Source organism: Ursus maritimus, unplaced genomic scaffold (genome assembly GCF_017311325.1).
Source record: "Ursus maritimus isolate PB19 unplaced genomic scaffold, ASM1731132v1 scaffold_15, whole genome shotgun sequence".
NCBI lineage: Eukaryota > Metazoa > Chordata > Mammalia > Carnivora > Ursidae > Ursus > Ursus maritimus.
In genome coordinates, this window is record NW_024423897.1 from 43,819,920 (window position 1) to 43,892,008 (window position 72,089).

The following is a 72,089-nucleotide window of genomic DNA, read 5'->3' on the forward strand; positions in this document are numbered from 1 at the left end:
TGGTAGAGAAAAAACAGGTACAGATTCTGAATAATTTCTGAGTAGATATTTAATCTTGCCTTACTGTGTATAGCAGCACCTCTTCTCACAGTGTTACTGCAGGTTTTATAAGTGCGTCAACTGAGATTACATATGGCTTAGTTTTCCACTGCAGTATAACAAATATCACAAACTTAATGACATAAAATATCATCAATTTATTAGTTCACAGTTCTGTAACTCAAAAGTCTGGCACAATGTATCTGAGTTCTGGGCTCAGGGTATCACAAACTGAAATTAAGGCCAAGTTCTCATACAGAGTTGCGGAAAATAAGCCTCTAAGCTCATTAGTTGTTGGAAGAATTCAATTCCGGTGGCAGATGGATTGAAGTCCCTGTTTTCTTGTTGGCTGTCACTCTTGGAGACTGACCACATCCTTTTACATGTGATCCCTCCATCTTCAAACCAACAATAGCATGCCAAATCTTTCATGTGCTTTCAATCTGATTTTAAAGGGCTCATATGAATAGGTTAGGTCCAATAAAGTGAACTTCTTTTCTTAAGGTCAACTGTGTCACATAACATAGTCTAATCTCCTAAAAAAAAAATCCACCAAAAATCACAATCTCTAGGATTTTGTAGAATACGTACGTCAGTGTGAAGCCAGCCAGGCTACCTTGGAGGGGGTCATTTTATAATTCTGATTACTACAATGTATATGACACAATTTTGTAAATAATAAAGACTTAATTAAACATATGATATAATTACTTCACCTACATTCAGATTTGGTGACTTAAAAATATGCGGCTTTACATTGACCTGTGTTTTATTCTTAATACTTGTTCTACATTTTTGAAATACTCTTAACATGTCATGATGCAATAAATATAGATAAATCCTTAAGGGGAAAAATGCTACATGGGTTATTTTATATTTTCAGTCTATGTAGTAAAACTTTATTAGAAATTCAGTTGCATGGGGATCATTGGACCAAATCAAATAAGTTGTGCAATTTAATAAAGTTTCTTTAAGTTGTTCCCTGTATTTATTTTGACCATCAAAAGCTTATTGGAGGATCTTTACTTGTAGTAATGGTAGACTAGTTCATTTTCCATGTTCTAGAACAAGTTTCCCAATTAGGCAACCTACAAAGAACAAACAAATAAACACATAGTGAGGGCATCATAGATTTACTAAGGCAGTAAGAATTTGTGGAGCCAACATCAAGGATTAAGGAAGGCTCAAGGATATGAACACAGCGTTTGACACTACTTTTTTCCATGAGGCATTTGATAATTCGAAAATTCATGGCTAAGAAACTGACAAGCTAGAGACAGCATTTGGCAGACTTAAGATGTACTGCACAAAAACTGTGGTTTTGGGGATCACAAAAGAAGAGAAATTCTAAATAAGAAGGTAAGATTTCACTTGAAACACCAAAAACTAGACATCTTTGGAGTAGGAAGAAGCAGAAACAAAGCTGGGGGACAAAAATGCAGCTTTAAATTATTTTACTGTTGTCAGTTTAGCTACTCTCATGAAGCAAAAAATAAACTCCCTCCAGAGGAAGAGAACATCATAAATCCTTATATAATCTCTATAATTTTTCATATGCCATACCTGATACCCAATCAAAATAATAAAATAATAAAAATTTAAAAATGTATTCAAGCACATAAAAAAGCAAATGTTGACTATGAATTAAGAGAAAAAGCAGACAATAGAAATCATCCACAAGTCCAAATATTAGGGTTACCAAGCAAAAACTTAAAAATAACTATAACTGATGTGTTAAATAAATTAAAAGTCCAAGGAGAATTTTTTGAGCTCAAGAGAAAAAAAAACTTAAAAGCCCAGAAAGGTTATTTAATGGACCCAACCAAAGAAGTAGGTCGGAAAAAAAAAAAAAAATACACATTGAACACAAAGGAAAAGATGTAAAATGCACAAAGTATAATAAAAAGCATGTGAGATTCAGATAGAAATCTAACATGTATGTAACTGGAGTCACAAAGAGCAGAGGTAAGATTTGATGTGAAATACATAATATTTTAAAAGACATTTGTTTACTATTAAAATGCTGAAAAGCGTCATGATACAGATTTGTACAATGAGCTCTAAGCCAGATAGATAATAATAACAGGCATAACTGTGTCTGTGCATTTTGTGGTAGTATTTATTAGAACATTACAAATACGAGATCATAACTGCAGTCTTCAGAGAAAAAGGCATATTAGCATCACAAGAACAAAGTTCTCACTGACTGATAAAGCCAAGGGAGGAGCCATCTAAGAAATGTCAAATATCCCTAGGCTTTCTCATAGTAAGATTATTTCCATTTTCTTTTCATTGAAGTATAATTAACATACAGTGTTATATTAATTTCAGGTGTACAACATAATGACTCAACAACTCTGTACATTTTTTAGTGCTCATCAGCATAAGTGTACTTTTAATCCCCTTCACCTATTTCACCCATCCTCCCACCGACCTCTCCTATGGTAACCATCAGTTTGTTCTCTGTATTTAAGAGTGTTTTGTTGTTGTTGTTGTTGTTGTTTATCTGTTTGTTTCTTTTTTCTTTGTTCATTTATTTTGGTTCTTAAATTTCACATATAAATGAGATGATATGGTATTTGTCTTTCTCTGACTGACTTATTTCCCTTAGCATAATGCTCTCTAGGTCCATCCATGTTGTTGCAAAAGGCAACATTCTTTTAATGGCTCAGTAATATTCCATGGTACATATATACCACATCTTCTTTATCTATTTATCTATGGATGGACAGTTGGGCTGCTTTTAAATCTTAGCTACTGTAAATAATGAAGGAATTAAAGTAGGGATATATATACCTTTTCATTTTCTTTGGGTAAACACCCAGCAGTAAGATCATTGGATCATATGGTAATTCTATCTTTAATTTTTGGAGGAATCTCCATACTATTTTCCACAGTGGGTGCACCATTTGCATTCCCACCAACAGTATACAGTGGTTCCTTTTTCTCCACATCCTCACCAACAGTTGTAAAAATATTTTCATTCTTAATAATTTATTGAGATTCTTAATGTTTTAATAAATTCCCATTGCTTTGAAGTTAAATCTAAGTTAGTAAATGTATATCATTTTCTTGTGTAAACAAAAAATAAAAATCATCTATTTGTTATAACCACAATTAGACATTCTATTATGTAAAGATGAAATTACCCTTTACTTTTCAAATTTACCCATAAATATAAAATAGAAAATGCCATTATGGTTTCAAAAAAGACTGTATAATATCTACACAAAAACAAAAACATAAGAACAGCTGAAAGAGTTTGAAAAGTAGAAGAACGAAGGGACTAATGAGTTGCTGTATTTCTCTTATTGTGTGTTTTACTTCTATAACTTCCAGTTTGTTCTTTTATATAATCTACTTCTTTGCTAAGATTTTCTATTTTTTTCTATTTCAAGATAATTTTTATTAATTTTTAAATATTTTTCAATAGCTCCTTGAAAATCCTTATCAGATAATTTCAACATCTAATTCATCTAAAAGCTGCCATTGGTTGATTGTCTTTTCATTTCAGTTGTGATTTTCTTGGATCATTTTTATAATGTGTGATCTTAGATTGTATCCTGGATATTTTGTCTATTACATATGGAAGTCAGTGTCCTATTTAAAGCTATGATTTTATAGGAGGTCGCCCTGTTTAGGTTATCATTACAAGCCTTGCATACTTTTGTGGACTGTATGGTTCAAAGGGCAGTTCGTTGGAACCTTCACCTTGCTGGCCTCCCTCTGATTTCTGCTGATGTAGTCTGAGGGAGCTGAAGGGAATTCCCCCGCCCTGGGTGCTGGGTTTCTGTTGATGAAGGCAGAGTATATTGAAATTCCCTATATATGCTCCCCAGAGGTCCTTGCATCTCAGGACAGAGAAGGGGGATATTAGGACCATGGGATCAAAGAACCTTACTTGCCAGCCTCTTCATTGTGTCTGCTTTCCTCTTCTCATTTCAGTCCACCTATCCCAGTGCCTCTGGTTAGAGGATGGGTTTCCCACACCTGCCATCCTGTTTAGCGCAGTTTCTTCTGTGGATTCCTTTGCCTACCTGTTTCATTTTCTCCCAGCAGGGTGGGTGGGTTTGGGGAATCTCAAGTTTCTCAGATACTGGATAAAAAAGTTTAGGGATTAGAGATCTCATATCAATTCTGTTTTTTTCAGTCTTATAGCACATTTTTAACCTCAAGTATGCCCAGGTTAGTTATAGCACATTTTTAACCTCAGATTAAAAGCTCCAATCTACATTTTTTTCCCAGATGTGGACATACGACAACATTGTGACATATGGTTTGCAACTGTAGATAAGTATTGTATCAGAGTTTCTAGGAAGCTTCTTAAGAGAAAGTAAAACTATGTCTTTTTAAAAATTTTTCTGTTGGTTCCTAGAAGAGAGAAGCTGCCATATTAAACTGTAAGGCTAAGGCAATGGAAGATGGGAGGGAGATGGGAGGATCTGGTACCTTGGCACTAGACACCAATAGCTCCTCATTAGACTTAGACTCTCTATGTAGAAATTTACCTGTGAGAGGAAAACCTTATATATATAATAGCACCACTATTACAGTTTTCTATCATTTATAGGTAAACTTAATCCTTACTAATACAAAATTTCCTGCCTAAAAGTAAGACCCTGCAAAGCTAAAACTTAAATTTGGCATTGATTCAGCAAGTGATTCAAAGATAAATTTTGCAGATGGAAAGCTATCATACGTTTATTCCTTCAATGAAATATTAAAATACTCAGTGAGACTTTCATTTATAATACCATGCAAATCAGTCTATATCACAACTGAGGGTCTAGCATTATAACCTATAGAAAAAAAAATGGAAGTAGTTGTGTGTTGGCAATTTCTTGCTGTTCTCAGCAAAATCACGTGAGAAAGAAGAGCTGAAAGTAGAGCTGGCTCATCCATGTTCAGAAACATAATATTCACTCACTGGATTCAAAGTAGAACAGGCAAATTGTTTTTGACCCTCAAATTGAAATAGTTAGAAGACTTTGTCCTTCTTCAAGTTGTAAATCTACTTTCTGATATGGAGTTAAAGGTGTTGCTTTTCAAATGAACCATGTTTTTATTCTCAGATGGTATAGTAGACCAGATAAGGGCAACCCCTGGCTAACAGGGAGCAAGGAATCAAGAATCTTATTCCTATATCCTGTAGGGACTAGACTCCTCCAATGACCTCAATGAACTTACAAGCAGATACATCCTGGGGTCTCCTGATAAGAGCCCAGCAGGCCAAAACCTTGATTTCCACCTTGTGAAATTCGAAATAGAACATTCATTTGAGCCAGCCTGTACTTCTGACCTACAGAAATGTGAGGTAATAAATGTGTATTGTTTTAAGCCAGAGTTTGTGGTGAATTGTTACAACAAAGATAAAAAACTAGTACAAATGGCTCCAAGGCATCAAAATGAGGGAGCACAGAAACTAGGCAGAAAAAGACCAGAAATTCAAACTAAAACTCTGTATCTATACGAACTCTAACCAGACTTGTCTAGAATGTTTAACCAAGGAACTAGGTTAAGTTCTAGGGCAGTGGTTTGGTAATTGCTGTAGACAGTAATGGCTATGTTTCTCCATTCCCCACCTCAAACTGGTTGCTAAATGTGAGTTTGAGAGTAATCATCTCATTTCTGCTCCACTATACACATTGGACATCGAAATTGAGTATAAATTATATAAAATTTTTAGGAAGTATATATGATTTTGTTTTAAAGTGATTTTCATTTTAGATATTTGATATTTCTATATACTTTAAATTTAAAAATCATTCCTTTATTGTATTTTTTTTCAAGTTTTTATTTAAATTCCAGTTAGTTAACATACAGTGTAATATTAGCTTAAGGTTTAGAGTTTAGTGACTCATCACTTCATACAACACCCAGTGACCATCACAACAAGTGCCATCCTTAATACCTATCACCCATTTAACGTGTCCCCACACCCACCTCACCTTCAGCAACCCTCAGTTTGTTCCCTCACAGTTACGAGTCTGTTTTATGGTTTGCCTCTCTCTTCCCCCCCCCGCTATGTTCATCTGTTCTGTTTCTCAAAATCCACATATAAGTGAAATCATAAGGTATTTGTCTTTCTCTGACTGACTTATTTTGCTTAGCGTAATACACTTTAGCTCCATCCGCATTGCTGGAAATAACAAGATTTTATTCTGTCTGATGGCTGAGTAATATTCCATTGTGGGGTGTGTGTGTGTGTGTGTGTGTGTGTACCACAACTTCTTTATCCATTCTTCAGTCTGTGGACACTTGGGCTCTTTCCATAATTTGGCAATTGTTGATAATGCTGCTATAAACATTGAGGTGCATGTATCCCTTTGAATAAGTATTTTTGTATCCTTTGGGTAAGTACAATGAAAAAATCAATTCCTTTATTAAGCATCAATTAAGCATCTGCTATATTTTAAGCATTTTGTTAGGTAAGAGAGATATTCAGATTAATAAAACTTGCTTCTCCAAGTGATGTACAGTTTACTAGTATAACACCTAGATATTGTGTGCCAAAGATGAATTCAGATTTTGTCATCAATGGGGCAATGACAACTCACATAGAAGGAAGTGTGATGCAGAGAAAAGAAAGAGCAGGGTCATACAACCTGGTTGTAAATAGTGATTCTAGACTAGTTAGATGTAAAGTCCTAAGAAAATTATTCCATTTCTGTGTGCCACAGTTTCTCATCTTTAAAGTGGAAATACGACATCTTTTTTTTTTTTTTTAAGATTTTATTTATTTATTTGACAGAGAGAGAGAGACAGGCAGCGAGAGAGGGAACACAGGCAGGGGGAATGGGAGAGGAAAAGCAGGCTCCCAGCAGAGGAGCCTGACGTGGGGCTCAACGTGGGGCTCAATCCCAGGACTCTGGGATCATGCCCTGAGCCGAAGGCAGACGCCTAACGACTGAGCCACCCAGGTGCCCCAAAATACAACATCTCCTGATTGAGTTAGTGAAAGTATTAGCTATAATAAAGGTAAAGGACTTAGCACACTGTTGGTTGCATTGTGACGAGTTCATAAAGAATATCATAATCAGAATGATTCAGTAGCAGTAATAATAGATATTTTGGGGTTTTTTAGCTTTTGGATCACTTGATCATGGGAAGTCACATTCGGATCTTTGAATCATATTGAAAGTCACTCAAAGGTGGTGGATTTGAGGTGGATCATTAACTGAAAGGACTTTCTGGTTGTCTTCTCTATTTCTGATTAATTAATTAATTAGTTTTAGCTGTCTTTAGAGTATGGTGGCAAGAGTACTATACATTAAAAAATATAAGGACACACATATTTAGATGGCTAAAAGGAAGAGTTTTGCAAAATTCACTAGTTAGAATCATAGTAATTTATTTGTGCATATAGCTGCCTGGAATAAAGACTTTATTTACTCATCCTAATACCTGTGGGTAGGTGGTGCCATCTTGATTGAAGTTATACTTATTGGAGACACCAGATGAAAGATTTTACTCCTAATGCATGGAGCACTTACCAGCCATTGAAATGGCTAGTCAGACTTTAATATTAGAGAAAAACAAAACTTTATTTTTTTAAGCCACTGACATTCTAGGATGTCCACCATTCTCAGCTAAAACTTACCTTAATACATATATTACTTAAGTATTTTGTCAAATTGTCTATATTAGCACCAAAAAGAGAATATTTAAGTGATCCCCTACATGAAACAAAACCAGTTAAGAGGAAAGTTGGGACAGGAAACTTGTTTTTCATTTTAAGATCCCCAGTAAAAATTTGATATTCATTTTTTTAAATTTTATTTTACTTGAATTAATTAATATAGTGTATTACTAGTTTCAGGGGTAGAGTTCAGTGATTCACTAGTTACATATAACACCCAGTGCTCATCATGTGCCTACTTAATGACCATCACCCAGTTACCCCATTCCTCCATGCACCTGCCCTCCAGCAACCCTCAGTTTGTTTCCTATGATTAAGTCTCTTATGGTTTGTCTCCCTCTCTGATTTCATCTTATTTTATTTTTCCCTCCCTTCCCCTATAATCCTGTTTTGTTTCTTAAATTCCACGTATGAGTGAAATCATATGATAATTGTCTTTCTTTGATTGACTTATTTCACTTAGCATAATACCCTCTAGTTCCATCCATGTCATTGCAAATGGTAAAATTTCATTTTTTTGATGACTGAGCAATATTCCATTATATGTGTATATATATATACATATATATATATATATGCCACATCTTCTTTATCCATTCATCTGTCAGTGGACATCTGGGCTCTTTCCATAGTCTGGCTATTGTGGACTACCCTATGACCTAGCAATTGCATTACTAGATATTTATGCAAAGGATGCAAATATAGTGATCCGAAGGGGCACCTACACTGTAATGTTCATAGTAGCAAAATTTGATATTTAAAATTTTAAATGCAAGTTATGCTTCATTATATGTTTGTGTATATCTAAAATTGAGTCTTAAAATTAAAAATAAAAAGCAGGATACAAAAAAAGAAGTAGGAATAGTTAGGGCTTATGCGTTCCAGAGATCACTGAAACCTGGAAAACAGCAGAAGTGGAAAGATGGTTCCATGAGTTGAGTAGAAACATTCTTCCTTCAGTTCTGTAAAGTAAGCAACATTATAGGGAAGTTGAGAATGGTCCTTTATATTTTATATTTTGATTTTTATATTTTTATATTTTTATATTTGAATTTTATATTTTGATTAAGCCAGTATCATGAATTCCTTCCTACTTGGGATGATAGCCCCGTGTGTATTTATTATTGTGAAGGAGCTCCCCACCCCTCTCTACGGAAAGCTATAGGGGAAAGCCTGTATTCCCTTTCCTTTTCTCCTATGTGGCAGTATCGGGTTGAACTTTCATGCCTGTTTCTTTGACCTTTGAAAGAATGATAGGAGGAGGAGGATATATCATGTAGAGGTGATGTGGGTCTGGAGACAGTGAAACAAATTGTGACTATTTCCTTAGACTGCCCAGGTAGCACAATCATGATTGTGTTGGTAGTTGTATCCTGAATTTTTCTTGTTCATTTTCTGAAATTCCTATACCTTTCCATTATATTTTTAAAAATATTTTATTTACTTATTTTGAGAGAGAAAGAAAGAGTGCTAGCAGGGGGAGGGGTAGAGTCAGAGGGAGCAAGAGAATCTAAAGCAGACTCCCCGCTGAGCATGGAGCCCAAGGCAGGGATCACACAAGATCAACACCTGAACCAAAATCAAGAATCAGACGCTTAACCAACTGAGCACCCAGGCAACCCCATTACATTCCCTTTCTGCCTAATTTAGTTATAGACAATTTCTGATTTTCTATCATGAAACCCTGTTTGGTAATATACTTCTCTAATTAAATTTCATACTACTCCCTTCTCCTTCATTATCTTTCAGCAGATCTATTTTCTGATTCTTGAACACAGAACAGTTCTTTCAGCCACAGAGAACTGGAAAATATTTCTCCTCTGCCTAATACATCTTCCCACAGAGTTTTGCATGATTGCTTACATTCGGATCTGAATTTCCTGGCATTTTTTTGCACAGTACTTAGAGTGAAATAAAAAATTATTTTGTTATATATTTATGTAAGTGTTTGTATTTGCAATTATTTTTTAGTTGGCTTTTTAATTTTGACTTGTCCTTCCCATTAATATAAGCTCTCAGACCTGGGACCTAGTATGGCTTGATGATGGCTCTGACAGACAAATAACCCAGAATGACTCCTAATGTTTTCTAAATAAAAAATAAAAATGCAAATCAAAGAAAAAACTGAAGGTCAATAAAATTTATACCAGAAGAATCTATATGATAGCTGAAAATAAATAGCGTATTTAACTCTGAATTTTCTAAATATTTGCTTTTATTTTAATATTGATCTTTGTTGTTACATGCTTTCTCTTTCTATTTATATAGCAATTATTTGTCATATTATAACCTGATTTAATGGATAGTTTGGTTCTGTAAGTATTTGTCTGAGACAGTATGGGATGAGTTACTGGGATGAGAATAGACTAGATGAAGGGAGATTGAGAATGATAGCCAGGGGTGAATCAAATAGATAAGTCCAAAAGACACTGTTAGTAAAAACCCAAAACCATGAATCTGTTCAGAGGGAAAGTAAAACAAAAATAAACAAAAATTAGAATGCCCTGTGTTTGGAAAAAAAGGCTTATTAAAACTTACACAGAAGCTATCGATGGGAAAATGTGTTCCTCTCTAACATTACATTGTGTTTCTTCTCTTAAGTTCATAGGATAAACTTGACCAACTTTGGTCAACCAGGGGAGTTGTTGAGCCAGTTGTCAGGGCAGTACTGCCCCCAACTTCATGTGCCATTCCTTCTATCCAAACTGCTTCTCCTTGGACATTGTGTTCAATGTCAGTTCAGAAGGTTTACCTGGAAAGATGATTATGTGGGTCAGAACAATACATTTGGGGATCAAGTTCAAGCACACTCTGTACCCCAGACTGCAAATTCACACCTTTTTCTATCCCTATCCTAAATTACGTTTAATCAAAGCGATGGAAATAATACACAAGAGGTTTTTCAATGAGACAAAAGACAGCATTAAAATAAAATTCATAGGCACTCCAAAATACCAAAAATATGTCCTTTTGAAATTTAAAGTTCAAAGATATTGAAGTACAAATGTATTAAAGATTGAAGCTTTCTTTTTTACCTTTTAAGTTCAATATGTAAAATCCTAAAGTTGGAATAAAGCACAAACAACACAGATCAAAATGATATCCTTGGGCAGGGAAATCATCTTCATTTGTGGACAGAAATGGATCATAAGGCAGCCCTACACAGTTCCTTCTTTAGTCTTGAATACAGAATAGTATACAGAACAGTTGATGAGCACTGGCCATTTAAACAGAGTACTAATGATGTAAGACTAGGAACTCTCCCGGATTTTGTAGTACGTGGGAATTCAGATGCCTTGCAGTTTAAAAGCATCAAATGTTCTTTTGCCAAACCACCCAATGCTGGAAAGTCCTGTAAAAAAATTTTTTCCCCTTAAATGAGTTTTTGCCTCAACCAGCTGTTCTTGTAGGCTGGGGCCCTGAGCCTTTCTTCAACCCCTGCTACTTTCTCTTTAATTCTTGCTTCAGCAGGGAATGCTTATGCAGACCTCTGAGGCTATGAATTATCAAACATTTGAACTGTTCCTCTAGTATTTTTCCACCTTATGCTGCCTCTGTAGACTTACTTAAAGGTCCCACCATATGTTTAGCTTTCAAAAGAGCCCAATAAAAAGTTTTTTCTTCTTCACTAGAATTTTGAATGAGTTGGGAAGTAAAATAAGAGGGAATCTGTTAATGAACTAAAAACACTGTTATTGCTGAAGACAAGTTGAGAGTTTTAGCCCAGAATTAAGAAGACTGCCCTTGCACACTTCAGTCCCACATGGAGCTGATGCAGGTAGACCTTAGCGACAGCCTGTGGCTGGAAGCAGTTAAAGCCTTTAAGAAAACCAAAGTCAAGACAGAATTGAGCATGCCAGATAGCTCAATCTCAGATTTGCAAACCAATTATCACTTCATCTCTGCCTGTGTGTAAACAGTAAGGGAGTGGAGAGAACTCGAATTGTGCCTGGGGGAACAGTTTCTGCATAGTAACTGGAAAATGGGGAAAATATATATTTTTTAGGAACACATGCTCTTCCAATTAAGTTTTAAACATTTAGAAATTCTCTCTAATTTCACCAGTTAGCTTTGCTACACTCTGAACTGTTAGAAGCTAGACATGAGCCGTGGAAGGAACGTCCCAAGGCAGAGTCCCAAAGCAGAGTCCCAAGTCCTTGAATGGGATGATAGAGATGTGAGCTGGTGGCAAGGACAGTTATAAATAAGCTACACATTAAAAGCCTGGGGACACAACATCCTACCTTGTGGCTTCCAAGACCTTGGGGCTGACAGATCGAGAGCCATGGATGTGGAGCATGGACTCTCCTCTTCCACTTCTGCCCCAGAATAACCCCTAAACTCATTATAATGCATTTGCCCTGTGGTTATAAACCCCACAACCACCATGGAGAAAGGTGGCCAGATGGTTCCGGTACAAACCTTATAGGGTCAAAAACTCCCTCTCCCAAACTGTGGGAGGAATCCCCCAAATGATTGGAAACAGCCTCCATTAGAGACCACTTCATTGTACATGACAGCTTCTCCCAGTCCAGAGAGACCCATAATACCCTACCCCAAAACAACCGAGAGCCTGGTCCATCTCAGGGAACCTGCAGACTCTCTGAGAGAGTACCTTGAGAGAGTACTTTTGCTTTAATAAACTGCTTTGTGCTGGGTACTTTCCTTCTGGCTGTGTTTATTCCAGCATGGATCCCCACGTAAATATTCTCATAGAGACTCCAAGGATATAGCCCTCCATTCACATAGTGCAGACTCTGCCACCAGTAACAGAACCACAACAATATACAATAAAATATAAAAAAGTCTAAGGGGGCATTCATCTGGGTTCAATGAAAATTTACATATAAACATACAAATATATGGCTTATTTATCACATTAACTTTAGCTATGCCACGTGTTTCAATAAACATACATAAATCTCACAAAAAGGACAGATATGTAAAATGATATAATCATGTTAAATAGTATAGCCCATAAATACAGACGTAGTGAAGAGAAGGGCCATATACACCCCAATGTTCATAGCAACATTGTCCACAATAGCTAAGTTGTGGAAAGAGCCAAGATGCCCTTGAACAGACGAATGGATTAAGAAGATGTGGTCCATATATACGATGGAATATTGCTCAGCCATCAGAAAGAACGATTACCCAACATTTGCAGCAACATGGATGGGACTGGAGGAGATTATGCTAAGTGAAATAAGTCAACAGAGAAAGACAATTATCATATGGTTTCACTCATTTATGGAACATAAGAAATAGCAGGAAGATCAGTAGGAGAAGGAAGGGAAGAATGAAGGGAGGTAAACAGAAGGGTGAATGAACCATGAGAGACTATGGACTCTGGCAAACACGGTGAGGGCTTCAGAGGGGAGGGAAGTGGGGGATTGGGCTAGGCCGGTGATAGCTATTAAGGAGGGCACGTATTGCATGGAGCACTGGGTGTTATACGCAAACAATGAATCATGGAACACTACATCAAAAACTGAGGATGTACTGTATGGTGACTAAAATAACAGAATAAAAAATTATTATTAAAAAAATAAAAAAATAAAAATAAAAAAACAAAATAAACAAAACCAAAAAAACCCCAAAACAAAACAATACAAAATTTCATACACACACATGCATATACCTACACCTATATACATAATACCTCACTGTGTACTAAGGAGTAGGACAAATCTTTATTGTGTTTTACGCTCTTCCTATGTAATAATCTATTCCATATACCTTAGAAAGCAGTTGCACACACAAAAAAGCCCTTACCTTAATTTGAATAGTATAACCTGATCATTTCTATTTTGCTGTGTTCCACTTATTGTTTTTAATTACAAAGTTGATTTCATGATCCTATAATAGCTTACATGCATCAGGAAATATCTCTTATCAGTACCAACATAGATATACAAATATTTCTATCCTAAAATTAATATGTAAATTTCAAATGGGCATTCTGTTTTTGATACTTCTTCAGCATTTCTTTCACTTTAAAAATATCTAAATATGTATATTATTCAAATAGCAACAGCTCTATATTAAGACTTGACTTCACTCACCAATTAGAGATATTTTTCTTAGTATTGATAACAAAGATCTATCTCTTCAATTATAATTTAAATTTAAATTTGTCATTTACCACAATATAAACACATATATAGCAAGAATTGCATGTAAAACCACTTATCCTTGTTGAATTTCATGTGGAGAAAAATGCAAACTTTATTGTCTGGGAAAAAAAATCTTTTGTTGATGGTTGTAACCAAATACAATATTATAATGTAAAAACATAAATTGCCATGTGATTTACATACATGAGTTTTCAAATTAGGAGAAATTCTATTTTGCCTTTAAAATAATTTCTTAATTTTGCTGATGCTGAATCTTTTATAAGTAGCTAGAAATGTAGGATTAAAAACAAAGTAAGGAATAAAATGGCATAGGTTCTAATTCTCAACAGATACACCTTAATAATTGGAAGTTATTTATAGACAACAATTATATAACCATAAAACAAACTCTATTGAAATTATTTAAATAGAGAGCATAAAATTCTGCAGTTGAGAGATTAAAAGTGATAACAAAGTTTAGATGAAAAATAAATAACCAAAAAATGTGATTTAGTTATTATCATGAATATAATTTGTAATAGTCTGACAAGTGCGATCCTGATAAATATAGAGAGAAGGGTTGAAAATATTGGGTATAGATTTTTCTATTGCAATTGCAATAGTGCACACATATTTTTTTGTTTAGATATCTTAATTCAAGAAGACAGGCATGTTTCTTTGAATTTAAAAGCTAACCTTTTACGAATGGACTGGTGGTTCAAGTTAATTTATATATAGATTTTAAATGATGTTATCACATTGATACATAAGTTGCAAAGTAAGTTCTCTGAAATTGAATCTGTACTGAAAGGGATGATAGAACTGATTTAAGTTTTCATTTTCTGCTTGTAAGTTAATGTGTTTGCACAGGAAATTACATATATTCAGACTTTCATTCTCTCTCTGAGCCTCAGTTTCCTATTTTTCAAAAGGGGATGATGCTCCAAATAAGTAATTTTTTTAATGTAATAATTACCAAATGTTTCCAGAATGGAACACAATAATTGTTATTTAAAAAAAGCTGAGTAAAGTAATAATTTTCACCCTGCAGGTTATCAACCATTTATACTTTATTCAATGTATTAGTCCGAAGGCCTACTCATGGTCTCCCTCGAATACAGCTAGATATGCCTTTTCCATGATGTACAACAGTGTTCAGGGAATGAAGGAACAGAACATCAAGGGAAGTGAGGCGAGCCTCACATAATCTCCTTCACAATTCTGAAAAGAGCAGAAATCTATCAAGGGAAATATGATCGAAGAGATGGACATAAGAGCACTTGCCTTTTGAGAGAAGCTGCAGAGTGTGTAATTCTGGAAAAGATTTAAGTAACTATTTCTGTCTGTAAGAATAGCAAGTCCTGAGAGGTAACGTTTGAATGGCAGGTCTCCATTCCTCAGTTACCTAAGAACAGCTAAAGCAGAACCATGAGGAAATGTTTGTTTTTCTTGACTCACTTCAGATATACCTCTTTCAGAAAACGTGATGATGGTTTTTATTGGGTTGCATTGCATATACTATCAAATAAGTCTTAGATTGTGTGTCAATTATAGAGCCATCCATTATTTTTATAGAATTTAAAAGAAAGGATTAATGTAACAAGTATATTTTATTTGGTCAGTGTTCTGCTTATTTTATGTTTATTTTAAGACAATTTAATTAAACAAATTTTATTTTTTTTTTCTTTTTATTATAAAATAGTTCAAATATACAGGAAATTAAACATTAAAATAATTTTAAAATTCCACTTGCTCACAACACACCTCCTGCTTAAGGAATGCTAGGGAGGAATGGAAGATTTAGTAAGGGAGAGGATAAATTATGCTATAAATTTTGCCCAAACCTCCAGTGACTCTAAGAGGCCAAATTTAAACTAAAAGAATCAAATTTATACTTTAATACTATACAATGCACAGATCTTTTAATTCCATAAATATTAACTATCTATACAAAATTATTACTCTTCAGATGAACATAGAATCTAGAGTGCCTACAACATATCACTCACAATATCACAGTATAATAAAAATTACTCAACATAAGAAAAAGAACATAACCCATTGTCGAAAGAAAGATATAATCAAGATGATCCAGAGTTTAGAACATAACCCATTGTCGAAAGAAAGATATAATCAAGATGATCCAGAGTTTATATTCAGTTGACAAGAATACTAAAATTGTAAGAAAGCAAATTATACTGTTAAATAAATATATGGGAAATCTTTGCAAAACACTACAATTATAATAAATAGCCAAATGCAGATTTTAGAACTGGAAAAAGATAATACCTGAAATTGAAAAAGATATACTGTTTGAACAAAATGCTGTTTGAACAGAATGGAAGTTAAAGAAGAGTCAGTCAACTACAGATAAATCAAGAGAAATTATCTATTTTGAGGAAGAGGAGTAAAAACAACAAAAAAAGGTTGTCAAAAACAAAGTTGAACAGGACCCTCATGGAAATAACAAATGGTCTAAAATGGCTTGAAATCAGAGTAGCTGGGGAGGGGGGGGGATGAAATTAAAAAAAGAAAGAAAAAAAATAATGCTTGATATTTTCTTCAATTTGGTAAAAGTCTTAAATTTATGGTTTCATAACTCAGAGAGCCCTTAATAAACACGCACACGCACACACACACACACTTTCATAGTCCAATTGCTTAAAAAATGATAAAGATAAAATCTTAAAAGTATATGAAAGGAGGGAGAACACATTACCTACACTGATAATTTAAAAAAACACTACAGACTTTTCATCAGAAATCATGAGCTCCAGAATACAATATCTTAAAGTGCTAGAGAAAGGTAAAATATCAACAAAGAGTTCTGCATGAACTTCATGAATGAAAGATATATAAAAACATCTGTAGTTTAAAAGTATGATTTTTTTGTTGTTGTTGTTAGAATGTTTTCACTACAACAGCATTCTGCAACTACAATTATAGTAGTAGCTTATGCTGTAGTCTACAACAACATAGGATGTCCTTCAGTCTGGAGGGAGATAAAGCCACATTGAAACTCGGCTATACAGGATGGTTTTATTTTTTTTAAATTATTTTTAAAGATTTTATTTATTATTTGTCAGAGAGAGAACACAAGCAGGGGGAGTGGCAGGCAGAGGGAGAAGCAGGCTCCCTGCTGAGCAAGGAGCCTGATGCAGAATTTGATCCTAGGACCCTGAGATCATGACCTCAGCCAAAAGCAGACACTTAACCCACTGAGCCACTGACACCAGGCTAGATCCCAGGACCCTGAGATCATGACCTGAGCCCAAATTAAGAGTCTGACTCTTAACCAACTGAGTCACCCAAGGGTCCCTATCTTTCTTTTAGAAATACTTTATCTGTCATTATGTCTCTTTCAATTTTTCATATCATTTATGTTTCATTTATTTGTGTCCATCAATATTATGAGGCATCCCAAAAGGATGGTTTTAATGACACACACTTTTTTCTTCTTAGTTTCTTTAAACCATATATAGTTATGTAAATTAAAAAGTATGATATATATACACACACTTGAGTAACATTAACTCTAATACAACTATAAGAAAGCAAGAATTATATTTTAATGTTTGAAGTTACTTGGTTACGACTTAAACACCAACATATATATCACATTGAAATCTTTTAAAAGATAAATTAATACAAAGGAAGAAAGACAAAGAAGATCAGAGAGAAGAGAAATAGAAAACAAATAATAAAATAACAAACCCAACCATATTGTTATATTATATGTTAATTAACTAAAAATTGCAAATACAAGATAAAGATTTTAGATGGGTACAAACAAATTAAAATATAATGCAGTCTACTTGAAACTAACTTTACATATATAAAGACACAGATAGTTTGACAGTGAATGGATGGAAAAAAAGATAGGTAAAGCAAACTATAAACTAAGAAGGAGGGAGTGGATATATTAAGATCAATGAGAACTGACTTCCCAAAAACTGTGTTACCATAGATAAAGAAAGTTTATAATAAGAAAAGATTAATACATCAGGGTGAAATAACAAACAAATATGCATATATCTAAAAACAGAGCATTAAAAATAAGCAAATACAGAATTCAATGGAGAAACAGACAATTCTAATAATCATAGCTGGGAATATAATACTCCTCTAATAGCAATTGATGGAACATTTAGGCTGAAAAAAAATTAGTTAACACATGGACAATCAGATCTGACACTAACCAGGATTCTGACCTAACAAACTGCAGACTACATGTTCTACTATCTGCCTATTTGTCTATTGATTTATTGATTTATTTACAAGATACCTAGGATCTTGTAAAATACACACACTTGGTGCGCTTAGGCATCTTGAATTGTTTTAAATTTATAGTTATATGAATAGGTTGACAAATTTATTGAAATAAAATTATAAAATTATCTTTTTTTATTTTTTAAAGAGATTTTTTAAAAAAGATTTACTTATTTACTGGAAGGGGGGGAAGGGCAAAGGGAGAGAGAATCCTCAAGTAGACTCTCTGCTGAGTGCACGGCCTGACACCAGGCTAGATCCCAGGACCCTGAGATCATGACCTGAGCCCAAATTAAGAGTCTGACTCTTAACCAACTGAGTCACCCAAGAGTCCCTATTTTTCTTTTAGAAATACTTTATCTGTCATCGTGTCTCTTTCAATTTTTCATATCATTTATGTTTCATTTGTGTCCATCAGTATTATCATAAATTGCTTTGTTTCATTAGTCTTGTACAGGAAGTATTTTTCTTAATTTTTATTTTGTCTTCATATTCTATTTATTTAATATTACATTTTTGTGTCTTTACTCTGACTTCTTGGAGTAGATTTGACTTTATTATATATTTACCTTATAATTTATCTGTCATCATTTCTTTCTATTATATGTATTTAACACTATCAATTTTCTTCCATAAAAATAATTTCCTACCAATTTTAATATTTAGTGTTCTAATATTTTTCAAGTAAAATATACTCTAGATTGTATTGTGAATTTAACCAAAATTTTATGTTGAAGGCAAAAATTGTCTGTATTTTCTCTATATTATTTATTTGTAATTATTTATTTATATAGTTTGTGTCTTGAATCTTGAATGAATGGAATCAAGTTTTTTAAAAAGAAATTTGTTCATGGCCTAGTACATGGAAAAACCTTAAATTCTTCAATTTTTTAAAAATTATTATGTTTTAGATAATTATAGATTTATCTGAAGAAATAACATAGAAAAATTTTATGTGCCTTTTGCCCAGTTGCCCCAATAACAATGTATTTCAAAACTATAATACAATATCAAAATCATGATCCTGACATTGTTAAAGATAACAAGTGTTTTCATTACCACAAGGATACTTCATGTTGCCTTATAGTTACATTGACTTTACTCTCCCATACTCTTCCAGTCGTTTACCATGGTAACCACTAATCTGTTCTCCATTTCTATGTTTGCCATTTCATAAATGTTGTGTAGGGGCGCCAGGGTGGCTCAGTTGGTTAAGGGTCTGACTTTTGATTTTGGCTCAGGTCATGATCTCAGTGTCATGAACTCAAGCCCCACATCAGGCTCTGCACTGGGGGAGGACCCTGCTGAAGATTCTCTCTCTCCCTCTCCCTCTACCCCCACTCCCTGCCTGCTTTCTCTCTCTCAAAAAAAACAAAAATATTGTACAGATAGGATTACACAGTATAAAGTCTTTTGGGCTTGACTTTTTTCTTTTACTCTCCATGATTCTCTAGCAAACAATTCAAGTGGTTGTGTTTCAATAGTATCTTAGAATATCAATTTTTATTGATGAATGGTATCCCATGATACAAATGAACTATGGTTTGGTTAACCACTCACCTCTTGAAAAGCATCTGGATTTTTTCCACTTAATGCCATTAAAAATAAAACTGCTATCTGAACATTTATGTACGATTCTGTTTTATTTTGCTTTTTTGTGTGAACATTCATTTTCATTTTTCTGAGATAAATTCTCAAGACTGGAATTGCTGGGGTGCATAGTTGCACAGTTAGTTTTGTTTAAGAAACTACTGCACTCATGTTGCCTGGATGGCTCCATAGGTTAGGCAGCTGCTTTTGGCTCAGGCCATGATCCCAGGGTTCTGGGATGGAGTCCCGCATAGGGCTCCTTGCTCAGCAGGAAGCCCGCTTCTCCTCCTGCCTGCCACTCCCCCTGTTTGTGTGATCTCTCTCTCTGACAAATAAATACATAGAATCTTAAAAAAGAAAGAAAGAAAGAAAGAAAGAAAAGAAAGAAAGAAAGAAAGAAAGAAAGAAAGAAAGAAAGAAAGAAAGAAAGAGAAACTGTTACCATTTCCCCAAGTGGCTGTACATTTCTTTCCTACTAGTGATGCCTGAGGGATTCACCTTCTCTACATCTTTACCATGATTTATGTGGTTACTTTTATTTATTTTTTTTAATTTTAGCCATTCTGATAGGTGTGTAGTGATATCTCTATGAATTTAATTTGTATATCTGTGATGGCCAATGCTATGAACATATTTCCACGTCCTCTTTTTGCCATATGTATGTATTCTTCAGTGAAATACCTATCCGTTTGAGGGTTCTTTACATATTCTAGTTAAGGGTCCTTTGTAGAATAGGTGACCTACAGATACTTTCTCCCAGCCTGCAGCTTGCCTTTTCATCCTTTTTAGCAGGGTGTTTTTCAGAGCGAAAAGTTTTCTTTTTGTAGTTCATGCTTCTATTGTCAAATCTAGTAATTCTCTGCTTAGCCCTACATCCTGAGTGTTTTCCTCCTTTGTTTATTTCTTCCAAAATTTTATAGTTTTCCTTTGTATATTTAAGCTTGTGATCCAATTTGATTTAATTTTTTTACAAGGTATGAGGTTTATTTCCTACTCTTTTTCCTCTCTATGGATATCCAATGATTCTAATTTGCTGAAAAATCTTTTCTACCCTTGTTGAATTGGTTTTACATCTATGATAAAAATCAGTTTATCATGTTCATGTGGGTGTATATCTGGGTACTCTGTTCTTTTCAATGATCTATGTCTGCTCCTCTACCAATACTATTATTGTTCACTGTAGTATATATGAAGTTTAAATCAGGTAGACTGAGTTCTCCCACTTTATTCTTCTATTTCAAAATTATTCTGTATATTCTAATTTCTTTGCCTTTCTACATAAATTTTAGAATAATCTTGCCTGTATCTACAAAAATCATCCAAGCATTTTGACAAGAATTGCAGTAAACCTATATATAATTTGAGGAATAACTGACATTTTTAATATATTGAATTTTCCAATCTATAAACATGGTGTATTTCTCCATTTATTTAGATCTTTTATTTTTTTTACATTAACACCTGTTCTGTATTTTGTTTACAAGGAAATATTTCATTTTTTAGCTGTTGGAAATGGTATTTTATTTTTAATTTTTATGCCAATATGTTTATCACTAGTATATAGAAATACAGTTGATTTTTGTATGCAAATCCTGTGATGTTAATGAATTCATTTATTAATTCTAGGAGATTAGATGCCTTGGATTATTTTGTATGTAAACATAATCTTCATATAGTGACTCGTATTTATTTCTTACCAATGTGTGTACATGTTATGTGTTTTTGTCACTATGCTGTACTGGCTAGACTTTCCAACACTATGATGATGCAAAGAGAATAGAGCTGACATCCTGGCCTTGTTCCTAATTTTAGAGGAGAAAATTCAAAGTTTTCCTAATAATTATAATGTTAGCTTTAGATTTTTTATAGATGCTCTTTGCCAAGTTTGTATAATTTGGATAAATACCTAGTAGTGTAACTGCTGGGTCATAGAGTAGCTCTATTTTTAACTTTTTGAGGAACCTCCACACTGTCTTCCAGAGTGGCTGCACCAGTTCACACTCCAACCAACAGTGTGATTGGGTTCCCTTTTCTCCACATCCTCGCCAACATCTGTTATTTCCTTGAGTTGTTAATTTTTGCCATTCTGATGGGTATGAGGTGTGGAGAACCATTTATCATGCCAGTGGACATCAAAAGAAAGCTGAACTAGCAATCCTTATATCAGACAAACTAGATTTTATCTTTTTTTTTTAAGGTTTTATTTATTTATTTGAGAGAGAGAGAGAGAACACAGGAGCAGGGTGAAAGACAGAGGAAGAAGCAGACTCCCTGGTGAGCAGGGAGCCCCACTGTGGGCTAGATCCTGGGACACCAGGATCATGACCTGAGCTGAAGACAAACGCTTAACCACTGAGCCACCCAGGTTCCCAAACTAGATTTTAAACCAAAGACTATAATAAGAGATGAAGAAGAACACTATATCATAATAAAGGGGTCTGTACAACAAGAAGATCTAACAGTTATAAATATTTATGCCCGTAACTTGGGAGCAGCCAAATATATAAACCAATTAATCACAAAATTAAAGAAATTAATTGATAATAATACAATAATAGTAGGGGACTTTAACAACCCACTCACAGCAATGGACAGATCATCTAAGCAGAAGATCAGCAAGAAAATAAGGACTTTGAATGACACACTAAACCAGATGGATTTAACATAGTCCTAAATCTCTTATCAAGGTTATGAGGCCTACTCTTGCTAGATCCCTGTTCTCTATTAAATGGTCTAATGAGGAATAGGGAAACCACATGATTTCTTTTCATTCTTTCTCTACAAATTTTATCCGAAGATTCTATTCCAGGGATCTTCTGATTACTGTTGAGTCTTTTGCCTTTATTTGCTCAACAATGCAAAATTAAAACATGTTGTTGATAGGCATAGAAACAATTAAGATTTTAGCCTGCCAGATATCAAGCTCTATTGAAAATCATAAGAATCAAAACTTTTTGGACTTAACACTGAAACAAAAGCATCAAAGATGTTTTATTGAGATTAGTTGAAGAATATCTGGATAAATTAATAATTGTATAGATTGGAAGAAGATAATTTAAAGATTTTAACCTTACCCAAAGCATCACTGAAGAACTTTTTAAAAATAAGAATTAATAAGATAAATCTAATTTTTTTAAAGATTTTATTTATTTGAGAGAGAGAGAGGAGGAGGAGCAGGGGCAGAGGGAGTGGAAGAGGGAGAAGCAGGCTCCCCACTGAGCAAAGAGCAGGCCTGAGGCCTGACATAGGGCTTGATCCCTGAACCCTGGGATCATGACCTGAGCCGAAGGCAGATTCTTACCGCCCAAGCTACCCAGGCGCCCCAAGTTGAATTTCTATATAAAATTTAGATTTATCCTGGGGTGCCTGAGTGGCTCAGTTAGTTAGGCATCTGCCTTTGGCTCGGGTCATGATCCCAGGGTCCGGGGATCGAGCCCCAAATTGAGCTCTTTGCTCAGCGGGGTGCCTGTTTCTCCCTCTCCCTCTGTCTGCCACCGTGCTTTCTCTCTCTTTGTCAAATAAAAAGAACAATCTTTGAAAAAAAAAAACGAAATTCAACTTGAGAATTAAAATATTATCTATGTCAAGTGAAAGACTGGATATAGTCAAAATGATTTATCAATATTAAAGTTTGGCAAAGGCAGAGTTTTGGCATTATTTGATTAATTAACATGATACTATGGTCTGACTGTTTGTGCTCACTCTACCCCCTCCCAGCCAATTAACATATTGAAATCTTAATGCTCTGATGCAGTGGTATTTGTAGGTGGGGCCTTTGGGAGGTTCTTAAACCATGAAGGTGGAACCCTTATAAATGGGGGCTCCAGAGAGATCCTTAATTCATTCAACTATGTGAAGACACAAAATGCTGCAAACCAGAAGATGACTCTCAACCCACTGTGCTGGCATCCCAGTTTCAGATTACCAGCCTCCAGAATGATGAGCAATAAATTTCTGCTGTTTATGAGCTGTCCAGTCTGTGGTATTTGTGATTGCAGCCTGAATGAACTAATCTTCAAGACTGCTTTAAGACTAGTTTAATTTTGACTCTTAGTTGAGAGAAGTCTTTGAATTTAAAATGAACATGGTGGTGTATTTACTCCAAAGTGCAAATTCTGTGATTGTGAAAATTTATTTCTACCACTCTACTGCTTGATTATTACATATGGTTTAAGTGATTTCTATTCTTTACATTTTTACTATACCCTTATCATAAAAGAAAAACATTTATATTTCTAGTGTGATACTATATGAGAGATGGGTAGTTAGGTTTATATTCAGGTATATAAGAAATATATTACAAAAAATTTAGAACTCAACTAAAAACAAGACAATGATTTTTTTAATAGAATTTCTATCTCAATAACAATTTCTTCATTGCATTCTGTTTTTACAGAGCAAATAATTTCCCTGTGAAGAAATTACTTCAAAATACACAAGTAGTTTGTGGTCAATAACTATAAATGCCCATATGTTTTCCCCTTCTTTGTGTGCAAGTTTTATTTTTATTATTTGAACATACCCAAAATTTGAAAGTTTAAGGAGATAGAAATTCCCTAATTATTTATATTATTTTAAGAAACATGTATCAAAGGATGATGGCTCATGGTTGACAGCTTGACCTCTATTAAATATGATGTCTTTGAAATTCTAAAAAATAAGTAGCAATGAAATTACGTCAGCTTCCCTGTTGTGTGTATGTGTGTGTGTGCTTTTGCTCTATAATTTATAATGTTATTCTCTTTTGGATTCAAGGTAACTAATATTCCTGTTTTGAATGAGTCTCCTGACTTCAGTCGATATAGCTTCTTAGTAATAACAGGCAGCTAGTGTACTTCCTAAGGTTGAAGAGTTCACTGGCATTGTGATGAACAGACAGAGCTCTAGCTTTATCTACTTTACTCACAAAACCAGAGAGCACTGCCTAATAACCATGAGATATTTTCTCTTATTTCTTCAGACATAAGGCTGATGCCTCTAAAAATGGTAAAGCACAGCAACAAATTCTCTTTTATATGTATCTGCTAGAAATTCAATATCTATGATTTTAGTATTCTAGGAAGTATTTAGACTTTTCAAGCATCTAAGGGCTAAATTCCTGTGATACTACATTTTTCCACTTATTAAATAGAATATGTAAACTTTAAAAAATTTCAACTGATAGCAGGTATTTGATTGTAAAGCCAGGAGAAACAATGTCAAATTTTCTCAGAATTAACAGCTCTATTTTTGTGAAATATTAATCATAAAAGGATTTGGGAAATCCAACCCATTATTCTTTATTTTATTTAACTTCTTGGTTGTATAACTAAGTCTGGAGATTCAGAGCATAGGAAGAATATACATTTTAGCACAGATTTTTTAACTGGCAGGAAAGTTATAGACTTCAATCCAAATACTCTTTTTAAATAATGGTTCTTGAAAATAATTAGGAAAAAATAACATTCATAAGTAAATGTTTATGAAATATTTTAACTAATTTGTAATTATTAGGTATCCGTATTTCAATTTTTTCTATTATTTAATAAAAATGTGTTTCTTTTATGGTGCATCATCTTCATGAAAAAAGTGAGACAGACACAAAATGGGTAATTTTATCAGGTCTGTCTTCTGTGAAAAGATTAATATATGTAGGTTTTTGGTGAAGGAACTCAATTGCCTAAAGATTTATGAGCCACAGAGCAATGCAAGTGGGTCTCTGAAGACCCGCAAATAATAATACATACATAAATCCAGATTCTGACATCCTAGTGGGTCTTTTTTTTTTTTTAAATCAAGTAAGAAGTCAGAAAATTTAATAGCACTAACTCTATCTTTAAACTATTTGAAATCCACAATAATACGTTATTCTTATGGATTATTTTATCACAACAATAGTGTGAAAATAAATCTGGACAATATTCACTGTGGGAAATATAGAAAGCATTTTTAAACCTCAATTCTATTTTTCTCATAAATCTCCCTTTAAATCACCATACTGACTATTCTGAATTTATTTGTTTCAAAAAGAAGTTCTAAGTGGTTTTAATTTTTAATAAACCAACTTTTTAAAATAAAAGATCTCAAGTGCAGCTAATGAATTTAATGAATTTCCTGAGCAATTTAAATGATAAAACCATTTATGAACATCCGGGTCAAATGAACATTCTACCTCTTTAATTAAATGCTTAGAAATTGGTGACATTTTGAAATAAAATAAAATTGTTTAGGGTATCCCTATTTTGCATATTCATGAAATTTTACATTAATTGTAGATATAGCCCATTACAAAACTCCAAAACTTGTTTTTGAAATAAATAATGACAATACAACTATTCCTACACTGTGTTCATTCTTCTGACTGACAACTGGTCTACTTCTTCCATTGCTATTGCTGCTAATATATCAGCAACTGTTACAACAGTAGTTCAGCCACATTTAGCTTCCTATGACACTCAGAGTACTTAACACAAAAAAAAAGTTTTCACAGAATTCCATTTAATATGCACAGCTTTTATGTTAAATGGTTGTAATTTTCAACCCCTTTTAATGTATAAGAAACAAAGTAAAATATTAATGACATTATCAAAATGATTTATGTAATGTACTGTTTAGGTGGAACTTCCTCTTGGAACGTACATCAAATCTGGTCCGTGTGCCTATAATAACAAAATACTTGCCTAGAGTCCCAGGAGCTAAACCATTGTTTTAGCTCATAGAAGAAAGCAGCATATTGGAAATGTGACCAGCCCTATGGTATAGAAATATAAAACAGGCTGCATGGTTCCATTGTCAGAGATCATCTCCATTTTCTCATCTATCATGATATTCAATAAGAGATGAGATTAAAGTCACTCGTGAAGTGTAGACACTGAACATTTTAGAGTCACATGCAGTCAATGAAAGCTTTTAGAACATGTCAGTAATATAATTCTACACTACTCTGTTTTTATAGTAATAAGAGTTCATATATTTTACATAAATCATATGAAAAGTGCCTGTGACATCTGATAGAATCCCATTAGAAATTTTACTTTAAAGTCTGATAATGTGGTTCCATATACTATATTATATGCCCTCAATTTTTTAATGAAATATTAAAATAACCTGAAGATCACTGAAGTAAAATCGTTTTATCTTTTTGGAAGAAAGAATAATGATTTCTGGGTGTAGAGTTTGGTAATAGACATTTTTCCAAAGGAGACATACAGGTGGCTAACAGACACATGAAAAGATGCTGAATGTAACTCATCATCAGGGAAATACAAATCAAAACTATGATGAGATATCACTTCACACCTATCAGCATGGCTAAAATTAACAACATGGAAAACAACAGATGTTGGCAAGGGTGCAGAGAAAGGCAAACCTTTTTATGATTTGGTGGAAATGCAAACTGGCTGTGCAGTATGGAGTTCCTCAAAAAGTTAAAAGTAGAACTACCCTATGACCCAGCAATTGCACTACTAAGTATGTATGGAGGTTCCTCAAAAAGTTAAAAGTAGAACTACCCTATGACCCAGCAATTGCACTACTAAGTATTTACCCAAATGATTCAAAAATACTGATTCAAAGGGTTACATTCACCCCAATGTTTATAGCAGCAGCGTCAACAACAGCCAAATGATGGAAAGAGCCCAAATGTCCATTGATTGATGAATGGATAAAGAAGTAGTAGTATATATATATACAATGGAATTACACACACACACACACACACACACACACACACATACACACACACACACACACACACACACACACACACACACACTGGGATATTACTCAGCTATCAAAAAGAATGAAATCTGATCATTTGCAATGATGTGGTTGGAGCCAGAGTGTATTGTGCTAAGCAAAATAAGTCAACCAGAGAAAAACAAACATCCTATGATTTCACTCATATGTGGAATTTGAGAAACAGAACAGATGAACGTAGGGAGAAAAAAAGAGATAGGCATACCATAAAACAGACTCTTAACTATAGAGAACAAACTGAGGGTTGCTGGATGGGAAGTTTGTGGAGGACTAGACTAAATGAGTGATGGGTGTTAAGGAGGGCATTTGTGATGAGCACGGGGTGTTACATGTAAGTGATGAATCACTGAATTCTACTCCTGAAACTAATATTACACTGTATGTTAACTAACTGGAATTTCAATAAAAACTTGAAACTATAAAAAAACAATTTGTAAATGGAAAATCATGCTGTATTTTCTTTGTTAATCCAAGAAATATATTTTTCATTCATACTAAAAAAAATACTTCTAGAATAGTGCATATTTTTCTCAATATATATATTTTTCTCTTAAATTTCTTGACTGTGTAAGCAAGGCTGAAATTCCTTGCTTTAATCCATCTTTGGCACGTTTTACACTTTGTTGCTTAAATTAAAAGCTATTTCTTTTTTTTTTTAATTTTTTATTATGTTATTTTAGTCACCATACAGTACATCATTAGTTTTTGATGTAGTGTTCCATGATTCATTGTTTGAGTATAACACCCTCTGCTCCACGCAATACATGCCCTCCTTAAAACCTATCACTGGCCTAGCCCAATCCCTCACCACTTCCCCTCTGAAACCACCAGTTTGTTTCCCAGAGTCCATAGTCTCTTGTGGTTGATTCTCCCTTCTGTTTACCCCCCTTCATTCTTCCCTTCCTTCTCCTACTGATCTCCCTGCTATTCCTTATGTTCCATAAATGAGTGAAACCATATGATAATTGTCTTTCTCTGTTGACTTATTTCACTTAGCATAATCTCCTCCAGTCCCATCCATGTTGCTGAAAATGTTGGGTAATCGTTCTTTCTGATGGCTGAGTAATATTCCATTGTATATATGGACCACATCTTCTTTATTCATTCATCTATTCAAGGGCATCTCGGCTCCTTCCACAGTTTAGCTATTGTGGACAATGTTGCTATGAACATTGGGGTGCATAAGGCCCTTCTCTTCCCTATGTCTGTATCTTTGGGGTAAATACCCAGTAGTGCAATTGGTGGGTCATGGGGTAGCTCTATTTTAAATTTTTGAGGGACCTCGACACTGTTTTCCAAAGTGGCTGTACCAACTTGCATTCCCACCAACAGTGTAAGAGGGATCCCCTTTCTCTACATCCTCTCCAACATTTGTTGTTTCTTGCCTTGTCAATTTTTGCCATTCTAGCTGGTGTAAGGTGGTATCTTAGTGTGGTTTTGATTTGAATTACCCTGATGGCTAATGATTTTTTCATGTGTCTGTTAGTCATTTGTATGGCTTCACTGGAAAAATGTCTGTTCACATCTTTTGCCCATTTTTTGATTTGATTATTTGTTTCTCATGTATTGAGTTTGAGAAGTTCTTTATAGATCTTGGATACTAGCCTTTTATCTGTAGTTTAATTTGCAAATATCTTCTCCCATTGTGTGGGTTGCCTCTTTGTTTTGATGACTGTTTCCTTTGCTGTGCAGAAAGTTTTTATCTTGATGAAGTCCCAAAAGTTCATTTTTTCTTTTGTTTCTCTTGCCTTTGGAGACGTGTCATGAAAGAAGTTACTGTGGCCGATGTCAAAGAAATTACAGCCTATATTCTCTGTGATTTTGATGGATTCCTGTCTCACATCAAGTTCTTTCATCCATTTAGAGTTTATCTTTGTGTATGGTGTAAGAGTGGTCAAGTTTCATTCTTTTGTATATAGCTGTCCAATTTTCCCAGCACCATTTATTGAAGAGACTGTCTTTTTTCCACTGGATGTTTTTTCCTGCTTTGTCAAAGATTAGTTGACCATAGAACCGAGGGTCCATTTCTGGGTTCTCTATTCTGTTCCATTGGTCTATGTGTCTGTTTTTGTGCCAGTACCATGCTGTCTTGATGATCACAGCTTTGCAGTACAGCTTGAAATCAGGCAATGTGATGCCCCTGGCTTAGGTTTTTCTTTTTCAACATTTCCTTGGTGATTCAGGGCCTTTTCTAGATCCACACAAATTTTAGGATTGTTTGTTCCAGCTCTTTGAAAAATATCATTGGTATTTTGATCAGGATGGTGTTGAAAGTGTAGATTGCTCTGGGTAGCATAGACATTTTAACTATGTTTATTCTTCCAATCCATGAGCATGGAATGTTTTTCCATCTTTTGGTGTCTTCTTCAATGTTTTTCATCAGTGTTCTGTAGTTTCTAGGGTATAGATCCTTTACGTCTCTGGCTAAGTTAATTCCAAGATAATGTATGATTTTTGGTGCTATTGTAAATGGAATGGATTCCCTAATTTCTCTTTCTTCAGTCTCGTTGTACATGTTTAGAAATGCAACTGATTTCTGAGCACTGATTTTATATCCTGCCACATTACTGAATTGTTCTATGAGTTCTAGTAATTTGGGGATGGAGTCTTTGGGTTTTCCATATAAAGTATCATGTCATCTGTGAAGAGAGAGAGTTTGACTTCTTCTTTGGCAATTTGAGTACATTTTATTCTTTTCTGTTGTCTGATTGCTGTTGCAAGGACTTCTAGTACTCTGTTGAATAATAATGGCGAGAGTGGGCATCCTTGTCGTGTTCCTGATCTTAACGGAAAGGCTTTCAGCTTTGCCCCATTGAGAATGATATTCGCTGTAGGATTATATGGTTCTTGTCTCTTCTCTTATTAATGTGATCTATCACACTGATTGATTTGTGAATGTTAAACCACTCTTGCAACCCAGGGATGAATCCCACTTGGTTGTGATGGATAATCCTTTTAATGTACTGTTGGATCCTATTAGTTAGGATCTTGTTGAGAATTTTGGCATCCATATTCATTAGGGAAATGGTTCTGTCATTCTCCTTTTTGATGGGGTCTTTGCCTGGTTATGGGATCAAGATAATACTGGCCTCATAGAATGAGTTTGGTAGTTTTCCTTCTGTTTCTATTTTTTTGAAACAGCTTCTGGAGAATAGGTATTATTTCTTCTTTGAATGTTTGGTAGAATTCCCCTGGGAATCCGTCAGGCCCTGGACTCTTGTTTTTGGGGAGGTTTTTGATCACTGTTTCAATCTCTTCATGATTAATCGGTCTGTTTAGATAATCAGTTTCTTCCTGTTTCAGTCTTGGTAGTTTGTAGGTTTCCAGGAAGGCATCCATTTCTTCCAGGTTGTTTAATTTATTGGCATATAGTTGTTGATAATAGTTTCTAATGATTGTTTCTAGTTCCTTGGTGTTGGTCATGATCTCTCCCCTTTCATTCATAATTTTATTAATTTGGGTCCTTTCTCTATTCTTTTGAATAAGTCGGCCAGTGGCTTATCAATCTTTTTTATTTTTTCAGAGAACCAGCTTCTAGTTTTATTGATCTACTCTACCATGCTCCTGGTTTCTAAGTCATTGATCTCTGCTCTAATCTTGATCAACTGCCTTCTCGTGCATGGGTTAGGCCTGTTCTTCTGTTCCAACTCCAGCTTCTTTAGGTGAGAATATAAGAACTGCATTTTAGATTGTTCTATTCCTTTGAATGAGGCTTGGATGGCTATGTATTTTTCCCTTAGGACCGCCTTTGCAGTTTCCCATAGGTTTTGGACTGATGTGTTTTCCTTCTCATTGGTTTCCATAAATTGCTTAAGTTCTTTAATTCCCTGGTTTACCCAGTCATTCTTAAGCAGGATGGTTCTTAGTTTCCAAGTATTTGAGTTTGCTCCAAATTTTTCCTTTGATTGAGTTCCAGTTTCAAAGCATTGTGGTCTGAGAATATGCAGAGAATAATCTCAGTCTTTTGATGTCAGTTGAGGCCTGTTTTGTGATCTAGTATATGGTCTATTCTGGAGAAAGTTCCATGTGCATTCAAAAAGAATGAGTATTCTGTTGTTCTAGGATCTAGTGTTCTGTATATATCTATGAGGTCCATCTGGTCAAGTATATCAGTCAATGCTCTTGTTTCTTTGTTATTTTCTGCTTAGATGATCTGTCTATTGCTGAGAGTGGAGTGTTGAGGTCCCCTACTATTAACGTATTATTATCTATATGTCTCTTTATTCTGGTTAAGAGTTGGCTTGTGTATCTAGCTGCTCCCCTGTTGGGGGCATAGTTATTTATAATTGTTAGATCCTCTTGCTGGATACACCCTTTAAGAATAATATAGTGTCCTTCTGTATCTCTAACTACAGTCTTTAGCTTAAAATCTAATCTGTCTGATATGAGAATTGCTACCCCAGCTTTCTTTTGAGGTCTGTTGGCATGAAAAATAGTTCTCCATCCCTTCACTTTCAGTCTGGATGTATCTTTAGGCTCAAAATGAGCCTCTTGTAGACAGCATATGGATGGGTCATGTCTTTTTATCCAATCTACAACCCTGTGGTATTTTATGGGAGCATTTAGGCCATTCACATTGAGAGTGATTATTGAGAGATATGATTTTAATGATGTCATGTTGCCTGTGAAGTCTTTGTTTCTATAGATTGTAAATTTCTGTTCTGTATCACTCTTGGGGTCTTTTTACTTTTATAGAACCCCCCTTAATATTTCTTGTAGGGCTGGCTTGGTGGTCACATAGTCTTTCAGTTTCTGCTGGTCTTGGAAGCTCCTTGTCTCTCCATCCATTCTGAATGACAGCCTTGCTGGATAAAGAATCCTTGGCTTCATGTTCTTTTCACTTAGTGCTCTGAATATATCTTGCCAGCTTTTTCTGGCTTGCCAGGTCTCTGTAGACAGGTCTGATGTTATTCTGATGTTCCTCCCTCTGTAGGTAAGGATTCTCTTCCCCCTGGTCGCTTTCAAGACTTTTTCCTTGGATCTAAGATTTGTGAATTGTACTATTATGTGACGTGGTGTTGGCCTGTTATCACTGATCTTGGGAGGGGTTCTCTCTGCCTCTTGGACACAAATACTTGTTTCCTTCACCAGATTAGGAAAGTACTCAGCTACAATTTGTTCAAATATCTCCTTTAGACCTCTCTCTTTCTCCACCTCCACGGGGATGCTGATGATTCTGACATTGGAATGTTTCATCGAGTCAGTAATCTCCCATATTCTTATTTCTTGAAATTGGAGTTTTTTAAGCCATGTTCCCTTTTTTTCCTTCTTTTCTATCATCTCATCTTCCAATTTACTAATTTGGTCTTCTGCCTCGTTTATCCTGGCTTTCAGAGCATCCAGTTTAGACTTCCTTTGATTCATAGCATTCTTAATTTCTGCCAGATTAGCTCTCATTTCCACCCTTAGAGATGCTATATTCTCGTTAATATTTTTGTTAATATTTTTTTCAAGCCTACACATCATCTTGACCATTGTTACTCTAAACTCCATTTCTGACAATTTGGTTGTATCCATATACCTTTGTTCTGTGATCAGAGGCCACAGTCTCTGTTTTCTTCCTTTGTTGGGACTTTCATTGTCATTCTGATGAGGTGTGGTTGCGGGGATGTAGAGAGCCCAAATTATTGACCAGGACCCAATCAAGGTGCACTTGTTTTATAGGGACCTTAGGGATGTGGGCTTCTTGTTTTTTCAGCCTGCATTCTGGGAGAGGGGCCCGCCACGCTGATACTCAGGCAACCTTGTTTGGGTAGAGTTGCCTTGTCCCGGGGGGTTGGAGGGGGAGGATGGGCACAGTGCAAACTTGTTTTTCTGGGCTTTTGTTTTCTGGCGGCTTTCCCTGGTGGCTTTCTGTGACTCTTCTGAGAGTCAGAGCAGCAGTGGCTGTAATATCCTAGCCTCTGTCTCAGAACAGAGAGATAGCAGTCTGCTCTTCACTGAACTCTCCTGGACACTTTAACTCTGTTTCTGTCGGTGCTGCTAAAAACCCTGCGGTGTCCTGGGTTGTGCACCCCACAGCCATTCTCCCAGTCCTCACTCCCAGGGCCAGCACATCTCTGCCCTTTGTGTTTCTAATACCGCCAGCCACCCCCGGTTCCCGGGGGCACACACAAGCTCCTTATTTCAGTGTGGTTCTCGTCTGCTCCAGAGCTCTGGTTTTCAGTCTGGTCACGAGCGCACTCCCGAGCTCCTAGTTTCAGACTGGTTTGCATGCATGCTCCGGAACTCCCAGTTTCAGTCTGGTTTCCCAGTGGCTACTGGTCCCGAGTCTGGCCCACTCCCTTTCCTGGTGCCCGAGCGCAGCGGCTCCCTCCCCCTTCTATTTATCTTCTGATATCTGTGCACAAATTCACGGCTCCCCGCTTGATACCTCAATACCCCGATACCCAGCGCCAGAGATGTTCATTTGTAGAGATCCAGATGTATCTTCCTATGTCTCAGGCTGATTTCGTGGGTGTGCAGGATGGTCTGGTAGATATCCAGCTCGATTCAGGGGACCAGCTGAAAAAGGGTCCCCTACTCCTCTGCCATCTTTTTCCCCCCCAAAAGCTATTTCTTTACCATTGTTTCATTTTTACTGCTTGAAAAATATAGATTATTTGAACATGAGTAAAAATCTTGAACATTTTAATTTAACATGAGTAAAAATCTTACCTATTAGAATTTAGTAAGACATTTTGCCAGTAATATTTTTAGTGTTATTTTGAATAATAGTTATAAAAAGCTAAAATGGATAGCTATACTGCAATCCCGACTATGTTCTTTTCATTTAATTGAAATAGCAGTTATCTTCAAATTGCAGAATTCAATAGACCAGTGCTTGAGAAACTGCTTAAAGGGTCCGATATAAAATGTATTAAGTTCATGTGCCGGGGCGCCTGGGTAGCGCAGTCGTTAAGCGTCTGCCTTCGGCTCAGGGCGTGATCCCGGCGTTCCGGGATCGAGTCCCACAGCGGGCTCCTCCGCTAGGAGCCTGCTTCTTCCTCTCTCACTCGCCTGCTGTGTTCCCTCTCTCGCTGGCTGTCTCTCTGTCACATAAATAAATAAAATCTTAAAAAAAAAAAAAAAAAGTTCATGTGCCATGTAGTTTTGTCACATCTATTCAGTTGTGCTGCTCTACCACAAAAGCAGCCATGGACCATACAGAAACAAGTGGATGTGTACGTACTCCAACAAAATTTTATTTACAAAAATAGATGTCAGTCCAATGGGCCATAGGTTGCCTACCTCTGAAGAAGACAATTATTGGTTATCTTATTTGACCTTTACTATTGTTTTACTGAAAATAAAATGATGTTTTGACTGTTCATTTCTTCATAAAGCCTATGTACTTTAACATTCGTGCCATTTACCTAATACTTGAATAAAATATTCATGTTTATTTGTTTTTACTAAAGTTAGTCCATTTCTTGAAATATATTTCTGACACTACATATAGCTACATAAACTTAACTGTCTTTTGTAAAGTCATGACTCTGAAACCTACAACTTCTGCCAAAATCTTATTCCTGAATTCCACCATCAAATATTCTTTTACTTATTATATATAATCTCACAGAAGCCTTAAGTTTAATAATGTCCAAACTTAACTCAAACTATTTCACCCAAGACCTCTCAAAATTAGAACTTAAGGTATGACGTTTTCATTTATCTCTTACCTAAATTAGAAACATGTGTTTCTTGCTAGATCTTCTTTTGTCTTGAAATATTATGTTCAACCAATGACAAAGACCTTTTATTCTTGTTTCCTAAATACTTTGCCCATACTTTTTTTTTTTTATATTATGTTAGTCACCATACAGTACATCCCGGTTTCCGACGTAAGGCTCGATGATTCATTAGTTGTGTATAACACCCAGTGCACCACGCAATGAGTGCCCTCCTTACTACCCATCACCAGCCTATCCCATTCCCCCACCCCCCTCCCCTCTGAGGCCCTCAGTTTGTTTCTCATAGTCCATAGTCTCTCATGTTTCATTCCTCCTTCTGATTACCCCCCCTTTCTTTATCCCTTTCTTCCCCTACCGGTCATCCTAGTTCTAGATGAGAGAAATCATATGATAGTTGTCTTTCTCTGCTTGACTTATTTCACTTAGCATTATCTCCTCCAGTGCCGTCCATGTTGTAGCAAATGTTGAGAACTCGTTCTTACTGATAGCTGAGTAATATTGCTGTTGCAAGGACTTCTAGTACTATGTTGAATAATAGTGGCGAGAGTGGGCATCCTTGTCGAGTTCCTGATCTTAAGGGAAAGGCTTCCAGCTTTTCCCCATTGAGAATAATATTTGCAGTAGGCTTTTCATAGATGGCTTTTATGAGATTGAGAAATGTACCTTCTATTCCTACACTCTGAAAGGTTTTAATCAGGAAAGGATGCTGTATTTTGTCAAATGCTTTTTCGGCATCGATTGAGAGGAGCATATGGTTCCTGAGTCTTTTCTTGTTGATATGATGTATCACGCTGATTGATTTGCGAATATTGAACCACGCTTGCATCCCAGGTATGAATCCCACTTGATCGTGATGGATAATCCTTTTAATGTACTGTTGGATTCTATTAGCAAGTATCTTGTTGAGGATTTTGGCGTCCATATTCATTAGGGAGATCGGTCTGTAATTCTCCTTTTTGATGGGGTCTTTGCCTGGTTTGGGGATCAAGGTAATATTGGCCTCATAGAATGAGTTTGGTAGCTTTCCTTCTGTTTCTATTTTTTGAAATAGCTTTAGGAGAATAGGTATTATTTCTTCTTTGAATGTTTGGTAGAATTCCCCAGGAAAACCGTCCGGGCCTGGAGTTTTGTTATTTGGAAGGTTGTTTATCACTGACTCAATTTCTTCATAATTAATTGGCCTGTTTAAGGAATCAATTTCTTCCGGTTTCAATCTTGGTAGTTTATAGGTTTCCAGGAAGGATTCCATCTCTTCCAGATTGCTTAGTTTATTGGCATATAGCTGTTGATAAAAATTTCTAATAATCCTTCCAATTTCAATGGTGTTCATCGTGACCTCTCCTTTTTCATTCATAATTTTAATAATCTGGGTCCTTTCTCTTTTCTTTTGGATAAGTGTTGCCAGTGGTCTGTCAATTTTATTGATTCTCTCAAAGAACCAGCTTCTAGTCCTGTTGATCTGCTCTACTGTACTTCTGGTTTCTGCTTGATTGATTTCAGCTCTAATTTTGGTCAACTGCTTCCTCGTGCGTGGATTAGGCCTGTCCCTCTGTTGCTGTTCCAGCTTCTTGAGGTGAGAATATAAAAACTGTATTTTAGATTTTTCTATTCTTTTGAGTGAGGCTTGGATGGCTATGTATTTCCCCCTTAGGACTGCCTTTGCAGTATCCCATAGGTTTTGGACTGTTGTATTTTCATTCTCATTGGTCTCCATAAATTGTTTAATTTGATTTTTGATTTCCTGGTTTATCAAGTCATTCCTGAGCAGGATGGTTCTTAGTCTCCAAGTGTTTGAGTTTCTTCCAAATTTTTCCTTGTGGTTGAGTTCCAATTTCAGAGCATTGTGGTCTGAGAATATGCAGGGGATAATTTCAATCTTTTGGTATCGGTTGAGACCTGTTTTGTGTCCCAGAACATGGTCTATTCTTAAGAATGTTCCATGGGCATTAGAATAGAATGAGTATTCTTTGGTTCTGGGGTGTAGTGTTCTATAGATATCTATGAGGTCCAACTCGTCGAGTATGGCATTCAAAACCTTTGATTCTTTGCTTAGTTTTTGCCAGGGTGTTCTGTCTATTTCTGATAGTAGAGTGTTGAGGTCCCCTACTATTAATGTATTTTTATTTATATGTCTCTTTATTCTGGTTAAGAGTTGGCTTGTGTATCTTGCTGCTCCCCTGTTGGGGGCATATATATTTATAATTGTCATATCCACTTGTCAATGCCCATACTTTTATACTCATTTTTTTTCTGTTTCATCAACTCATCCTTTATTTGCTGAACTCACACAATCATTCCTTACTCTAGCACCATCTCCCTCAGCACATCCACTGTGCTACTCCCTAGGCACACTTGATCAGATCACTCATTTTAATATCCTACGTTTACTTTCATAGCTTACATGATGATCAAATTACTTATCTTTGTACAAAGTGCTCTTAATGACCCAAAGGTTTTTTTAACTCTCTTAACTGTTTAGTTGTTTTTCTTCCCCACATCATCTTCCACTTTCCTTCTACCAATACTAAAAAATAATAGTTGCTTAATAAGCATGCCATTCTCTTTCATTTTTTTGTGCACATTCTAATACAACCTCAGATTTCTTCCTCTACATACACACATGAACAGCTCTTATTCATTTTGTGACTGGGTTGAATTTTTAAATATTCTGAGAAGTATTTCCTTGTTTCATATTATCTATTTATGTACTTGTACATTTTAATCTATTTTAAACATTTTAATTATTTAAATCTGTACACTATACTATAATATTGTATAATACATTTGTTTCTCATTAGAATGTGAAACCCTTGTAGATGTAACACTGCCTTTCTTCAAGAGATCTTTAGCATGTAATACAGCTCCAGATATAATAGGAAGATAGTAAGTTTTTATAATGGTTAAAATAAATAAAGGATAAATGAAGAAGAAATTAGAATCTTTTAACATATTTTTAGAATGCAAAGATTCTATACATTTCCTTATATTTCATTTTCATTAAAAAATCAAACTTTTACCTTATTTAAGTTCTGCCCTTGATCCCACTTTTCCTATTTTAGGACAGATATTTGCACTAGTTTCTTAGTACAGTACATGCCATAAAATTTTATTTCTAATTTTCTGTGTAAGGAAAAGCAATATGATTGAACATACTTTTATACATCGAACAAATAAGAATCTAATGCCTTCAATTTATAAGGGATATTGCAGGACTTTACATTGTAAGGTGGTAAATACTCTCCCTTAGATGTACATTAAATACTTTATGGTAATTTTGAATATGTCCTCAGAATGGCATTAAGCAATGTCCGTAAATTAAAGTCAGTTGATGAACGCATAAGCACATTTTAAGTGATTAATCTGGCCTATTATTATTTTTATTTAGTTGATTATGTGTCTTAGAATATTTTCTAACTTAAATAGTATAATATACATATTCCTATATGTAATAATATTTCTATATGGGTATATGGTTACTATAGGTAGACAATCTTTTAGAGCAGGATTGATTTTCAGATTGGTGTTTTGTGTGTGTGTGTGTGTGTTTATTCATAGGCCCATTTGTTAAAAAAAAAAAAAACTTACTTAAAAGCCCAATATCAAACAATCTAATAAAAAAAATAGATTTGCTCTGTTTGAAATGGGGGTCAGGGGCTCTGAGATATATTTGCCAACAGCACAATTCTCAATTCACTGGTTAACAAATAAGGAAAAGTGCAGCTCTGTTAAAATATCTGCATTTAGGTCTCTAGTGCTTACTCTGTTTTTGTTTTGTGCTGTTTTAGGTTCATTTCCCAGGGGTAGAGTAAATTGTTTAGAGAGTACGTTTCTGATTGCCTTAGGATGACAGAAATTGGATTAGAGGTATTAAAAGGATTGTATCAGTAATAATTTCTGTCGAACAGTTATATTTCCCTCATTAAAAAATTGCATTCTATATCATTCTTTTTTAGAGGGTTATGTTAATTTTCTTATGAAAACTAGTATTTCTATATGTGAAATAACCACAAGAGACATATTTCATTGTATAACTTATCATAAAAAATTGAACTTCTGATGATTACTGTAGCCTTTATAGCTGTAAAATATGTAATATTTTGTTTAAGACTTAAGTATAAAACACTTACAAATACTGCAAACTTTTCAATCTTTCTTTTTCTAAGGAATGATTATTTGACAGTTTCAAAAAGGATGACATTCAACTAACACTCCTAAAAATACTTCAGGATCCATTCATACCATTTATTTTGAATTCATCTCCTTAAAAAATATTCTTGGAGGTTGATAATTCCAAGCTCTGTTTTAGGTAGATAGGTGATAGGTAGGTAGGTAGGTAGATAGATAGATAGATAGATAGATCAATTGATCTTTGCTTTTTTGGTATGCTTTACTTTCTATGTACAACAAAGTACATTATTTGATTTTGTATGTCTTTAAACTTCATAAAGTTGCCACATTTTTAATATATTCCTTTGTAACTTTTCTTAATTCTGTATTATATTTAGGAGATTCATCAATGTGGATCCTTTCAATTGAAAGTAATTTAATCTCAATGCTATAAAGTATTCTATTGTGTAAATATTACTCAATTCACTTAGCTGGTGTGTGTATGTGTGTGTGTGTGTGTGTGTGTGCGTGCATGTGTGTAGCGGTATTTAAATTTTTTGGATAGTTTTGCTTTTAAAATCATTGCCATCAAAGTAGGCTTGACTATGTTATATCATATCCATGCAGCAGTTTATTTGAGGTATAATTCTATTTTTGAAATAACCAGCACAAGGTCATATCAGATGATGAAAAATTTCTTGCTAAATTAACTAGCTTTGTAATTTTTGATGAGTTGCTTATCCTCTCTATGTTACAGTTTCCAATATATTAAATAGGGATCCCTAAAATACCAGATTCACATTTTTCTGGAGGATTAAAGTCCTTAGAGCACTGATTGTCACGGGCATTCAGTGAACTTTAGTGATAAGAATATCTATTATTATTATTTTACTGTTCTATAACTGGGATGTAGTATCAATAATCTAATTACCATTCTAATTATAAACATATATTTAACATACTATGCTACATATTATATACCAATTGTATAATATTAACTATAAAATAATTACCATTTTCCATAATTATATTTTATTTATTATTATTATAATTTACTTAGAACCAATGATTGTTAATGATGTGAATTAGAGTCCATTTTTTTTTTCATTTTGCGAGTTCTGTGCCCCAACACCAGTTAGTGACCTGTCAGTCCATCTTACCCCACTTACCTGCAATGTCACCACTGCCATTTTTCAATTTGTTTTTCAACTTATGTAGGTCTATTTTTGGTCTCTACACTTGCATTCACTATCTTTTTCTTTTTCCATTAATTCAGTTTGCCTTTAATATATTAAAATACATGTTATTATTTTTACCTTAAAATAAATAAATTTAGTTTAGTTCCTAAATATCTGATATTACATCTTGTATATAGTAAGAAAGTAAGAAGTAAGTAAATAAATGAACAATAAATAACTTGTATCTAGCAATATTGTTACTCTTATTTACCTGTTCTCATTATTTCTATCCTGGGCTTCCTTTCAAGAAAAACATATCATTTATGAACAGCAATAGCTTTGGTTTTTCCTTTCTTGTTTCTATGCATTTTATTTCATTTTCTCATCTGTGTAGACCTTGCTCTCAGATACACTGCTAGATGGAAATAATTATAATATCTCACATCTGATTTTAAATGGAATACTATAAACTGTTCTTTAAATAAAGTTTGTTATAGGTTTTTGGAAATTTTCCTTTACAAGAGCAAAGTGTTTTTCTCTATTTCCAGTTTGCTGAACATATGTGTAATAAACAGGTCTTGAAATTTATCGATTTTTTTATCCTTCCATTATAATAATGGCTCTTTTTATTTCTATTAATCAGCTGATATGGTAAATTTGACTTAAAATTACTCAAATTGCATAAAAATCTTACATAATTGGAGTAAAATCAGATATGATGAACTTTTCCATATACAATACTAGATATGTTTAGCTACTATTTTCCCTTGTAAATTTCCATTTATACTTTCTGTGAGATTAGTCTATAAATTTCCTAGCTTGTATCTTTTTGGTATCAAAATTATACCTACTTCACAAGGTGAATTTTGAAATGTTCCTCTTTTTTTCTAGTGTCTGGGAAAATAATTTTTAGTTTGGAATAAAGCATTTCTTTTTTAATATATGGTAGAACATGGCTTTCTTAGTGAAATATGATCTTTGTATTCATTCTTAATATGTAGGAAAGGGTTTATATTTTATAAATTGTTAAGTGTAGGATTCTGTATATAGATGCAACTTATTCAGATCTTTTCTATCAGTAGTTAATTTTTTGCTTGGCTTGACCAGTCTATTTCTGAGAGAAATTTCTTAATCATTATCAGATACCAACTTGTGTGACTCCTTAGATATTTTTGTTTCCTATAATCTTCCTCTTTTGGTAGCTGTTTCACACATGTAGATTTGTCTGTCCACATTTGGATATGGAGATATTGCCTAATTGTGGGGATGGAATCTTGCTTCTTGTGTTAAATGAAAAGCCTAATGGAACACTTTTGGTAGTGGTTGTTTAGAAGAATGTTGTTTAATTTTTGAATAGTTGGATTTTCCAGAATTTCCCTTTTGTTATTGATACTGAATTTTATTATGCTTTAATCAGAGAATTCTTTGTATAATTTCACCATTTTAAATTTATAGAGTGCTATTTCTGGTTCTTTTTGTGTATTTTGTTTTTTATTCAACTTTCTATGTACATTTGAAAATAAATACTTACTCTGTAGTTTCTGGGTATAGATTTTTTACAAATGCCACCTAGGGCAAGCTATTGAGATTTTTAAATTATTATTATTATTATTAGAAGTAGTAGTATTTTATTCTTCTGTATTCTTTCTCTTTCTTTTTTAGTTCTTTTAATTATGAAAAAAGAAATATTTTAATTTCCACCTCAGCTATAATTGTGGATTTGTATATTTCTCTTGTTTTTTTGTTTTTGTTTTTGTTTTTGTTTTTGTTTTGTTTGCAAATTTTGAAGTTTTATTATTAGGTCCAAGCACATTGAAGATTGTCATGTCTTCTAAATAATTTGATTCTTTTATCATTATGCCAAAAACAGCTGTAGCCATTCCTTCACACTCTGAAATTGTGTTAATCTTTGAGAAGTACTGTATTTGAGCAAAAATGCCTCTCAAGCAACTCATTTTTTCTAGTTGTTTCTTTTCCCCCCTATGCAACTGTTGCTTTATTTTTCATTTATTTTGTGTATCACACCCTATTTTCTGGATCTTTTTCTCTCTTGCTGATGTATGCATTTAAAAATTGTGTGTGTGCATGCATCTGTGTAATGGTTTGCTGGCTGTAAAATCTTTCTGATCCAATTTGAATAAAAATTTAATTTTGTTCCTTAAGTGAATTATTTTTAGAAAAGTTTATATTTTCATTTTTTTATATTTAATCCATTTATTTAATCTATACCTTACACTTCAGAGATTGTTCTTCATGCCTGATTTTATCCCTTGGCTCATTTCAAATTCTGTGTAAGTTTGGTTTCCCTCTTTGTCTTCATTATTCCTCAATGAACCTGATATTTTATTAATTTTATTAGTTTTCTCAATTATAACATTGTTTCTTTATCTGGCACCTTCAACTTTAATTTAAATCAACTCTTATATTCAATGATACTTCACAATAATTCTTGAGGCAAATATGCAGCTTTACTATTACTTATAATAAAACTAAATAATTTATGGTATATTTTCCTCTGGGGATGGAATAGAAATGATTTTATAAACAGCATTCCTTCATTTTCAGTGATTTAAGTTTTGTTCCTCTATGGACAAAGCCCTTTAAGTATTTAGGTCTGTGTTTAATATTTATATTAGTTACTTATTTCCTTGTAACAAACTAGCCCAAATGAAGTGGCTTAAAACAACATTATTTAGCTCAAATTATGTGGATCAGAAAATTGGACACCACACAGTGGGGTAGCTCTTCCAGTCCCATGTCAGCTCTCTCATGCCACTGATATCAGTAGGGTGCTCTGCTCTGGGGGTCTGCCGGCTCAGGCTAGAATGACTTGAGAAAAGAATATGGAACATGGGACTCATCATCTGAGTATGGACCCAGAGGGAGAAATAACTGAAACTTTTTTTTTTTTTGTAAAGTGTGTACCACAATATTTTAATCTGAATATTTAGTTTAATTGAATTATATTTACAGAAAGGGCTTTAAATAGTACTCTTAAAGAATTTCTTAAGTATTTCTCTGTAGCTAAGTATTTGAACATTAAGTTTTGAAGCTGAGCTTTTTCTCTGAGTTGAAAAATGTACATTTCTAGTATAAAACAATTTATGTAAGTATTGCATTGAGTAGAAAGTGAAAATTTACCAGAATATGTCTGCTTAAATGAACAAGAGCAACAATAACAACAAAAGATTTCTGGAGAATGTTTGAAATGACTGTCATTTAAATTGATTTAAACTTTAATGTATATTGAGACACTACTCAGTGAGTCACCATAAGTGTCTCCCCCTAAGGGTGTAAACCCATACATTCCATCCAATTACCTCTTAAGGCTTCAAGTTCAGTATCTTCTGATATTCTCTACATTATGCCCGAGACTAATATACAGGGGAAAAAAGTTAACTCAAACATGAACTACATATAAAATGGCAAAATGCATTATAGTTATTTTAGAGAAGAAGTAGTTAATTTAAGTTTTAGGCCATTTTCTTAAGTTCTCAATACTTGGGAAGCTAGGGATCAAAAGCAAGCAGATTAAGACCATCTGTTCCACTCCCTAATGATAAATACCAATACCAGTTATGGAAAGCTCCTTAGGAAACTATTTCAGAAAGAAAGAAAGAAAGAAAGAAAGAAAGAAAGAAAGAAAGAAAGAAAGAAAGAAAGAAAGAAAGAAAAAGAAAGAAAGAAAGAAAGAAAGAAAGAAAGAAAGAAAGAAAGAGAGGGAGGAAGGGAGGGAGGGGAGAGGAAGGAAGGAAGGAAGGAAGGAAGGAAGGAAGGAAGGAAGGAAGGAAATAAAAGAAAAGAAAGAAAGAAAAAGGAAATGATTTCTTCATAAGGATACTACAGAGGATAATTAGTTGGTTTTTGAGGATTGTAAGAATTAGAGAATGTGGCAACTAATACTGGTGACACAGATAATATAACATATTGGGAACAAATTGGGGAAATCATAGAACTATAAAAGGAAAAACAAATAATAATTTGACTAAACCTAAATGACTTAAAAAGAAATAGTGGGTTGAACAAATTTATACAGAAATTTGGCCACAAATAAAATGATCTAGTCTTAAGTCAGTAATTAACCAATTTATTTTAATATTTCAGGCAGAGAAACCATTTAAAAAGAGCAATGTTTTGGTTTAATGAATCTGGCTTTTTTATGTAACATTTATTCAGATGGAAAAGTTTGTGAATAAGAAGGCTCTTTGAAAGAGGTTCATGATTAAATTTTGTATCATAAAAAAAAGACTTATAGGGAGTGGGAGTGTCTAGAAATGAATAAAAATGAGTATTAAAGAAAATAACCTTCTCTTAACTTTAATATTTATTCTGAATTTTGGATATTAAAGAGGTTAGTAGGGAATATGAGAAAAGAGAAATTTAGGGAAAAAGGAAACATTCAATAGAGAAAAGTATTAAGCTAATAAAGTATCCTGTAAGTCTAATGATTGATTACCTCTCTCATACTGGTAACTTCACCATCTTTTGTATTTAATAATGTTAAACCTCAATATCTATATAGAATCAGTTGGCCTTCTTACCTTCTCTTTCATCCCTGTAACTCTAATAATATACCCTGATGCATAATAATTATTGGATTAATCTGTACTGTTTGATTATACAGTGTAAATTCTGTAAGACAAATTCAATCTCATATATCACCATGACCCCATATGCTTTTTCTTCAATATGCGTATTGTCACCTAAACACACCCTATTTGTTGGTGGTATTGGACTTATGTTATTGCCAATAATTTTCTTCCACCCTCCTTCATCTGAAAAATTCTGCTCATCTTCATTGTTCCAATTCAAATATTGCTACTTTGTGAAGGAATTCTATTCTATTCTTTCAGTCAGTTTTCTGAACTCTGTTCTCTTGACATAGCTCTATTATATTGTTTATTGTATTGCAGGATAAATCAATTCTACAAATGTGTTTTCTTTACCCTATGTTTAACCTCCTTCAAAGCAAAAAGGTGGTTTTCTTCATTTTTATATTTATAGATCCTACCTCACAATGTTATTGTAAGAATTAGTGTAAAGTATCTAGAGAAGTGCATAACACAGAATTGGATAGACTCTGTTGCTGTAACAAACTACCTGAATATCTCAGCAACCACGTATTTATTGTGGGTCAGCAAAGGCACTCTGCTACCACGTTTTGTCACTGATGAAGACTCCATCTTGACATATGCTTTCAATATTGCAGACGCAAGGGAAACCACATGCTGGCTCTTGAAACTTATGCTGGTAAGTCAGGAAAGGCACTTCTGATGACATTAATACCTTGCAATTAATGAGCTAGGTTTGATTGTTGGGTTGCATACTGATATTCACATTACTAATGTATGTTGTTAGTTACATAGCTGTGTAGAGTCTGGATAGCAAATTTTGGAGGAAACAATAAATAGAAGATAAAATGATGTTTTGAACAAAGGACATAAATTATTATTTTATCTTATGATTGTATTCTTAGTTGATCTCTATCTTTACCATGGGATAAATCATGTGCATCTACTCTTTGTGTATCTTAAAATGTGGTTATCCGTAATGCATAATAAATGCATTTATCTTTTCTCTTTTTATGATTGCAAAACTAAACACTAGCTTATGTTACAAGTAAGTAAGCATAAGAAATATATTTTAATTCATGAGAGAGTTCATGAATACTGGTATAAGTATAATACACAGTAATTACTCTGATAATTCCAAATAAAGAATCTAGCACTATACTCCTATGGAGAAAGAAGGTCTAATCCTAAGAAATGCAAATGGTTGAGGCTGATTGATAAGATATGCCAAATATTCAAAAACTTGAAAAGATATTTTCTGTGGTTGTGTCATTATAGGCACAGTATTAAAATAAATTTAAGAATAATTCCTAAAACTGAAGTCAGTTATTAACATCTGAATAAGTGTGGTAACATGGTGGCAGCACATGACTTAGGAGAATATAAAGAGTAGAACAAAAGAAAAACGTATTTAAAATGCATACATTTCAATGAGAACAACTATGCTTATCAGCAGTTTCCAATCTAGCTTATTATTGGGCTTTAATTTTTGTATAGAATGTCACATGGCATCCCTCGTTAGTAAATAATATAACAAACCAGTAAGGCAGTGTGCAATAGATTTTATATATGCAATCCTTGGAGTATTACACTTAGAGGACACCTAACCCTAGTGACTTCATTCCTCTGAAGTAGATACCTGTTGTTAATATACTAATATTCAATGGACTTTTGAGCAACTAGGCTCTCAAAAGTATGATACACACTTCTCTGAAATCTCACTTAAATTCAAACATATATATACACACACACACACACACACGCACACACACACACACACACACATTTAAAGGTATGGAATGAATATAAGACTTCTCAACTTGAATCTCCTAGATTTCAGCAATCTTGATTTTGGCCTTTAAATAACTCTATCTCAGTAGCCAGTTCTATAGCATTCATTACTCTTTTCATCAATTTTTAATTCCCTAATTTTTAAAGGGAAATAAAAAAATTTACTAACAATAATAAATCTGAAAAATAAAATGGGAGAACTTTCCAGAGAAAAATGTTCAAAAACATGTATATATACATATATATGTTCACACGTTGTGGAGAGTGACAAGTTGTGAGATCTGTAGTTGGCAAGCTGGAGATGCAGGAGAGCTGATGGTGTAAATTCCAGTTGAAGGTCAACAGATACAAAACCCAAGAAGAGCCAGTATTTCAGTCGGAATTCAAAAGCAGGAAACAAAATGGAAGTCCCAGCTCAAGGCCGTGAGGCAAATGGAGCTCCCTTTTACTTATGGAAGGGTCAGCCTTTTTGTATTGTTGCTGTCTTCAGTTGATGGATGGGGCCTACCCACATTAAGGAGGTCAATCTGTTTTACTCAGTCTGTTTCAAAAGCTAATCTCATCCAAACCATCCTCATAGACACACTCAGAATAATATTTCACCAAATATCTGGACATGTGGCTTAGTCAAGTTGACAAGCAAAATTAACCACCACAATTATGTAGTAATAAATTAAAAATATGTATATTAGCATATATGTATGTTTTCTTTCTCATTACAGAATAATAAATAAACCTTTTAAAATAAAGAAACCGTGGTGTGCCTGGGTGGCTTAGTCAGTTAAGCATCTGACTTATAATTTCTGCTCAGGTCATTATCTCACAGTCTTGAGATCAAGCCCCACGTCTGGCTCTGCATTCAGCGTGCAGTTTGCTTGTGATTCTCTCTCTCCCCCTCCCTCTGCCTTCCCCGTCGTGTGTGCATGTGCTCTCTCTCTCTCTAAATAAATAAATAAAATCTTAAAAAATAAAATAAAGAAACCACGCAAAGAATAAACAACAAATTGCACATAAATCAATTGAGGTATTGGATATAAATAAAAGATACATACTGTGTCTAACATAAGCAAAGAAAGGAATTTCTAGAGAAAATACTTGACTTTGATGGGAATTTAAAGCATAATTGAGCAAATACTCCTAAGGAGAGCCAGGCACTAGAGCAAGTTCAACGTCCACATGAAGAAGCAGCAGGTTATAGACTTATCTTCTGGTTTATGCACTGCTGTGACCAAGCTGTAGAGGAGAATAGACCCCCCACCCAATATTCAGTTCAGATATCAAGCCTGATGATACCACATACAAACTGAGAACATAGGAAGTTTTATTACTCACATACTGAGACTCCTGTGGATAACAGAGCAGATCTTCAAAGTTGTCCTAAAATAACTTAAGAGTGCAAGGATGGGAGACTGGTTAAAGGTTTTTGTAGTATTTAGGTGGTGGGAGAGGACTGAGGGTCCCTATGCTAAGGTAGGGTGGTTTGAAAACATGTGTGGTTTGAAACTACATCTTGTGTCAATGCAGGAAACACCTAGGCTTTTTTATCAGCTTACCCAGATATAAGGCTAAGGGGAAGTTGGAGAGATGAAGCAGTCAGCAGTCAAACATCAAAAATGGGATTCAACTCATTTTATATACTCTGTCTGATCAAATTGCATGTCCCCGCTGCTTGTTCAGTGTTCTTCAAAGAAGATGAAGTTACTAGGATTGTCACTGATATATTTGCATACTTGTATTAGCATCCAGAGAATATGATTTGTAATTGTTGTGTCACTTAACAATATCTGGGTGACTACCACATTTAAGACAATGCTCTAGTCTAGGCACTCTGAGTCACTGAGCTAGGTCTGAGTATTAATGAGTGAAAGGAAACACTAGGGACATTGTTGGATGGCAACAATGCAAAGCACTGGAGTCCTGTTCTGATTTCCTACCTTGGTCCCCCTCTTCGTAAGCATTGAATTTCTTAATGTGTCCTGCAAGTTTTAACTGCTTAAAATCTTTATATTATGGTTAATTCAGTGTTGGTAAATTTTAGCTCCATCCGAGACTGCTGACAACATTAAAAACAAAGCAAAAATTTAAAGGATGCTATTCTATTGCCAAACATGTTAAATAAAGCTAAAAGTTATCAAAACTAGAATCTAATAATTAAGGAAAAATTTATTCTAATAGCGAAGACTTTTATTTATTCCCATAGTGTTGTTTTATATATAAATCTGAACTAACTAGTGCTGTTACATAGAGCTCACTATTTAACACACAGTGTTTTTGTTTTTGTTTTTTGCTTTTCCATCATTTTACTAGATAAGGAATATCATCTAGGCAGTGGTATCTCTCTCTCTCTGTCTCTATGTCTCTCTGTATGAGCCTACGGTGCAGAAATTTCTCTCATTAAGTTACTATTCTTTTTAGTGTGTGTGTGGGGGGGGGGAGAGAGAGAGAGAGAGAGGGAGAGAGATAAGTGCCTTCAAATTAACTGGTTGTGCTATGACTTCATATAATATGTTTAGGATATAACCCAGTAGAATGAAAAGAACTATAAACTTTGAGTTAGAAGACAGAGGAATGAGTCTGGGTCTACACTTACTAGATATTTTTACTGAAATAAATCAGTTAATAAAACACAGCTAGAAAGTAAGATCTCTTCTGCATGATACCACTTGCCTTTCTATTCTAGGCTGCTGTCTTCACGTATAGAGTGAGGGATTTAGTTTAGCTGACCATAGAGACAGCATCCAGATATATAGCTTAAAATTCTATAAATCACTTGACAGCATGTTGGTGGGACCTAAGATTTATTTAAGATAGGAAATCATTAATTTCTCCTTTCTTGTTTGTTTTTTGTTACTTGGGACAGGCAATTACTAACCAGCATTAGTGTTTAGAAATAGTACATAACAAAATCCATGAATTTGGATAATAATTTCTTCTTGAATAAACACTATGGATTTAATATTCATTGTATTTACCAATTATATTTGGAAACTGAAATATTAGGTAGCTCTTAGTATTGACAGATATAATATTCCATAGTAAAATATGCTTTAAAGATTGAGCTAAAGAAAATTCCACCATATTTTCATAATAGGTATGCACTTGATTCTAAGCCTTTAATAGTGTAAGAGTTTGTACCAGTTTGATAAATTGTATTTATTATTTATAAAATATTAAATTATACTGTAAAGTGTCTGTTGAAATTATAATCTAATAACAATCTTTTAACTAATGGTGTCACTGAATAGTGCACTAAAATTTATTATTAAATTATAAGTGTGTCATATTATTGTATGTATTCATTTTTTCAGGGTTGCTCCTACAACTTAGCACACACTGCTGAAGTGGTATAGTCTAGTAAATAAATTTCTGTTGAATATGAAACATGACATTGAAATTAACCTGAGTAATGCCCATGTTGAGTTGAAAATCCTACTTTGGCCACTCAGTTGTGTAGAAAGACAAGGAAATTATAATAGAAGGAGATGTAATGAATATATCCTTATATCTCAAAACAACAACAACAACAACAACAACAACAGGGAGGTATCACATCAAAATAAAAATAAGTTTACTAAATAACTTCATGTATTTTCTCTTCTGAAAGCACATTAAAAGGTTTCTAATTATAAATCAAAGCAAACATTTTTGGAAATTTCCTCTCCTCAGTGTTTTAAAATCTCCCATTCCCTTTGTCCATAACTTTTCATTCTTCTCCACATACAGTATCCTATAAATTCTACCCCTCCCATATAGCTTATCTTTATGTTTTATAAAAAAACAAACAAACCAGATTTTTCCAGTGTAAACTTCAAGTTATTTTACTGCTTAAGGGCCATCCTGATAGGTAATGTTGGGGTTGAGAAAATGAAGACAGAAAAAAGAAGTACTTTTGAGACTATCAATTTTTTCCTAACAGATAGAATAACAAAGGGTCTGTGTATACTAAAACATTTTTTATCAGGTCTCCTTAAACACACACACACACACACACACACACACACACACACACACTCATATATACATACAGGGTTGAAGTTTTTATTATGATATGAATTATAGTGGTACCAACTATAAATTTAAATAATATGAATGCATACGGATAGAGATGATTGATTAAGTTACTAATAATGATACGGCTTTTCATGACCTGTTGAAATTTGTCATTTTATAAAAGTAACTTATTAAATACAAGTACAAATCCATTTACTGAGAAAGAAAAGTGATATCTTTCTATCTATAATTAGTATATATTTATAATAGAAGTTGTACAAATTATTACATAAGATTGAAAATTAAATTTATACATTTTTCTAATGTTCCACTTATTGGAATTGAATATATTATTTTTACATTTAAATTTAAATATCCAGTAAAGAGGAAAACAAAGGAATAATTTATTAAATTAATGTGTATGTTGGAATTCCAGGAAAAGGAATTATGATAATAGCTAGAGTTCTGTATTAATCTTCTGGACCAATCCAATGGACTAGTGTATGAGCCTTTGGGATAAATTGATGGAACTGTCCTAACAAATATGATACATTGGAAAACAAGAACACCTCTAGCCCAGGTAACATATTATAAACTAAACTAGGAGAAAGTCATTCTTCACATATTTGCAGGGTGCAGAAAATGAGAATTCCAACAATGCCTTGATTTTTTTTTTAAGATTTTATTTATTTATTTGACAGAGAGAGAGAGCACAAGCAAGGGTAGCAGCAGGCAGAGGGAGAAGAGACTACCCACTGAGCACAGAGTCCTACGTGGGGCTTGATTCAAGGACCTTTGATGTTTTAACAAATATCATTAACAGCAGATTTAGAACTTTGTAGAGTTGGAACCCCAAACTGGCCTCAGGATTCTAAAGATTGGCAATTGTGCAAGTAATTCGAGTTGTTTTGAGAGCAGCAGAATACTAACATGGGGGATGTCACAAAATAATAAACAAATTAAATACACACATGGGACCTTCTAGAGATACTCCATAATAATTTGGTGTTTGTGTGTGTTTACTGGTGTGGGTGTTGATGTGTTTTAGTGGAAAGGATGATTTTGCAATACTAAGTGAGGACAAGTTTCTGTGAAATTAAGAACTATGAAGTTAATCAATGTAAACCAATTTCAAACTTTTAGCTGGTGGTCCTACAGAAACATTGTTCACGAATATAAAATTGAACTGTCTGAATTTGTACTTGAAGAATAAATATTGATTTTTATCATGAAATTATAATGTCCAGTAGAAAAGAGACATGGAGTGAATTCCTTTGCAAATTCAGAAAATTTTAGTGCTTGCTATGTACCAGGCACTTTATTCCCTAACCAGTAATAGTTATCACCTTATTGATTTGAAAATCAGTACAAAATTTTTCCTGTAAATTTCAGAAACTCTTCAATTTTGGAAAATAGGAAATTCATCAATGGAAAAGCCCATAATTGATATAAATTTTTCTTAGGATCAACCCTATTGAATTTCTATTTGACATTGAATCTCTACTGCTTGCATTTTTAACTGAGTTAGGTGATCAGAATCCAGTGGGACACCAGACAGGCTAGGTTGCTCTACAACCGAGAAGGGAAAGCATTGTCAGAGACTCTAATGAGAGGACCTATTCTAATAGAGGAGATCAGGAGAGACTACCTATAAGAATGACATTTAGTAAGACAATATAAGTAATGGGTTTTTAAAGAGAGAAGAGAAAAATACTTCAGGCAAACGAACAACCATTTAAGAAATGCAAAGGAATACAAAATATGTGAGAAAGAGAAAAATAAGCATATAAACTGTGATAAAGTAGTGGCAAGGAGAGCATTTGAGGCCATATTGAAGCTGTGAGTCTTTATCATAAGCTACTTAAAGCACACGCCCTTAATGCTAGCATAAGGACAGGACAGACCCTGAAGTGATTTAAAAAAATGTGTATATGTTTGTACACACATACACACACGCATACACACATGCATAATATATCCATACATAATATGTATTGTAGTCTCAGCTCTAATTACTTTAGGCATCTGGTCTAGCTACTGGGGAAAGTGCATATGAAAAACTGTTCTGAGAGTAAAATTCCTGTCTGAAGGAAAAAATAAAAAGAATGTACAGACAGCATACCCATGGTAAGTAATATGAGAATGATTGTTTTTTTAACGAGCAGCATATGCAAACATAAAAAAGTAATATGAAAAATAAAGTATCCAGTATTTGTGGTCAGAGAGATTTTAGATAAAATGTTATACATTTTACTTCTGTGTGGCTTAGAGCAAATTACCATGTTGAGATAGATTTTCTCAGGTTATTATCTATTTAGTATCTTTCATTTAGTAATTAGATATATAGATTTAAAGAAAATTCAGATTATGTAGTTATTGTTTAATATGTGTCAGCTGCTATTATTTTATTAATTTTAAGAATTATATTATTTCACAATATAGCCTTGATTTGTGATTGGTATAATTACATCCCATACCTAACAATAAAAAAAATGCTGCAGAGATATTATCACTTTATTCCATTGCATTTATTCACATTTTTAATAAGACTGTATGAAATACTTATTTCACAGTTGTATTATTTAAATGTCTTATTTGTGTAATTTATAAATATGCATTTAAACTACAGAGTATAACCACTTGTAAGTCATTTTGGTCTTTAGGGTTCAAATGACTTAAGAAGTTGCCAAAAATTATATAAAGCTCAAGTATCCCAGGTGAAATCATGCATAATTAGTGACATGTCATTGAACTTTACTGCAGTGCTATAAAGATATAACATGACAAATTTACTTCAATTATATTATTGCTTTTATATAAAACACAATAAATAGACATGGAGGGTAGTTTAAATAGATTTAATAAGTCAATAGTGTTCATACATCATAAAATTTATTTTTCCTTCTTACCGATTAGAAGATTTCTTAAACCTTAGATTGGTAAATTATACCAATTTATTTTTTTGTGTGTGGAAATATTTCAGAATCTCTGACTAATAATTACTAGGAAATTTTTTAAGTGTTTTTTTTTGGGTTGTTTTTTGTTTTGTTTTGTTTTGGTTTTGGTTTTAAAAGAAGATTTGTAAATATAGCATTCCCATCCAGGCATGGATTCTATATTTACAGTTATCCATTGTTCAATAAAAAACTGCTTTATGGGGCACCTGAATGACTTAGTCATTTAAGCATTCAAATCTTGATCTCAGCTCAAGTCTTGATCTGAGGATTGTGGGTTCAAGCTCCACACTGGGTGTGGAGCCTACTTAAAAAAAAACAAAAAAACAAACAAACAAAAAAAAACAACTACTTTGTAACTTAGTGGCTTTAAAAAGATATTTTATTTTACTTATGGTTTTGTAGGCCATCAGTTCCACTCAGCTGGGTATCTTGTATCTGTTGTATGCATAGTCAGCAGGGCAGCTCCACTGGGGACCATAGGATTGACTTTCACATTTATTACTGTACATGACTGGTAACTGATTGCTGTATTGACTATCCTAGTAATCCAAGGGCAAGATTCTTCTCCATGTGGGTTTATGATAGGCCACTTATACTTACTCACAGCAGGTGGTGTGGGTTACAAGAGAAAACTGGGTCTGCTAACTAGCCGTGTCGCTTTTGTGTATTCTGTTACTCAAAGCAGTTCCAGACCCTTATCAAATTCAAGGGGAAATGACATTGACCTCACCTATAGAGAAAGAGTATCAAAAAATGAATGCCAATTGAGGTGCTTGGTGACTCAGTCATTTGGGCGCCTGACTCTTGATTTCTGCTCAGTTCATGTTCTCGGGTTGTGGGATTGAGGGCCCCCCACCACCATGAGGCTCCATGCTTAGCACTGAGTCTGAGTCTGCTTGTTCCTCTTCCTCTGTTCCTCTCTCCTCTCTCTCTCCTCTCTCAAATAAATAAATAAAATCTTTTTAAAAATGAGTGCTTATTTTTAATCTACTACAAGTCCTAAATGCCCTGTGTATGAAAGTCTATGGGGGTTTGCAGTTATTTGAAATAAGTGTGCTTGATAAATATAGATCCTAAATATAAAGTACTTAGAGGAAAGCATAATAGATTTATTTCACTGAAAATAAGATGATAAATTGAACTTAGGAGTCGTAATAAGTGGTAGGATTCAAATACTCAAGATATTTATCTATATTGTTAATGTGACATTCCTGTGTGTTTTGAGATTTAGGCTCAGGAATAATTATCCCCAGAAACACACAACTGAAATTCCTTTGAAAGATGCAGACTTCATCTCAGATAAAAATAACATTACAGAGAGTGGTATTATTATAAGTCAGAATATAGGCAGAGGATGTGTCTAAGTTTGGATTACCCTTCCCCAAAAGTAAAACTTGAGACAAAAGTATGTGTGAAATTTGTTTGGAACATGAAAGAAATTATGTGTTGGGAGAAGTAGAGAGAAAAGAAACAGGAAAGTAATGGCTTAATAAAGGGGTTATTTTGTATACAGCTACCATTATGAGTATTGGAGTTTAACCTTGTTGGGAAAATGCTGAAAGTTATTTTAGAATGTACATCTCAGAGTTACTCCCTGCCTCAAGGTACAGATACTGGGTTATTTATGCAACTATTATCATCAGTCATCCCTTGAAGGCTACTTTCTGGGGAAGGTATTTCTCTGGTACTCTAGTCTAACTTTGGGTGTAAACAGGGTACCGAAACCAGAGGAAGCTTCAAGAAAAGAGGACAGATGTTTGGAGTCATAAGTTAGTATAGCATGCACTGAAGCACTGCAAATAAGGAAGTATGGTTGGGGGTTGTCAGCACCTGCTATAAAGAAATGTATAAAAAGAGAAAGGTGTACCTATGTTTAAAAGGTAAATCACTAACTTAGAGTTAGATTATGTAATAGATATACATACCTGTGAAAATAAAGAATTAAGAATTAAGATGTGTTTAGGCTTATGTAATATGAGAAATTCTGAAGAGCCACATACCTTTAAGTAAAATAGTATCTTTAGTACTAGATACATTTTTTATAATTTAACCTTACATTTTAAGATATTTTTTTTGGATTTTATATGTTTTGGTTAGCATATAAATTAAAGATAATGGATCATTTTGCAAAAATAAACAGCAATCTTTAAAAAAATGAGACCTTGCCATTTGTGACGACTTGGATGGACCTAGAGGGTATTATGCTAAGTGAAATAAGTTAAACAGAGAAAGACAAATACCATATGAGTTCAATTACATGTGGGATCTACAAAGCAAAACAGATGAATAAACAAATAAACAAAAAGCAGAATCAGACCTATAAATACAGAGAACAAACTGATGGTTTGTTTAGAGAACTTCTTAGTAAAAGAGGAGTTAACAAAAATATATATGGAATTAACTCACTCAGAGAGGGTGGGCGGGGGGGGGAGCAAAATAGTGAAGGGGGGAATACAAGCTTCTAGTTATGAAATTAAAGAGTTATGGAATAAAAGGTACAGCATAGGAAATATAGTCAATGATATTGTAATAGTTTTTCATGGTAACAGATGGTAGCTATGCGAGGTGAGCATAGTTTAATGTATAAACTTACTGAATCACTATGTTTTACACCTGAAACGAATGTAATGTCAACCATACTCAAATTAAAAAATAATAATAAATAAGCAGCAATGTTTAAAACACTTAAAATACAATTTTGTCAAAATATATTTGTGATAAATAATAAAAGATGCTTAGTGAATAACTTGGATATATTTAATATAATTAGCTTTTATGCTGGATATACATACATCATCAAGAATTAAAGGATAATAATAAAAATACTTAATATGATTCTGTGGTATATTTAATAATAATCAAATACTTATGGTTTCATGCCATACTACATTTGTATTATTTGGATTGGCTTTCAAAGTTTTCAACCCAAAATACAGAAGTTTTTATAATTCTGTTTAAAATGTTTGTATTATTTTAATAGTTTACTCAGTTTTAATTTTATTTGAAATAAATATATAGATCAGCATTCTGTTCCAAATAATTTAAAATAAATAATGTTGGGGCGCCTGGGTGGCACAGCGGTTAAACGTCTGCCTTCGGCTCAGGGCGTATTCCCGGTGATCTGGGATCGAGCCCCACGTCGGGCTCCTCAGCTATGAGCCTGCTTCTTCCTCTCCCACTCCCCCTGCTTGTGTTCCCTCTCTCGCTGGCTGTCTCTATCTCTGTCAAATAAATAAATAAAATCTTTAAAAAAAAAATAAATAAATAAATAAATAAATAAATAATGTTTATGTTTGATCTTACTTATTTAATCAGTTTATTTTGAAGGTTAGGAAAAAGTACTGAATGCTTTTATGAACACTCTAATTTACTCCTTTCAGATTTTCCCATTGTTAAATAAAATGGTATATGTATTATTACATGTAGTTCTTTCAGCCCTCATTAAAATTCTCCAGAAGCATTCTGTTTTAGGACTAAAATCAGCAGTCATGGATTGTATGCTTAATAATCATTCCACTGGGTTTATTTTTCAATATCCCTAGGGCATTAATCTTTTGAAAACTCTCTTGCAGTTGAGATGATTCTTCTCTAAAATATTTCTTCATTCCCAATAGCACAATATAATAGGTACTAGTTCTGTTTTCATGGAGCATCAACTAATTTGCAATCACAGCAGATCTTAAGCTTTCTTCATTCAAAATGTCTTAAGCTGCCAGAGGTTATATTCATTCAATTAATGTTTGCTGAGTGAATTAATTCCATCTATATTTTTGGTAACTCTTCTTCTACCAAGAATTTCTTTGAGCCAGTGTGTCATGTTGTGATCCTGGTGTTTTTGTGTGTGTGTTTGTTTGTTGACATCTAATGATAGGTCAGTGCAAACTATATCTGATGATATCTTGTTAACCTTTTTAAGTCTAACATATGCCATGCAACTGTTTCAAACTAATTCTTTACCAAAGCATTACATTTAAAATATCAGAAAGGTTTATTCTGAAAACACTTAATGTACTTAAACCACATAATGTTTTCAGCTTTGTAAGAAAGGCAATGTTCATAGTGGGTTTGAGATGAGCACTTGAGTTTGCAATTTGGATTTCTTATTTACCATGTGAAATTGAGTGATTTGTTTAAAATATGAGTGCCTCAGTTTCCTAACAAATAAACCTGTTATAATAAGCACACGTGACTTTGTGTATATATGGAATAATCAGTCACACTAAAGGATGTAGTTAGTAGCCTACAAGGCAAATCATTTCAGCAGCTGACATGAATATGTAATTAATTCAGAATCTCTGTAAGTGGAAAATCAAGCAGATACAGAATAAAATAGTCTGATATAAATCAACAACAGATCTAAAGCTACCTTTGCTGCTTGGATTTGAAAATGGACAAAGCAAAGATGAAGCTAAACCTGATCTCAAATAATTCTATTTTGCTATACTGTCTAAAGATGTACTTTGAGATTAAATATAAATATTGTCTCCTCCCAGTTCTATTTATTTGGTACTTCTGCTGTATCGCTTCACATTATTATTTTTTATTCCTGGCTTCATCTCTCTGACTGAATTTAAAGAAGAGGCTTTATTTTCCTCATACTTCTTTGTACAGTATTTATAATTGCATTAGCCGCAATGGCTTCTTTGTGCTTCAAAATATTTTATTGATTACAGTTTCTCTAATAACAGAAGGACAACCTAGGAAAAAAGAAAACAGCAGGGCCTACCAATGTAGGCCACGTGTGTTTCATGTACCAGATGGAATCTAGAAACCAAAGGAGCATACCAAAAGAAATCAAAGTGTTAATAGTACAGATTATGGATACAGATTGGAACCTTTATATACACCATGACAATCCTAGGGAACAATACATTGTGCTGTAATGGATACCTGAGAGCATAAATTATCAACCTAATAACGGAGTAGGGAGACAACTGCCAAGTGGATACAGGGGAGGCAAGTGTGGCATAGGATGGGCATGAGAAGTAACAACATGAGTAAGCCCTGTTTTCTCTGGCTGAAAGAATATGGGAGAACATACCTGAGAAGAAATATAAATAGTGCAAGAGAACCTATGAAAATTAAAAACTCCATATTTAAAAAGAAATTTCCACATTTAAGAACCTTTGAAAGTCAAAACAATATGGTGCTGATATTAAAAACAAACACATAGACCAACAAACACAATAGACAGCCCAGAAATGAGCCCATATATGTATAGTCAACTAATTTTTGATGGGGCTCTAAGAATACACAATAAGGAAAGAATAGTCTTATCAGTAAATTGTGTTGGGAGAATTGGATAGCCACATACGAAAAAAAAAAAAAGGAAATTATGTCCTTATCTTCCACCACACACAAAAATTAACTCAAAATGGATTACAGACTTAACTGAAAGACTTGAAACCATAAAGCTCCTAGAAAAAAACAGAAGGTAAGCCCTTGACATTAGTCTTGGCAATGATTTTCTGGATAAGACTCCAAAAACACATGTAACAAAAACAAAAATAAACAACTAGGACTACATCAAACTAAAAAGCTGTACAGCAAAGGAAATAATCAACCAAGTGAAAAGTTACCCTATAGAATGAGGAAAAAAATATTTGCAGACCATCTATCTGATAAGGAATTAATATCCAAAATATATAAAGGATGGCTCCAACTCAATAGAAAATCAAATAACCTAGCTAAAAATGGGCAAACTATATGAATAGTCATTTCTTCAAAGAGGATCTATAAATGGCCAACAGGAACATGAGAAGGTGTTTAACATTACTTATCATCAAGACAATATAATCAAAACCATGATAAAACATTACCTTATACCTATTAGGATGGCTATTATCAAAACAAGTGTTGATGAGGGTGTGTAGAAAGAAAACCATTGAACATTGCTGCCGGGAGTGTAAATTGGTGCACCCTTTATGAAAAGTAGTAATGGAAGTTCCTCAGAAAATTAAAAACAGAACTACCTATGATCTAGTAATCCTACTTCTCTGTATATGTCCAAAGGAAATGAAATCAGGATCTCTAAGAGATATCTGCAGTTCCATGTTCATTGCAGTATTATTCACAATAACCAAAATGTGGAAACAACCCAAGTGTCTATTGATGGATGAATGCATAAACAAATGTGGTATATGCATATAGTGGATATTATTAAAAAAAGAATCCTGTTATTTGCAAAAATATGGATGAATTTGGAAAACATTATGATAAGTGAAATAAGTCAGATACAGAAAGATAGATACTCTATGATCTCACTTCTATCTAAAATCTAAAAAGATTGAACTCACAGAACTGGAGAGTAAAATAGTTTTTAGGGACTGGGGGATAGAGGAAATGAGGAGATGTTGGTCAAGGAATAAGTGTGCAGTAATAAGATGGGTAAGTTCTGGGGATTTAATTAAAGCATGGTAACTTTAAAAAATATAAAATCCCAAATTTAGAATTCCATTTTTGAAAGACTCAGATTAACAGTCCCCATTTAATTTTCTAAGGTTTGGATTTACATTCTTTTTTTTTTTTTAAGATTTTATTTATTTATTCGACAGAGAGAGAGACAGCCAGCGAGAGAGGGAACACAAGCATGGGGAGTGGGAGAGGAAGAAGCAGACTCACAGCGGAGGAGCCTGATGTGGGGCTCGATCCCATAACGCCGGGATCACGCCCTGAGCCGAAGGCAGACGCTTAACCACCGTGCCACCCAGACGCCCCTGGATTTACATTCTTGACACTTACAAGCTGTGTGATGTTTGGGTAGTTATATAAGCTATCCCAGTCACAATTCCCCAGATTAGAGGGTGAATAATATCAATTATGAACAGTTATATTCATACCTTTATTGCTATTCTTACCCATATGGTATATACTTTTAGTTTGAAATGTATCAATACACATCCATAGATATTGATGTCAAAGGGCTATTCCAATTTCTCGGCATTATTGATGCTGTAACTGTAAAAGATGTAGTTGTAAATTTTCTACAAACTTTCAATTCATTAATTAGCCAATATAGAAATAATCTCCCAGTGAAGTCTTCTCTGTCCAGTATTGTTCAGAATTACTTTATACCAAAAATTGAGTCAACTTTCAGTAAGATCTTTAAATTGAGTTTCATTCACTAAATAACTTAGATAATTAGGGGAGATATCAGGCACTGGTTGTATAAACATTGAAACCTCTGAATTATTATTAACCCATCAAAGGCAACATTTTATGAAGTATTTAATACCATAAATTACATGAAAATTAACTAATAAAGAAGTCAGAAATGTCTCTTCTGACAAGGTATAAAAAATACAAAGCAAGATATTGCAACATTTATTTTAAGGTGGCTTTGTTTTCTTTGTTTGTGTGTTCAACAATGAAAAGTGATTTTATAATAGAAATATTGTGTAATAAAAATTTATTTCAAGCAATGATTTTTGCTTACCTCAAAATTATCAATATTAAAGTAGCTAAAATATTGCCTGTCAAGAATCTTAATGATATTCAACATTCTGAAAATTTAAAAAAAATCCTTTTATCATTTGCTCTGAATTGAATTGCTTCCCCCACACCAAATTCATATGTTGAAGCCCTAACTCTCAATGTAATGGTGTTTAGAGGTGAGGCTTTTGTGAGGTAATTAGGCTTAAACAAGATCATGAGGATGGGGATACCATGATGGAAATGTCCTTTTAAGAAGTTAAAGAGACCAGAGGGGTTAGGCCAGTGATGGGTATTAAGGAGGGCACATATTGCATGGTGCACTGGGTGTTATACTCAAATAATGAATCATGGAACTACATCAAAAATTAAGGATATACTGTATGGTGACTAACATAACATAATAAAAAAATATTATTAAAAAAAAAGGAAAGGAGTCAAAAGACAGTCAGCGATGCAAGCCAGAGAAGGGGCTCTCACTAGGACCAAATCTGCCAGCACCTTGATCCTTGACTTCCCAACCTCAAGAACTGTGAGAAATAAAAATGTCTGTCGTTTAAAATACATGTCTATGGCATTTTGTTATAGCACCTGAGCTGACTAAGAGACAGCATTCATCTACGAAATCCATAATATTTCTTTGAAAATGAAAATATACTTAGAAGGAGCCCTTATGCCAACAATGCCCGTTCAAATGTTCTGCAAGTTTTTTCTTTTGTTGAAATGATTTTTAGAGCATTCAAGGTATAAGACACACTCCCTTTCCTTTGCCGAGAAAGAAATCGATACCAATGGAGTGCATAGGCTAGTGGTTTGGAGTAATTTTCCTGTATGACTTTAGATCCTGAAAAGATATTATATAAAATAACTGATGCAGGAGAGTGTAACACCATTCACAAACTTCACCTGTTCTAACACCTAGAGCAGTTATCTTGCAAAATTGTCCCAGGGTATGAGTTCCTTCCTGTAGATGAAAAGAATCTCCACTGTGTTTCTTTTGATGTATACAGAGTTGGGTAAAAAAAAAAATTTAAATGTGCATAAGGAATATCCTGTTTTGGTTTGGATAAGTAGTAATATATTTTTGTGATGCCTTATCAAGGGAAGGTAATGTGAGGATTATGATTTTATGGCAATTAGTTGTCTGAGAGAGCATACTGGATTAAAAACAAATGCAGAGCTGTATAAACGTCTTTTGAAAAGACTAATGGTACATTGTGTCTTCTGCTATCATTTGGTATTCAACTAACTTAATACAAAGTAGCATAAATTATCTTTTTGAAAATATTGTAGTTATTCATAAAGTTCTCTAGACTCCCTCTGACACTGCTCAAGGCACAGTGGAATTAGAGAATTCAGTTGGACACTTGTATTTGAAATGTGTTAGAAGAAAATTCTGTTGACTTAAAATAATTTAGAATGTCTATTGAAATAAATTTTATATTTAAAAATAAAACTGAAATTCACACTACTTCATAATCTAATAGAATAGATCCATCTTTTTTTTTCTATTATGGAAGATATGAAATATTAATGTGCACTGTCATGTGAAAAAAAAATGATGTGTAGATAATAAAACCCCCTATTAAGAAAATTCAGGAGAATCAAATGAAGTAAATTGTAGCATTTAAAGCAAGAGAGTTCATTCAGGTTGGCAGACACAGATCAATTAAAAATTATGCTTTTCCTACATATATTCTAAAAATTACCAGTTTAAACAAATTAGGCAAAACATTTACATTAATAAAAATAGCAGCAATAAAATTATCAAGTGCCTTGAAATAGTGCTGTAGGAATGTCAAAGACATTAAGCTGCATATCCCAAAATAGAAAAGAATATATAAGAAAATTTGGATAAATGAGAGAGAGCTCATGTCTTTTGGTTTAGAGCACAATACTGTGTAAATATCAATACTCAATATTTATTTGTAAATTCAATTCAACCTAAATAGCAACAAGATTATTTGAAGAACTTGGCAAGCCAATTTTAAAATTCATATGAAAAAGTAAATGTGCAAAAGAATAGCTTAGACAAAATTTGTTAATGGATTTTATCTTTTGCTGTCAAAGTAGAAAAAAATGGTTATTTTAATTTTTGGTGTGAACTATGCATTTCATCATCCTATGCATGAATCATTTTCTTGGAAAAATTAATATCTAGGGAACTATTTAAATATATTCTAGTTATCCTTCACACTATTTTATATTTTCAGTAACTATTATATGTAAATTATACTCACATTAATGGTAATAAATTATACATGTATATAAATGCAATTATTACATATATAACTGATTATATGCAGCATATTGTATATATATAAAGCATATATAAACAGAGAGCATAAACGCACACATACATATATATAAAATTATATTTTGAACATATTTATTAAAATAAAATATTTACATGGAAATTAATCTTATTGTATGGCTGTGTCTAAATCATATTGAAATGAGGTGGTTACAGATAAATAATTTTTACATCAACCTTCATATTTTAAAGCATTGAATTGTACTTTAATTACTTTTATTTCTGAAATTGGCTTCAGAAAACTATTTTGACTCTCACAAATGGATGAATATTCTGTAGATTTTATTTTATGCAATTTAATATTCTGAACATGGCTTCTAATTTTTATTTTCTAGTTTATTTAAAATACAGTGACAATCTAGATTTCTTTAACAGTTTAATACAAGCTGACTTCACATTTTGTTTCTAAATATTTTGTGGACAGATTTTAATTGAAACAAGGGACTTTTATTTTTGTCTACTATTGTCTTGCTCAATTCTATACTTTATTTCCACCCATTTAAATTCTTATGTTGGCATAAGGCTAATTACCTTGAAATACTTATCTATATCAAATGTCCTTTCAAGATCAGAGAATAACAGCCTTTCTCCTTTTGAATGTCTACACAAATTAGCACTTATTTTACAAAATAATCACCCAAGTAATGTTAATGTTAATATTCCTGGTAAACAGTAACTAGAATTAGTATTGAACAAATTCTACCAAGAGTTACAACAAAGCCACAAGGTGGCCCCACTATGGTGTCCTGTCTCTGGCCCTTAATCATCCCTTTCAGTTAGGATCTCTCACTATTTGCTATTGCTTCCATCAGGCTGTTTTAAATACACTCTGAGTTTTAACACTATGTCAAGAAAAACTTTCCCNCTTGCAGAAGTGGGCACACAGTTGTAATGTTCAAACCTATAAAAATGCAGGCAGGGATACTTGACCCCAAAACTTTAATCTTGAAGGAGGAAAGGTTTAAAAGGAAGTGGCAGAGCCTCACATAGCCCATCATGGGTAGATTTTATGCCTAATAAATAATAAATAGTGTCATTTAAAGCAAAATAAACCGAACCTCAAGAAAAAGTCAACATGGTAAAATTTATTTTCTGATGAATTGTTACAACTTTCAATGTATTAATTGTCCTTAAAACTACTGTTACTTTCCTAAGAATTATGTAATATCTTACATTATGAAAACCAATTAACTCACTCCATGGGCTTCTTTTCCAGGATCTTTTTAGAATGAGCAAAATGAAGCATTTAGACTGGGTGTTCTTTACTACTACCAAGATTTGAGATAAGATGGAGGACTTAGTATAATAATTACAAGCATGTGTCTCTGCCATTATTGAGTACTGTCAATATTTGAGATTATCATATAAAAAATTATCCCTTGTTTATCTGAAATTTAATTACATGCACTGTTTTTATCTGGTAAATCTGTCAACCTTACTGTTACTGTGTCTACTTCTTTATCTCCTCCTACTGGCTAATATTTTATTGCTGGCTTCACATGTGGCATGTAACTCTTTTAAGTATTTTATATGTATTGTCTCACGGTCCTCACAAAAATCATGTAAGGATGCTATTATTATGCCCATTTTATCAAGAGAAAAAACCTAAAGCAAAGAGAGGTTAAATAACTTGACAAAGGCCACACACAAGTAAGTGATGTGGCTTGTTTCAAAACCAGTCATTTGAAATTCAGAATCCATGTTATAGTAATCTAAGATTTACTGCTTATAAGATTTTTTTCCTACTTCAAATGTAAAGAATTTCATCCTATATAAGATGCTTCATTTGGATGTGATTACATTCAATTTTATGAAATACATTCTGTTCAGGAAAGGATTTTAGTTGGCTGCTAGTATAGAGAAAATAATTTGATCCACGAATGAAAGAGAAATCAGTTGCCTGGGTAATTTGCAACACAAAAAGAGAGTTGTTTCATATCCATTAAGAGAAGAAGGTCTATTTTCCAAAATATTTTGTTCACATATTTTTACCTTGACCTGTGCAGATTTCTAACTCACAAGTATGTATCTCTGCTGTTATAACCAAACTGACAGTCTGCAAACAAGAGTGTTGCTCACTTATTTATTTCAAAGTAAGAAAGTACTAATTTGACACATAAATTTCCAAATAATTTTCTGTATATGTGTGCTATAATTTGCTTGATTGCCTAATCTCTTCTTTATGGAACCTGATGATGTTAATCTACAAGATAAACCCTATTGATTTTCTGAACCAACTCTGGTGACCGTGAGCTCTAGACTGCCTCTACCAGAAATTACTGTAAGTAGTAGTATATATTGGCCCAAGCTATAACTCTAAGTAGGTAATTAACAGAAACATGTTGAATGAAAGGGCATAAATATAGAAGTATATAAAGTTAGCTTGAGTGTTTTATGGAACATTATTTGGGTGCCACCTAATGCTATCTCGAGAGTTCCTTAATCTGACTTCATTATGTTTTCTGGCTCTATTTTTCCTACCTGAATTTACTATAGTGACAGCTGTTCCTTGTTGATCTTGTTTTGGCTTCTGCATCTGGATTCACTCCTGGTACATGGTCACACATCCCTGGTTTTCAGGAGGCTTAATTCCTGCTTTCTGGCATCGGCTACTGCATTCATTCAGATCCTGCAATAGGTTCCCAGCAGTGCTTCATTCTCCATCATTTCAAATCAGCTTACATCTATTCAGACAACCCATTCCAGTCAATTACCCAGTTATGCCCATGGAATCTACCCCTGGTTGGCCCCATGGATTATAGCACATGCAAATCCTATTCTAGTCAAAATCCATATTCAGAGTTCTGTTTTCACAACAGGACTGGATTTTTGCCCTAACAACAATCTGTATGGCTGAGACCTTAACATTCTCTCTAGTTCCTGGCAGTTCTGTGGAAGATAGTTAATATACTACAGTGTCTCAAATCAACAGACTGGAACATCTAAACTATTTCTACCATATCCAATGCAAGGATTAAAATTACTTAGACATCAACATTGACCCAAATCAATTCTGTAACATCTTTGTGCATTGGACATTTGACCCCTAAGTAACTCTTAACCATACCCCATTCCTACATACCTTAAAAAATAGACTGCAGTTAGATTATTCCATGTTTAGTACAAATCTACTGCCAATTAAATGTATCTTCTGTTGAATAAAGCTTTAAGTCACTATAATTTTTTTCTTTAGCAGCATTTTCATTTGGCCTTTTCCTTTGTGTCTTGTCCGTCTTTCTTTATTCTATTTTTCCTATTCTTTTTAAGCCCACGGGAAAACATTTAAATGGAACAACATCACCAAAAACAAAAATTCTAGTCAATGTGTATTCATGTATTATTATTATTTTTATCTTTAAGCATGATGAAATCACTGTTCTTAAGTAAAATGATGTATTTTCTCATTTTTAGTTTTGGGGATTTTTTTTTTTTTTGAGGGGCAGGGAGTTAATTTGTTTTTGAGTTTTGTTTGTTTTTAGATTTTGCTTTTACCTTGACTCGTTATGTCTGTGCTATATATAGAATAATCCAACAACTCTGCTTCCTCAGTTACTCGATTTTTTTTTTTTGTATAGACTTCAACTATTTTATTCTTTTAGCCAACTTGTTTATTAAATACCTATGTTTATATTGGCAGTTGCCATTTTAGGCCCTGATTTTTTTAATTGTTTCCACTTTTTTCCAAATAGGAATATTTTTACCACCTCCAATCAAATATATTGTCAGGCTTATCATATAGAATCCCCAGAAAGAGCCATTTTCTAAAATATTGAGAATGACCTCTTCTTTGTATGGAGGTCCTGAATCACATAAACCAGATATTGCTGAAATCTGAGCGATATGTAATTTCATTCTGCTCCCTTTGCTGTGAAATATAGAACCATTGGTGTCATGAAATCGAAGAAGGATAAAAATGAAGGTCTTTACTGATAGAAGCATGTGCAGTTTATATTAGATTAAGAGGGACGGAAACAGATCTGTAGCTTTTGAAGTACATGAAAAACTACAGTAGCACCAAAGATACTGGCAGGTCAGGGGTGTAAATGGAAATAACTACTTTAGGGACAGACTGTTCAAGACCCATATTGAGAACCTGTGTGTCACATATTTCCAGAAAATCAATTTATTTTCAGTAACTTGGGAGTGCTATGGTTTATGAAATATAGTTATAGTTCAACTGTCAGCACAAAGCAAGATTTCAAAGTGAAGTTCACCAGTGTTGTTTTGCTCCTTTAGGAGAAAAACACACCAACTATTTTACTTTACTATGCACTTTTCAGTTTTCTACCTAAATTCATTCCACAAGATGTCTTAGTAGATGTGTTCATTGCTTACAAATTAAAATAATTTGAACCTGTGTGAATACGTTCATATGATAGATATGAGTCTCAAGTGAACTTGTCAAGTTGAATAAAATATTTAGACAAACTGTGATAAAAACAATTTTTTTCTTGTCACTAATAAGGTGAAGTATCTCTGCCTACTGAACACATCTACCTACAGATACTTTTCAGTTGTAGCAAATAAGTAGTAAGCGTCTATTTATATATTGATAGCCCCTCAAAATAAATTATAATCAATTTACAGTTATTCTGAAATATCTCCTTCAATACTTTATGGTTCATGGTGGTAACGGGAAACACTTACCAAACCACATTAGTTATCATATTGAAAAAATATTTAGTTCCCAGAATTATATATAGCATTGTATCTTATTAATGATTAAATAAATGTCAGCGTGTTATTAAATCAAACTACCATTTACTATTTAATCAATTTTCAGTATGGGAAAATATTTTATAAAATACCTTGAAATATATATAATGCTATTACCTATTATATTTATCAAGTAAAATCCTTTTCTATTAATAATAGAATCGGCTTATATTTCACCTACTGGTGTCTGAAGAGTTTTCTTCCTTTCTTCCAATAACACTAATCAAAAGATATTTTATTGATATCCTGAGATCTAATGGTCTTTGTTTTCTCCCAGAACCAATATGTGGCACATTTATTTAGCTAAACTTTGAGACCTCTGAAGAAATGAAAGTATGAATTAGTATATAGGAATGGTGATGTAGAAGTACATGAACCTTCTGTGGCTCACTGAGTTCAGATTTTACCAATATCTTTTCTTGTGTATCTGTTCTGCAACAAGAAATGCCTTTATTCTGTAACAAATAAAAAGCATATATTACCTGGAGGTAGAGGTAGAAAATATCTTTACAGAGTTAGTAAATGCCTATAGTCATGCATTCAAAAACCTTAATCTTTTCCTAGACCCAGTCTTGACAAAAAATTCATCATCATGTGTTTCATACTTACAATTTCCATAAAATGTAAATCTGCTGTTTGACCTTGACTGAACATGGAATTTGACAATAAGTTTAATGAAGAAAAAAAAGAGTAAGATGGCACGGGTGTTTTGAGGTTTGATGAAGAAAAGGGAGAACACAAAAGCTGGAAAAAAAAAAAAGCTTTGGGTAGAAGATATAAATTTTGAATGCATCACATTTTTTGTTGATCCCCAGCAATGGTTGTCTGGAAGATCTTTGGAAAGTGTGTAATCTAGCATTGAGTATAGGTCCTAAGTGTGAGTTTTACATACTTACGGGACATATTAAAAATATATCAAACCAAATACAGTGTACATATAACCTTTTTGAAAAGACAAGAACTTGCAAATTGTAAATGCCTTTGTTTGTTGGTGCCAATAATATCTAAAGAGCCATTCAAATTTGGTTGATGAAGGACACATGTTGGGTTGGCTGATACTTCTTTTCTTATTGTCCTAGTGATAGGTTAGGGAGTCCTTCATTGAGTGCCTTGTAGATAGCAACCACTCAATTTATTTTAGCTATATGTAAATGAATATTAATAATACAAATGAGAGATCCATCATATTATTTAAAATATTATATACCATTTTCTGAAATTGTACTATTAATAAATGTAAGAGTTGTGTTAATCTCTTTCACTTGTGAGGAGTAGATTTCCTAAAACATGACACAAGTCAAAGGTGAGATGTGTCAACAGCAATGGGCAATGTAACTGATACGTCACATGTTATCACTTTTGTTTGTCTTACGGGTTAAAAAGAAAAAAAAAATATATATATATATATATAAATATGATTCTCCCACTTACTCCCAACTTCCTCATATTCTAGGTTAGAGGGAATATATATAGTCTCACCGAAGTTGGAAGAGAGTCAAGGAAAAGTCATTACAGCTGCACCAGATAAAATAGGATATGTAGACAAATTGGCCCATGTACTAAGTAACATGAAAAGAAATGACCTGATAATCAATTTGAAATTTAAAAAGGAAAATAAATACAGTATGCAAAAGATTGTCAAAGAGACCTATAAATATCCTTTGATGTGTCCTATAAATGTTTCATGTATGAAAACAATTGAAGTAGAACACAAATTCAATTAAAAAAAAGACTTTCAATAGTTGGATGTCATAATAACACAACTAGCTAAAATAAATAAATAAATAAAAAGCCAAGAGGGAACAATGAATACCCAAACAATGCTTTTAAGCATTAATAAATATATTAATAGACAACCAAAACTTGACACAGAAGGAAAATTTGAGATTACTGTGAACATAGAAGGAAAACAAAAAAGATTAAAGAAATAAGAGAGAAAATAATGAACATGGGGGATATAAACATAATAGTTTAAGTCTTTGAAGTAAAAAATCCAAAAGCTATATCCAACAAATCCAAAACAGTATTTGAAGATAATTAAAGAAATAATCCTGAAATTAAGGAAGATCTGAAACTACATATAAAAAAAGGTCAATATATCCCAAGGAAAAAGACATTAAAACATGTTTATTGACACTCATATATGCTGATTCAGATATCAAATTCAGAGTCAAAGAATTCTTGATTTCCTAGATATATCAGTTAATAATGCAAATAAAAGATAATTTGATAACTACAGCCTTAAATAAACAGTTATTGTAGGCATGTGTTTACAATAAATGCAACTATTTAGAAAAGTCATCAGGGTCAGACATTCTGTATCTTCTTGTTTTGCCATGTGGCTCTCATCTCATGGATATAAGATATTGTACTACCACTACAGGTGTTTCTTCTTATTTTCAGGCATGAAGGGTAGGTTTGGCAAAATTAAGAGTAAATAACAAGGTTTTGTCTTTTATCATGGGGGATGATAGTGGTTTTATAATGTGTTATTTTAGTAAACGATAACCAAAATTTTATTTTTCATTATTTCCAGTTTAGGATTAGCTACAAGAAAAATATGCATGAGATTTAGTAGGCAAAAATGAGGCAGTATCTACCAAACTCAAAGGGCACAGCTGGTTAGAGGGAATGAGGGAAATACGGTGATAAGTTGGATTTCAGTTTGTCCATGCCTTTTCTCCTTCAACACCTCTTTTATCATTAAATTTCCATCACTTCTGATCAGTTTCCATCCCCACAGTTCAACTGTGACCCCAAGCCTACCACCAAGAACTTTGTTTTAAATTCTTGGAGGGGCACCTGGTTGGCTCAGTTGGTTAAGCATCTGCCTTCGGCTCAGGTCGTGATCCCAGGGTCCCGGGACCGAGTCCCACCCTGGGTTCCTTGTTAAGCAGGGAGCCTACTTCTGTCTCTCCCTCTGCTCCCCCGCTCCTGCTGTCTTGCTCACTCTATCTATATCTATTTCAAATAAAATCTCTTAAAAAATAAAATAAATAAATAAATTCATGGAGCCACCGACCTTCCATAGGCATCAACATCAGTCCCCTCTGCAATATTATGATAGCATCTGGATATGCCTAGCCTTTTGCAAGCTCCAGTTCACTCACCTGCATGGGTTAGTGACATCTCTCTGATTGTTTATGAACATTTAATTCCATAGTTTTTACAACATTGTATATAATCTAATTTCTATATAGAATTCCTTGTTGCTTAATACTCATAGAGTTTCTCATAGATTGAGACCTAACAGATATAGAGGGAGTTCATTTGGCAGAAGTATGCCACTTGAACACTACTAAGTACAATGGAATAAGCAATGTGGGAAGTTTTAACTGGACACATTGCTATCTCTAGAGTAGACTAATTTTATTAGAGAAGGAAGTCTTGTTGGTTAAGCAAATAAAAACATATACAATTTATACAAATGAACAAAGGCAAAAAAAAGAGAGAGAGAGAGAGAGAGAGAGAGAGAGAGAAAGAGAAACCCCAAAACAGACTCTTTACTATAAAGAACAATCAGATGGTTACCAGAGGGGAGGTGGTTGGGGGGATGAGTGAAATAGGATTAGTAGTGCACTTGTCTTGATGAGAAATGAATAATATATGGGACTGTTGAATCACTATATTATAATCTTGAAACTAATATAACACTGTATATTAACTACACTGGAATTAAAAATTTTAAAAAGCATAGGACATTCCATCTCCTTTACTAACCAACATATATTCATATACTCCTCTTAACAGATAAGACTCTTAGCCACCAACCAAGAGAGAAGCCCCATATCACACACAGTTACTACAGTGAGCTTATGGACCAAACTCTTTGGGTGATATATTTCATTCTCCATTGATCCTGATGAGGCTCCTCATGACCTTAACAATTAAAATCATTAAAGACATGTTATCTGCTTCTAATAAACCTGCATATGATGGAGGAGAAAAAAATTAATAACTGTGATTTAAAG